Consider the following 72089-nt stretch of genomic DNA (forward strand, 5'->3'; position numbering starts at 1 on the left):
CAACAGACTTCCTTTGTGTCACACAGGAATAAATAGACATGATGCTGCCTTATATGGCATAAGCATCACCTTGTGAGGGAGATGTGATGACTGTGAAATGAAGCTGAAGTTGGCAACGATAATGCAAACAAGAGGATACCTTCAGCATGAGTGCTGACCCCATTGCATGAATAGCACGATTCTGCCTCGTAATAAAATCCTCTGCTATTGTTTGTGTGTGCATAAAACACCCTTGTAGTGAAATATATACTCGTGTTCTCCCCCAGAAAACTGAAAAAGATAAATTAGTCCCCTCTAATGCTTTAAGGCCAGAAAGCTGCAGACAGAAACTGAGAACTGGAGGTCAGTTCAGTCTGTTTCCCAAAGTTATACAGCACAGCTTCAGCTGCTGCTTCTTAATGCTGAAGTCTTGAATACGCACTGTGCATGGCCAAAGTCCTCTGTTCAGAAATTTTCAAAATTAATAAATAATTTATTCCTTCAGACAACTACTGCTTACCCTCCCCAGCATGACTGACCCCTGCTTCCATTTTCACCTTTCACATCCCTGAAGACTCCTGCACCTGAGTTAGTTTTAACTTCCAGTGACCTCATGTAGTCCCTCACATTTGCTGTTCGCCTTCGGGTGCTTTTCTGGTATTTCACATTCGGACTCGACATCACATCCTTGCTCTTCTTCTCACCGACTGTAGCTTTCCATGTAAGTTCCATACCGAAAAGGCCCCAGGCCCGATTTCAGTCCCCTTAGCCAAAGAGGCGAGGAGTGAGTTTCTTTAGAGGTAGCTCAGCACCCTCTGCTGTATCCTCAGCAAACTGCAAATTTCCTGGCGCACGACGGACCAATCCTCGCAAAAGCAAGAAAAATGCTGCGAAGACCGATGTGTAAGACAGTGATATAGGAACTTCTGTGCCTATTGGAAGATAGAAAAAACCTTGCTTTTTTCCCCTTCTCCTCTTCTTAAATAGTGAAATACCGAATATAGTATTTTCAACTTTTTTGAATAAATGATAGATGCATTGAACTTGGCAAATGACATTCCTCAAACTGTTTTTACCTTTTTATTTTTTCCTATTACTTTATTTATATAAGAGTCACTTAGATGTAAGTTTTGAAAAAAATCACATTATATCCAGTTTATTTTTTTTTCATTTTTTTCTGAAATGGGAAGCAAGAGGATATAATTCAAAAATGTTTCTCCTCAGCATGGATAGCTCCAGTGCCTTTGCTTTCTTTCTCAAATTACATTGCTTCTCTTCAAAGTGCATTTCAAAGCTGTAATATTTCTGAAGATGAGGTTGCTGGATTTTTTCTTCTTCAGGATTAGACTGTGGGCTCAAATAGATTAGGTAATACATGTTAAGTAGAAGATACTACCACACAAGTTCAAAGCAGCAATAAAATAATAAAAATATTCATTTCCGTACTACATTTCTTTTCTTTATTGATGTGATGTTCCAAGTTCTCTTCTCAACCTACAGCTACAAAACACAGTCTGCCTGTGTCCAGCTTTCACCACAGAAAAGGTAAACTGATGATTACCTGAACCATGAAAATTGTTACTGAATTTGAGTGGAAACAACTGTGGTGAGCAGGAAACAGGAATCATTCTGCTCTCTGTGAATAATTATTCACATCTCTGAATGACAGGGTGATTGTTACTGTGACTGTTGTAGATCTAGCATATATGACTCTTTCCTACACAAATTCTTTCAGACAGGGCCCATTTATATAAACAAATTTTCAGCTTCATGAAGCTCAATTCAGAAACTGATGAGGGTCTGTGGAGTGGGATGGAAGAGAAACAAAACCATTAAAAGCAAAAAAAAAAAAAAAAATTCTGCACCTGACTGCAGAATGCAACTCCCAGCAAGTATAAAAGCTACAGTACAATTTCAGAGATTTGGATGACAATGCTGCAGTGTGATGAAACAGAGATTAGAGAGAATCCCTTCTTGAGATGCAAACCAACAGAAAACCACTGGGGCACAAATAATGTAGAAGCTGGCAATCATGTTTTACCAGCTTCACTTTCCAAGCTATTGAAGCTCATCTGGAACTAAAGGAGAGTTGAATTTTTTAAGAGTTTCACTACACACCTTTATTTGAACATGTCTGTGGCACTGTAAAATTGAATCTTTTGACTGGAAGTTTGCTTGGAAGGAAGTTGACTTTGAGATCCCAGCTAAACTCTGAAGTATAAAAATACTGAGGAGAAGAAAATCTACCAACTTTCCCATGGTAAAAAAAAAGTAAAGGCACCTATACATTGAAATAAGGCAAATATGAAAGTGAAAATTCCCATGCTGGAGCAGGGCAAGGACTCTTCTCCCTGAGCAGTGGAAGGAACCTGTGATGAACTGATTGTAACTCCCTTCTTCTGACTCCATGCACTTCTCGGGGTGGAGGTAGAGTTGGGAAGGAGGGAGGGCTGGGGGGGGGAAGTTTTCTTAAGATTTATTTTACTTCTCATTATCCTGCTGTGACTTTCTTAATAATAAATTCAGTTAATATCCTCAAGTTGAGTCTGGTTTGCCCATGATGATATTTGGTGAACGACCTCTTCCAGTTCTCATCTCAACTTCTGAACCTTTCATTAAGTTTTCTCTCTCCCATTCACTTGTGATATGAAAAGTAAAACATTTCAACTCAAAAGAAATTTTTCATATATTCAGGAAACTTTATCTCAAAAAAACATACCAGCTTTTAGTTTTATTATACTTAAAATAATCCAGGTAACGTTAGAATCAAAACAAAACAAAGGCATTTGATGACTCAGTCATACCAAAATTTTGCCACATACACAGTGATGGAGGGCATATGAATTTCAGAGCTGTTCTCAGAAAAGAAAATTCTGGCACCCTTCATTCAGAGCCTCCAGTTGCTATTCCTGTGCAAAAGTAAAAGTAGTTTTCACTGTGTTTTGTTTCTTCATTCCAGTTCTCCCATTTAATTCCATTTTGGGAAGAAATTGTTGCTACCTAAATCAAATGATGAACTTTCACATGCATGAACACATACTGTGTTCTGTGCTCAGCAGAGCCTGCGAGAATGTAATACCCCTCAAAACTTACCTCATTTCAAGAGTGAAAACAAAAGGAGATTCATTGAGTAAGAACCAAATTTTGGAATTCTGTAATCAGAAATCCACAAAGAAATTTCTTTTTTTTAGGATTGAAGTCTATCTATAATACTGTACAGGCACTATTATTTATCCTGCAGCTCAATGCACTCACAGCAAAAAATGCTCATTCAACATATAATCATGTTTTGCCTTAACACTTAGGTAATAAAGGACTTTTATTTATGCAATATATTTGAAGCCAGAATTTTGAAAAACAAAAAAATTTTGTACTCCCATCTAAAACTTCAGTAGATGTTAATCAGAAAGATCAGTGATGTTTTAAATACAGTATTCATTCTGAACAATTTGCTGGTTTATGCCAATTTGACATTTTATGGAAGTTACAAATACTTTGATATCCAGAGACTATGCAGTGCTTCTCCAGATGCTTCTTAACCAAAACAATTCACAGATGTTTTGCTCATCTCTCTGCTGAATGTCCTCCTAAATTAGTTGATCCTAGAATAGAAATACAGGTACAAATAAAAAAAAAAAACTTGGTAAAACTAAAGTAAAGCTTTATTCTTGTACACTATTTGGGGAATTTATATAAGGAAAAGCAAAACTATCAAAAATTGAAAAAAACAACCTACGCAATTGATGAAAACTTTTCTATTGCCATTTTCATGAATGTAAATGTGCTCCTCTGTATTTCCATAAAAGCATTTTTGACTTATTCCAATTTTAGCTACATAAGTGAATCTCCAAAGCATTACTCTGCATATGAACTGAAGTTAATTGCAATCGTAAAGCCAAATGACATCTATTACTAAAGTTCAATACAGCTACTTTTTTTATAACATTAATTTGTCCTATTTAATTTAGAGATCCTATCAGGTTCATGCATTATTTCACATACTGTATCACTCTCCAGAAATCTCATAATTAAAACAATTATGATGTAAGCTTTTACAAGCTATAAGCCTTCATTTCTTAAAATATTTTTATTTTGGTTTCATGAACTCAAAACTACTTGGGATATGCAGGAAGGTCACATTTATTAGTATGGACTGCAAGTGCTTTAGAGATGAATTATCTTTTTAATATAAGTTTAAAAAAATTCAATTGTGATGCAAACTTGGCAATAAGGAGAATTAGGTTTGCAAGATGTGATTGATCTTATCTAGATTCTCTTTCCCAAAAAGGGCTGGACCACTCAAGGTGCCTTCTGACCAGGGAGGGCTGTTTTATGATTCTGTGACTCTGATTCTGTGATTTTATTAATTTATCTGCCCCAGTGCCTTTCCACATCCATCCCCTCCCCCCTTGGGCTGATGTTTATGCAGCTGCTTTTGCTAGTTTTATGTTGCACTCAACAAGTAACATCCTGGACTAGCTCCCTTTTTACTGAGATCTGTGGACATTTACATGGATGTCTTGATAAGCAGATCGTTAAGATATGCGCAGCTGAGAAAGAAAATTTGGACATTATCAGGTTTAAATCTGTTAAAATCTAATTCTGGAGTGAAGCAAGAACACATTTTCACAGCAGATACCGTCCCACACGTAAGACCAAGGCAAAATACAATCATAAACACCGACATCTTTCATATTTTGCTGAAAGCTTACTTCCAATTCTGAAATATCCTTTTTATTCTGGCTAATTTATTTAAGCAGCTACACTGAAAATTTTTCAGCATAGTGTTAAATACTAGTTTATAAATATACTTGCCTTGTCTTTGCAGAAGTCCAGAGATAGTGATTGGCTGCCTTGACAGAGGCAGCTGTGGGGCAGGTGATGTAAATGGGTACAGCTGAGGGGTTCTGAAATCAGAATTAGCCCATGATCCCCTTCGACTGCTTTGGGATCCCGATGATGATGGACAAGCACTATGTGGTAATCTCACCACAGGGGTGGATCTGTTAATGAAATTAATTAATTCATGTGATTTGAGACAACATCTATAACAAAAGATTTCAAAATTACTTCAATTTGTTGTCTGTGTATTTTTACATATTTCAAAAAGCAGACTGACAAAACGATTATCGAATCAGAGGTGGAAAAAAAGTACTTTGTTACACATATTTAAAATTTCTGCTAGGAAGATATATTTGGCTTAATGATTATAAAAAACAAGAGCTTAACTTTTTGGGAATGATTTAAAGTTATTTAATGATGTTAGTATTGATGTTAGTAATGATTTAAAGTAATTTATTGATGTTAGTAATTTTTCATTTAAACATTTTCAATGTTTAAATGAAAAAACAGAAACACCTGTTGCAGGCTGCATGAAAAGCTCGGGTTATTCAGAGAACAGCCCTTGTGCAGATATTGTGCTTTCATCTCTGACCTTTTTAAGAATGATACAGCACAGACATTGTTAAACTTCCTCATTATAAAATTATTACCCCTTTCCATAGGAGTACCATGACTGCAGATGTCAACAGCTACAGAAGCACACATTATAATTGCACATTTTTGGAAAATGTGATTTCAAAATAAAACTTTTCCCCCAAAACCATATATTCATCTAGATGATAGCCAGGCTGCACAGTAGCACTTCTTCAGATCAAGATTATAACCTTTGAACATACAGATTAATAAAGGCCAGAGGGGAAATTTCAGTCTCTCATAGGAGATGGTAACCTCTTGAAAAAGTATTGAATTACCTTGTAGATCCTGCTCCAGTACTCTGACTTGGCTTTATTAGAGCTATCTGAGAACTCCTGTAGGATACACTACCTGTTGGAATCAGATTTTTGAAAACAGGACCAATGTGAATTACCCATTTTACTTAAGAAAAAACTCTGGAAACAAAGATCGGTACTCTTTTTTTGCTTGATTTGGGATAAATTTATGATTGACTCATTTAAGAACTAAAAATGGTGCACAATTACAGTAGTCAATGAGAGAGCTCAGCTGTCACAAAAACATCATATTGCACCATCCCTGCAAATCTTGTTCCAGTTAAACACATGGTGGTTTCTTTCACCTTCTTTCATTTATTAGACTATTATTAGACTATCAAGACAGCTGTGCTGAAGTGCTCCAGTTCTTCAGCTGATCTTTTTTTGCCACATCCACCTCTGAGAAGGGAACTTTCCTTAGTGCACTATTAAATCATTGTTTCCACTTACCCTTACTTTTGCCCATAAACTTTGATTCCCTCAGCTCTGCCCACTGCTAAACTTTATTCGAAGGTTCTGAAATCTGCTGAACACATAACTGTCTTACGTAAAATTTTACTGTCTAATAAATATATATTTATATTTAGACACAATAAAAAAAAACAGTTAACCTCAGCTCTCTTTATCTTGTTATGCTTAAATTTATAGGCAACCATGTATTTAGGAAGGATGTGAGCATATAAATCAGACATAACACAGACAAAGCAATTTTTCCTCCTCCATTGAAATTGCATTTGTCTTTGTTTTGAGACACTTACACCGTGTAAAAAGACAAGAGTACTAAAAGTTCTTTATGTGCCTGCAGATGGATTCTCTGAACTGCTGAAGCCAGGTGAAAGCCTGCCCGAGCACAGACTGCTGCAGAAACATGCTGAATGTAAAACCAAGACTGGAGAGACACATAGATAGCAGGCCTGCAAAGCATTAGGAATTCTGGGAAAGTCCTCACAAATAAACAGTTCTCAAGAGACTGCACCAATTCCAGTAGGCTCTTACTCATGTCTTATTTACATCTGAGTGTTACCCAAGCTCAGGGTATGAAGGAATGAAAGAAAGTAGTGGCAGGTAAAAGGTCTTATACCCTATTACAGTGATAAGGTGAAAAAAAAATCACCTTTTTAAAGAAATTCTTGATCTCAACTACCTCACTCTTTTTATTAAATATTTTTTTTAACTTCCCTTTCCTTCATGTGATATTCAGTATGACATTGTGGACAATGTTACTCTCTGTTAACCACAAATAGACAAAATTATGAAGCTTAACAGAGGGTCAACAATGTATATTGCAAGTATTCCTGTTCTGTTCAATCACACATAGTTACAGTATTTTCTTTGCAACTGTTGGTTCAGCAAAAAATTGGTTTGGTTACAAGTAATCATTTTCTGAACAGAAGAGGTAAGTAATAGGAAAACATTTCATACTTCCTTTTAATCATTTCTCAGCTGCTGGATTGAAGTCCACGTGGTAAATTCCTCACACCTCAACACAATTCAAATTTTTTTAGCAAATTGCTAATATATGGATTTTAATTTATTCATCCTCCTAATATAACAGAAATGTTATTCAGTTATAAAGTTTACTTTTACTCACCCATACGTCCATCCTGTGGTGGAGTTATTACTGATAATCTTGTTGGGCCAGTTGGTGTCGCCAGCTAAATGAACAGCAAGTCATTAACCACAGTGGAATAAGCATATTAACTATTAAGACATTTTAAGCAATACTGTTATATTTTTGAGGTCTACAGAGCCTGCAGATTTCCAGAACTCTCTGCTGCCAGTTGTGTTGATAGCACTAAAATGCAAAACCTAAGAATTAAGTTACTATTTTTAAAGATCTATGGGCAGGTGGGAAATACATGTATTTTAGCTTTATTATATAACCTATCACATTCAGATAAGAAGTGTTATCAGATACTCTCACTGTTTTCTGTGCTGACATTCCATTTGCAAGCTAACAGCTGTTCCTGGATGTTACCTTTCCTAACCAGGATACCAACAGCATTAAAAGCTCCTGCCTTCATTCTCATGTTAGCAGTATCACTCAAAACCTGCAATTCCCTACTCAAGTATCAGAGTCTAAATGGTGCTTTCAGACCACTGACATTTTTGTAATACTGGGATTTTAAGAATTTGCCATTTACTTTGGCATCACAAGTTTAAAAGGCTGTATATGGCACGTGGAAAATGTAATTCCCGAAATAATTGTTGTGATTTATTTGCTTTTGGTTTCTTTTGGGGAGCATCTGACTTGTATCCTGCATCAGGCATATCTGAAATCATCATGCACATCAGAATGGTTTTGAACGGGATGGGGGGAGAATCCTATTTTTTGCAACATTAACAGAGTAAGAGAAATCAAAAGGATATATGTGTGTAACTATACATAAACAAGTATTAAAAAAAACACTTACTTTCCTCATTGGTGAAGGTACAGGATCAATCTCCATTGCCTCCATCCTTGCAAGAAAGGTCAAAGTATGACATTGTAATAAAAATAACATTTTCATTATAAAGACTAAAATTATGTTAGATTCTAATGTTAAATTTGATTAGTAATGGAAGAGCATAATACATAATGCATAAGACACATAAGTATTTAGGACTTATTCCAAAATTCACTAGCAGTAAGAAATAGCTATTCAGTGATTCTGAGCTTTGGTTAAGACATTTACAAAGTAAGTTATTTTATGATTAGCATTGTTATTCTTCTATTTGTCTGAATAAATATGCATATTTATGTATTTTTCATATGTATGGCGCTCTGAATCTGTAGTTTTTTTGTAGAAAAGAAAGTCACAATCAAAGGTATAGAAATATTTTAGCTTGAGCAAGCTGTATATTTATTTTATTTAAAATTAAATGAGCCTTATAGGAGTGGCTCATCCCATGTATCCTGAGACAACTACAGTGTACATACAGGTGTCTGTACAATAAATTTAGTTTTTCTCTATGGTAAATGGAGAGTGTCTCCACTAATCTATCTATCTATCCATTAATCCAAAAGTTCTTTGGAATAAGGTGCATCATGCCTTAGATTTCTTTCCAGTAACCACCATCCATACAACTGTAATGTACACTTGAATAGGTAAGACTTTCCTCAGTTATTTCATATTTAAACAGTTTGCAAAAACAAAACACAAAATCAGAAAATATTTTAAACTCTCTACAAAAGATTACTTTCTGTATAAAATTTTAGTTAAGATTTTCATTGAAAATTAACAGATTTGTACCCACGTTTCAGAAGTGGAAGGACGACTCGAATGAAGAGAATATGAAGAATAAACATTCTGTTTTCTTGAAGCAACTGAAGTCATTAAGAAATTTAATATTAGAATACAGCTATGTCCAGTGAAAGGTATTCCATACTTAATATTTTAAACCAACACTTCTTACTGGATGGATTTCTGCTCGAATTGGAAAATGGCGTGGTTTTTTCAGGAGGTTTCATACTACTGGGGAAAGAAGAAACAACAGCTATAAATTGAAAGCTGGTTTGATTAGTTAACATGCCTAATTGGTCAATAAAGTATAAAATCAAAGCATTTATCCATCAGTAGCAGGTTTTAAAATGACACTGCCATACTAACATGACATACTTTGCCATGAAGCAAAATAAGAATTTATTTGGTAAAGTTATGAACTTGCTTTTTACATCATAATATTTGCAGTGCTCATTATATACCCAACAATATCAAATTTAGCACAACATTATGGGAAAGTACTTTAGAGAACAACAGATGTTAAATACAATTATTAACTATAGCTAAGCACAAAATTAATTTCATTTCATGAAATTATACATTTGCCAAACTTTATGAAATCTTGTTATCAAATGAAATGTTGGCATTTTTATGCTATTCAACAATAACTTTGCAAAATCGGTATCTTGGACAAGAATAATTAATAGGAGGAATATGTTTATTAGGCAAGCAAGAAGAGGCCCTAGGACACTTCTCTCTAGGTAGAACTAAAAAAAAAAATCTAAAATTCAGTAGGAACTCTGTAATTGATATAACCAGGATGCTATTTATTTGAGATGCAGACAAGAAAATGGAGGCATAAAATGGATAAAAATATATAAACTGCAATAATCTACCACATACAGAGTTTCCTTTATACTGGCTTTTACTTTCCGTTACAATACACCAAGCAGCCTGACAGAGCAAAATACAGTATTATGTGCATTTAAGAGTCAAGGGAAAGTCTGTATTAAAAAAAACTACAGAAAATGAATAAACATCAATTAAAGATCAAATCTGTGCAATTAAAATGCTGGTTTCATGAACTGGCTTATTAAGGAGATTTAAAAACCAGTTTTGGCTTTGGAAATAAGTAAGATGAAAAGATGAAGGTGTATCAGTCATTGAGCAGAGGGATAAGGATGAGTGACCTCTTGACTACCACTTTGAAACATTTGAGAAAAGAGAGTAATTCAAGAAGAGACAAGAATTTAATTTTTACTAGAAATAGAAACAATGAGAACCATGTCACAAAACTCTGATAACTTTTTAAATGGGCTAAGATACTAGAAAAGACATCAAAGTATTTTCCAGGCTGATGCTATAAAGTCCATTGCAAAATACACAAATAAGGTAATGTAACTGCAAATAAAAAATTAAAACTGAGTATCTATGTGATAGACTTTATTAAAAGCTCATTTTTAGAGTTAACTAAGTTAAAGTTAACTGAGTTGTATATTAAAATAAAAGTATTTCTTCCTGACAAGATTGATTATTGCGAATAAAATGGATCTGATGCCAGAAATCTCTATACATTTATTTCTGCAAAAACATATGAGGAAGGCAAACAAAACATGAAAATTTTCTTGTTTTATCAATTAAGCTTACTGTTGTCTGATTACATTTACTTTTGCTGCATTAAACCTCTTACCATTGTAACTGCTGAATTTGTTGTGTTACTTTCTTGAGAGACTCCTCCAGCTTTGCTATCTGTGAAATAATCATAGATTTAAACAAAGTCTATTTGTGTGATATACAGCTTCATTTTCATCCAGCTAGTATTCTAAAGCGTTGAAAGGCTGCTTTCTATTGGTTTTAATCTTAAGACATCATTGCAATTCCAGATTTATTGGAGCTGTTATGGCTGTGTTATGGACCCATTAAACAGTCAGTCTGGAAGAGATATGCTTCTTTTTGGCAGTTAAGGACTTAGTTTGATTACCTTTTCTTAAGTATGCTGGTAATACTGGATAAATGAATATTAGGAAAAGTGCTTAAAATAGTTTTCTTTTTTTTTTGCTTCCTATTTTTCATATCTGATATAAAAGCTTTGCTATGATTAATAAAGAGTTATCTGAAAAAGCTACAATATACAAAATACATTGTTCCCATATTTGTCATTTCAGATTGAAAATGTACTCAGCTCACTTCAGTATCTATTTGTAGTAAGCCTAAGTGAAAAGTTTTTTCTACTCTGTTAAGAGACACAACCAAAAATATCTCCATTAAAAAATGCTATGAGCTGGCAAAATTGAAGAATATTAAGGTCATGAACACAAGGTCAGCTCCCTAGTAGGTGTATTTTTTACAGTCTTTCATTATGTGAACATATACTATATTTTATGTAGGATGTAAAAATTTACTCAATAGCCTCAATACTACATCTATGTTTTATACTTAATTTCCATTATGTGACCTTAATCCTTCACACTGTTCATATTCTGATTTGAAGGCAAATTATGAATTTGCTTAACTTTTCATGCTTCTCAAACTACTATTTGAGTCCTTTAATAAAATTACCTGATTTATAAAATCATATTGTTTGTGGGAGATACTATGCTCTTTTTGCAGGTGCAAAACTCTGCAAAACAGATTAAAGAAAAAATGTAATTTATGTAAGATCTGGTTTTTGGTATTCTGGTTTTTTCTTCCTAATGAGAGCTAGGTTTGAGTAAGAAAGGAACCAGTCAGGAAGAATGTACTTTATTTACCCTGTCGCTCTGTAGGACTGGGTAATTTTAAGACCAAAGTACCTTGAAGAAGGTGAGTAACTATTTGGTTTTCAGTATTTTGGGATCCTAGCATAACAGGACATCTAGACCTGCCAGGAACATGGACAGCAAGTGGCCACCATCACCTGCATCCTAATACCTGCACAACTCACAGAAACGGCAAGAAAGCAGCTTAATGAAGACCATGAGACCTTGTTGGTTGACAGTGACAAGGACGACAAACTAGAAATAAGGAAGGGGACCTGAAACAAGACACCCAAGCATGAGAAACTGGAATGGTTAATACAACCAGCCTCTCCTGTCCCTGATCCAATGCAATCAGTTTTAACATACTCACAATATAGAGAATGGGCAAAACAACAACAAACCCACTCAAAACAGTGTGCCATTGAAGCAGCAACCAAATACATTTTCAACTCTTTTGGTACTGTCACCTGGACACCTTCCTTAGGTCAAGCACCGCATCGTCCCGAATACTTCACAAACACTGCTGAGTGAATGTCTCAACAGTAAACAGCTTTAAACAATTACCACTACAAAGTGTCAAAACTCCCCACAGATTCTTTGGAGATAACATCTCTATTTATACTGAATTCTATACATATTTGTTTTACTTTGTCTACAGGTTTCAGTTTTACCATCTGGAGTTGGTACAATAGATTAGAAGGGGGATGAAATCAGGATTCCTCCCTGGTCTGGCTTTGAAAGCAGGACAGGACCCTAAAAGACCTACCCACAACACAGTACACTATGATTGATCCCAAAATGCATTCATGGAGAAGCAGGAAGAATGGGTCACAGAGCACCTAATTTTCCAAGCTTTCTATCCACAACAATCATACCAGAAACTCTTCGCACACATGAAATGGCCAGCTGGGCAGCTATATGAGCTTTTTCTCAGTCATTTCATACATGGGGCACCCACTCATGGGTCAAGTCACCAATACTGCCAAGTAGCTTAAAGCAACATCCCATGTCCTTAGAAATAAAAGAAACATCCAACAGTTTAATCAAATATTTAGAAGGAGCTGAAAAATGAAAAACAATCTGCCTTCCAACATACAAAGGAAGAAGCATAGACACAAATGCAGTACCCATTCTCCACAGAATAATTAATTCTGTCCTTCACACTGAGCTATCCCAAATTCAGGGCACTAGCCCTTAGTCTTGTTCCCCATTGCTCAAGCTTCTCATTTATTTTGTCAGCCCTAGTCTTCTTTTCCTCTGGGCTTATCTTCTAGCACCCCTCTTTCCCCACCTCGTCCACTTTTCACTCCACACAATGAACTAGTTTCTCCCCTCCCTGTCATTTGAGTCTCCATTTAATCTTAACCACCTCACAACTAGAATATTTTATTAGCAACAGTAACCAGAATTAATAGAGTCCTCACAGACTTTAAACAATTAAAAACTGGTATTTATAATGACAGTAATGAGTCAATCCTGATAAATTATTTTAAGCAGTCCCATAAAAGATTAATACAGTTTCTAAAAATAAACCAAAGTAACAAGACAAAGATAAACAAAACCCTAGAAAATCACAATTAGTTACCTTTTGTTTGAGGTATTTTAATAAACGCTTACGATATTTTTCTTGAAATTCTGAAACCTAAAAATAAATACAGTAATATCAAGCTTCACATAATTACATTTATGCACCTCAGCAAAGAAGTGATGGAAAAGAACTACTTCACAGTATGCAAAGTTTTCAGTCTTTTATAGGCAGTTAACATATCTTCTTAAAATCCTCTTTAAAAAAATCCCTAACTATTTTAAGTTATTATCACTGATAGACAAAGCCTTATAAAGTTAATTTAATCCCATATGACCTACAGTAGAGCTGGTAGATTTATTTCACTGAAGTTATATTTTAACACTTTGTTCAATAAAAAGGTAAAGACATTAGAAAGCCAGTTTAGCTGCAGTGTTTCTTATTCATCAGTGCTAAGCAAACACATAAAATTAATGGCAACATAAAAAGTAATCTGTCTTACTGGCAATTATAATATACCTTGTAAAAATACCCTGTTAATTAAAAAATAATTGTTAGACACACTGTCTGGTGATGTGTAAGCACTTCTTGTGTCCAAATGAGGATCATAAACCATGACAAGTTAAAAGTAAAAATGACAAGGTAGGCAAGACAAGAGCTTGAGGAACAAATTACCATAGGCAGTAACTTCTAATACATCTTTCTTCTCACATGTAAAAAAACTGCCAGAAAATTTGCAGGAATTTAGACAACCAAGAAGAAACACTCTGAGAATATAAAGCTATAGAGGAGTATCCAATTTAAATGGTTATTTTATTTCATGTGGAAGAACTTGGGAGGCTCCCACTGAATACTCATCAAAGGATCAGGTGTGTCTTTGGAAGAACTGATGGAAGAAATATCCATTTTAGAAAACAACGGCTCTGAGCTGTTTCCACTCACTCACAAATGAGTTCTTGGGTCTAGGAGAAACCTGAATTTGTCAGTTTAGTGCTCAGTACCAGTCAAAAAGTAAATCAGATCTTACCAGTGGTTTAAAATGGAATAGGGGACATCATCATTCCCTTTAAAAAAAATGTATGTTCCTATATCCTGAGTCTGCTTAACATCTCAGAAAGGATAGAGTAGGTCTGAAAACAGTTCAGACTACTCAGAGGTATGCAAGAACTTCAGTAAAAGAATGACCACACAGAATATGAATCTTCATGGCTGAAAAATAGACAGTTGAAGAAGGGATGCATCAGCAGTCTAAAACTAATGATTAGCACAGAGGCAGTGTGCAAGATTGGATACTTTTTCCTCCAGAATCAAATTCAAGAGTAAGAAATTAAGCCAACAGGTAAAAACGTGAAAAATGAAATAATCATCATGCAGTGAACAGCCTGTGGACCTCCCTTCCACAGTATGAGACAGATGCTAAAATTCAGGAAACAACCTGACTATTATGTGGGGAAAAATATCCACCAAAGCTTCTGAATGCAGACCAATCCCACTTTGAGAAATCCCTGTGCCAAGAGTTGCTGAAAGCTGGGAGGCTCTTCTGAAGATGTATCACTACATCCAGCTCTGCTCTCAGGCTTTCCTAAGCACCCACCAAAGTGACAAGATTTTAGATTAGATAAGAGATTAGATAAATTGCTCTTACATCTTTTGATGCTGGGACAAGTTCTGAATATACCTCAATGCCTTCACTACACTTCAATATGTTCCCAACAGTTAACTCACACTACAGAAAACCCACCTCAGCCTTGAGAGACTGAGCCCTCTTTTTTCCTTCCTTTGGCACACTATGGAAGTTTGTATTCCCATGTGATTGGAGGTGTGCAGGTTCCCTGCATTTGTTCAGTTTACAGAGTAACTGCTGATCCTGCTGTTAAAAAGTGGGTATGGAAGGACAGAGGAAGGGTTCGTTTTTACCTGGTGTCCCTTCTGCATCTGAGGAGCAGCACTTCTCAGGAAAGGGGCCAAGCTCAGCTTTGGAAAAGTCTGTGAAGCCTGGGGTAGAGCAAATGGGAATCCATGACCATTGCTGGAGAAAATAGGTTATTGTTCTGCTGGATCAGGAAGCTCACCCAAAGTTCAGCAGGTCCCAGCCCAAGGAGATGAGAACAGCCAACAAAGGCTGCAGCTGGGCCCAGGGACAATGTACTGCTGGAGTGGTTGAAACTGCTGCCGAAATATACAGGAAGAGGGATGAGGACACACAGTCCCAAAGCCAAGCTGAAGAGATGCAGATAATGAGAAGAAAATGGGAGTTTGTATGCACTCATTTAACCCAGACAGCTACTGAAGTTCTTGACTGGAAACTAAGCCTGATGAAAGCATCTATCTGGAATTCACAGAAAGCAGGAGGAAAATGACCTTGGAATAATTTACTGCATCTATCTGAAAAAAAAGAGGTGTGTTTTGATTAAAAAAAAAGAAAAAATAAATTAGAAGGGAGAGAGAGCACAGTCAGCTCAGGACTGTATGCAGCTCAGGTTTTCACTGTGTAACTTTTTATAGCTATAATTAAGGCACACTATCTGGGCACGTTTAAGCTTCTGGAAGATCTAATTTTTCACTGCATGGCATTGAAAGTGATTTTACACCATTAGAATAACCAGACTAGTGGTCCTTAGAGAGAGTTTGAAAACATAAGCAGTGGCCATAATGAATAATTTATGTCTCCTTAAGAACTCAGAAACTGTGGAATTAAGGAAGATGGTAATGGCATACATTAATTTTCAAGCATTCAGTCATACACTTTCCCCATTCACACAAAAATCAGTTGGAGCTGCTGATTATTTTATAGAGTTAAAAAGTTTTAAGGCAGATTCACCTGTGATATTTCTTTTGAGTATTTCTTGCATAACACATCTATTGGCATGAACAGTGATTGAATATCAGGACTTGTCTATGAAGAAATGAAAATACACCAAGGTTAGCATTTTTATTAGCAAGCCATATTAAATAAAGTCTTTTGTAAAGTGTTTCTTAAATGGACTGATGTATATAAATTTTAAAAAATTTTGACAGATTAGAGAAGGATAATGCAGAAATTGAAAATAAACCTAGTTTTCTTTAATGGCCTTATCAACCATCTGAAATCATTGGGCATTTGTTTAAATATATTACCCACATATATACTTATTGTGATTAAGACATAACCAGTGTCCAGAGGACATTCAAGGAGGATGCTGTGACCCCTGGAAGAGGCACTGCATTCACACCAAAAGCCACGTTTCTGGCAGCCCCTTTCCAGGCTTTATGGTTCTCACCATTCCCAGCTACATGGGATGCATCCTACAATCAGTTTTGTTTCAAAGTCCTTTTTCAGAATAGTTCCAATGCTGACTGGGATCCCTTTGTCTTTCCCTGCCCACTGAGCAGCAGAATATTATCCTAGAACAAGGAAAGAGCCCTAAAGTCATTGTTGAATTTTTAAAATATCTTATGACTTGTCTCTTTTAATCAGAGCTGTGCATGCTTTAGGAAAACTGCTTTTCCTTGCTTTCCCCAGCTACTAATTTTTACAGAACTTACAGAAGGTAATTAATTGTATTTGAGACTCCCTCTGCAATTTTGAATTTGGTTGACATCAGCCAAAGATTCAAAAATTTCGAGCTGACAGATGGAGAAACGCAGACAGACAGCACTGGTAACCTACCTATGGTATTTCAATAAAGAAAATAAAAACACGACAATAATATTCCATCTTGAAAACTTAAGATATTCATAAAAATAGATTTAGCTTCTTTAAATGAAATGCATTCATAGGAACCAAGCTCTTGCAATCTACTTAGGGTTCTATCAAAGCAATGATCTTGGCTTAAGTACCTATCAGGTTTGGAAAAAAAATAAAACCCAACCAGCTTCATGCTGATATAAAAACTCTTTCAAATAAAGATATGTGTAACACTGTTTATATCTTATCTGCTGCATGGAGGAGTAGCAGATGTTCCTATGATATTCTGAAATACTGAACAGCCAGATTCTGATTTATCATAACACTTAACCATCCTCTGAGGAAAAGCAAATGGGGATCGTGGGACGCAGAAGGAAGACATAAAGGTGACAAGAATGCATTACTGTGAAGATGAGAATATTTAATGTGTACATGTTGATTACCCCAACATACAATATAATTAGGAGTTCTAACGCATTTATAGGACCTCCTCTCATTGGGAATTCCTCCATAGCATCAAGCTTATAAAGCTTATCAGGTGTATTTCCACTCAGGTTCCTGAATTATAGAGCCATGACTTTTTTATATGCACCTTTAATTATCATTCCAATCATTTTATCTGTTCTTAATCAAGGATAAGCAATCATCATTAATGTCTTTTTAAAATAATATGGTAATTTGCTTTCTTCCAGCCCTCCAGAGCAGTGGCAGGTTCTAACGAAACATCTAATATTTTTGTTAGTATCCCAGTCATTGCATTTGTAAATTCCTTCTGTGCTTTTGAAGTAAATTATGAAGTTCTGCTGAAATGGTGCAATTTAAGACTGATGTAACTTAAAAATTAACATTGTTTTGAGTAAGGTGTTGAACAAGATGACCTCCAGAGGTCCTCGACAACTTAAATTATTCTTTGACTGAAATTAATAACAACCTTTCCAGCAACAATACATTGATATTGAAAGCATATTAAAATATGCCCTTTAGAATTTTTATGAAGGGCTTTTTGATTTTTTTCATATTTGATTACTGTGTGCATTTTTCCTTTGTATTATAATTGCATTTTGTTGTTTTGTTCCAATTTTTTAAGTGACATTGTCTTCTTCAATGTGCAAGATTCCTAGGAGGCCTTCATGTTTAGCTGTATTGAATGTTCTAAAATGTTTTTAGTTTTTCTCTTTTACCCTTATAAGGCATTGTCTCTTAGGTAGGCAACAATCTACAAAAATATTAATGTTTTCACAACCTATTTATGGAATCAGCTAAAGAGAAGATTGCTTCTGGGAGAAATGCAAAATTAAAGATTCCTAATGATTAAGAAGGGAATTAAAAGCTCTTAATTCTCCAGTGAATAACAAAAATTCCCAACAATATTTCAAAACCTTTCTTAATCACACAGCCACAAGGAAAATAGTTAAGCTTAAGAGAAAACAGGGAAAAAAATACCTAATGCACTTGAAAACACTGCTGAGCTATCATGCGGGTTTTCAATTCAGTCCATTACATGAAATAACTCATTAGTGTTCATTTTCTGTGATGAACAAACGCCAAAATCAATAAACATTTTTCCCCATTTTGAAAGTAGCCACTGATGTTACACAGTAACCAGCCATATTTCCTGAAAAGTTTGGAATGATTGACAGTCTAGCAGTACCTCAAAACCTAGAGTTTCCATAGGCTTTAATTTAAAGGAATATTTACAACAAAAAGCAGAACTGTCTAGTGCTTAAGTATCTTAGTTTAGTAACCTATTATCAGTAAGTATTCATGTCACAGTTGGCAAAAACAAAAAAGGAAGCATTTTTTAATGCAAATAGTTTAGCTGTTAAGCAAACCACAGATCAATGTAATGCAACAAAACTAAAGCTTGATTTACCTCTTTTGAAAGGACTAAGGTACGACAAGCCCTCCTACAGACCAAACATTCATCTTTTTTGCCTGTAAGGTAAAGACACATTTAAAATATAGATCAAACTGAATATGTATTGAATACATTGCAAATGGAGTGTGACGCCTAAACATCTGGAGCTTGTGGAAGAAATCTGCAGGTTACACAAGAAGTATGAATAAACACGGATAAAGAATTTGATTCTGTAACCATTGCACAGAGTTGTGCAGCAAAAATGCGTGTGAGGTGTCATCAGGTCTTGCTCCTGTTAATAAGCATTCATGTAAATGATTTAATGAATATCATTAGTGTCACAGAATGCAGGTGACTTTTAGTACCCTTGATTTAAATAGGACTACTTGCCTGGTTTAATTAAATGTATGTTTAAGTGCACTAATGACTTAGAGTCAATCTGATATATGGCTTTTTAGACTGGGGCACAATTGGGTTGTCCCAACAAAATATATGAAAACCAAATGTCAAGAAATTAGTAATTTTGCCTTTTGAATTCCTCTAGTGAGAAAACAATAAAATCACTTTTAAAACATTATAACTTTTAAACTCTTTATCTGTAAACATATTAGAAAATATCTATAGCAAATGCACATTATTTCAATATTTAGAATTGATAATTGTACCAGCTACTACCTTTCTGAAGATTCTAAAGATCAATGTTTATAAATACCTTTAAATACATTTTAAGCCTTGGATTGCCATTACTTCTGAATTCACAGCAAAAAGATACACAATCTCTCATATGTTTTTCTGCCAAACAATATTAAAAGCAGAGAGGAAAGATGTTGTTCATGTTCTAGGAGCCTGCAAATTGCAGAGTCTGCATTTTATGATCCTCTATAGCAACCCTGTGAAAACGTCTAGTCAAAAGTTTTTAGAACTGAAATACAGACTGATAATTTCTTCTGTGTGCCCTTACAAAAACCAGGGCATTTAGCATGATGTGAAAGGGAAATAATTGATATCTGTCTGCTGCATTTTTTTTTTTCTTTTGAAAAGCAACTTCATTATTCCTCTGTCTCCCCCACATATCTTTGTCCAAGAACATCACTGGAGTCCCAGAATACGACTCTGGAGTTGTACCTAACACAAGAGCTTCAAAATATCACCTCCAATCTTCTCTCATGCTGCTGAAAATCTTCAGGAACAATACTGAGCCTCAAAACTTACTAAAACTACTTCCAAAACGTATCCTAAACAAATCCTACGATTTTTCAATTGCCCTTTCACTAAGGAAAAAACATTATTTTCCCAAATTTGCCAGAAGAGAAGGCCATCTATTTTTTTTTTAACAAAATTATGGATCATAAGCATCCAAAATGCAGTTTTATTGAAGCCTCCACTGCGTGCGCCCAAGGCTTGCTCTCCAAGCCACATCCACCTGGAGGTGGACACAGGCGAGTTTTACTGTTCAAAGCGAATCGACAGCAAGGACTGGAAAGGCTTATCAGTAATATCCCAAGAAGTGCTCAGGGCTTTCTTTTTCCTCCACAGCGGGTGAGAAACACCAATGTTTGATGCGGATGTGTGGACGCCAGCACAGCCCGCCCCGCCGGGCGCGCCCCAGCAGCCATTACCTTTCTGCAGGCAAACCTCACAGAAAACGTGGCCGCAGCTGGTGAGGCAGAACCGCGGCGTGGGGGTGCGGGGCTCGCACAGGCAGGAGTTGCAGAACACAAACACGGCCATGGGGCAGCAGGCAGGGCGGCTCGGGGCTGGGGCAGAGCCGCTCGTCCTCAGGCCGAGCCCCGCGGGTGCGTCCCCGCCGTGTCCCGCCCGCTGAGGCGGCCCTGAGGGCAGCGCGGCCCGCGGCCCTCCCGCCGTGGGGCCTCGGGGCGGCAGAGCTTGGTCCTCACACACACCCCAATAAAATTTGTTTTTTCTGGGTTCTCACTACCAAACTGGAGCGGTGCCGACACAGACGGTGCTCTGAGAGATTGCCTCTCCCGTCCCCAAACGTGGGAAGTAGAACTGCACCCACAGGGGCTCCGGGTAGGAGCTGCAGTAGGGACCCAGCCCTCCTCACTCCTCCCGGTCAGCGTTTGGGGGGAATTAAAAACAAAACAAAACAAAACAAAACAAAACAAAACAAAACAAAACAAAACACACAGAGAAAATAGTTGTGGATTTCACTATTTTAAATGCAAAAATCCAGGAAGTTTGTTAATTCACTATCTCGGGTTTGCTGTGGCATCTTCTGTTGTGGGAAAAGAGCAAAACAAGGAGATTTGATGTTCATTTCTTAGACAAAAATAAAAAAGACCCCATTGCTTGCTAGTGTCCTGTGATGGAAATTTTAGGCAGAAAGTCCCCTACAGACTTATTTGCAGTGCCGGCTGTAGCTTTGGGTATGACAGAGTCACAAACTACAGAGGAAGCTTTTAACTTCACAAAGGCTTCTGTCCCCAAAGTGCTTCCCAAAAAAGCTGTGAGTCAGCTTCTGCTTTATGGAGTTAATTAAAAATCTTGAGGAAGACTGAAAACATTTCCTAAAAGCTAAGATGATGATGATTATTATTATTAATAATAGTGGTACCAGTAGGAGTAGTAAAGAATTAAGCAATCACAAGTTACATTCAAGATGCCCAAGTCTCAGTGCTGAGTCTATACTCTTTGAGTATAGACCTAATTAATATGGTGAAACATGATCAGCTCTTTTATGAATTCTGAAATGTTGCTTCTCCTGGATTACCAGCTGGAGTGTATTGTAAGTGAAATGAGTTATGTTTGTCACTGGGATGTGGTTAGAAGCCTTACACTAAATATCAGCTAAAGTCTGAACCCCAACCTTGTCACAACACTTTATTACTTTCTTCTTGCACTTCATATACCATATGGTTTTAACACATATTTTCTTCTTACCCACCACCAAAGATGTTATTACAAGACATGTTGTGAGTGAGTGCTCTATAGGAGTTAATTTAATAACACTTACTTACTGGTCATTCCAAGTGGCACCTCTGAAGTATCCAAATTTTTAAATATAGGACACAATGCAGTGAGTAGCTTTATGAGATTTTATTTGGATTGATTTGGTCTCTGGAATTTTGCTTTTTGTCTCTGCTTTGTATCAATTTTATTGATTCTCACATACTGCTAGCTGTATTTTAATTCCCATGCTGGAAATATAAGTAGACTTTTAAAGGAAAATGTCACTTCCTTGCTAAAGAAAACAACAGGTGGGAAGATAGAAAAAAGAAAGACAGCAGTGCCTTTCGAACAATAATTGGTCTACAGATACTTCACCTTTGACTACCTTTTAAACTAGCAAAGGGTCTAAAAAGATGGGTGGGAAAACAAAAAACAATATTCTGCTATCACAGTGCTCTAGAAGCTTCTACTTCCATGTTTTTGTATGTCATCACCTCCAACTCCTTCCTACTACTACTACTACTTTGTCAAGCTAATGATCTGGATTTTTAACCACAGCCTTTGACTTGTCGTTGTATGATACTGTAGCTACACTGCTATTTGTACATAAACTAGCTATATTAGGGCATAAAGATATATGCAACCAAACTGCAATTAGTAAAATGGAAAATTAAGTCTAAAACTGCTAAGTTCTGTAGGAAGTCATAATAAAGTTGCTAAATAATTAAAATTTAAAAAATTCTCAACACAGAAACATTTCATGCACAAATGAATTAAAATAAAATTGGCATTTTTTACCAAGAAACCTATAATTTGGGTTATTTTGGCATACTTCATAAAGACTATAATTTACATAAACAACTGTGGGAGGCATGTGATCATCATCAATTTTGTAGCCTAATGTTGAGGGCTTTTCAGGAAAAAAAAAGTAAGTATAATTCCTAGTTGTCTGTCTAGGTCTCTCTTCCATGATAATTGCTGCCACCACTGATCAGTTCAAACTCTGAATATTTTACAAGAAAGCATTCACAATTATATTTAGGTGTTACACATATATAGATTGAGTTGAAGACACTCTCACCCAATTAAACACTGCAGGGGATGTAATTATTTCTCTGTTTACTATCTGAATCCTAGTCAGTCTGAAGTGCTGAACTGTTCATGGTAGTGCCAAATAAGATTACTTAGTAAGCAGAGTAATGTAAAATCTTAGGAAACTTTATTTTAGATTTGTATTTTAGATTTAGCCTGAATTAAACATTCTTCATTAAGTTCTGAACTTAAATTCTGCCTTAGTCACTGACTCTTCTATATTTAGCTTTACATCCTTAGATGGGGGAAAAAATAGTAAAATATAGGATTCAAGGAGCAAAATGTGAGAGGATGCCTGAGGCTGTGACCTAGCTGGAGAAACCAGAGTTAGAACAGAAGATGAGAGAAGGTTGAGAGTTCTGTCCAAGCAATTTTCTCATAGGTGCAGGGTTTTTTTGGATGTTCATTGTTACCTGGTGTGCAATTTTTGGATCTGTGCATTGACTTTATAGAATTTAAACGAGCTTCTTAGATATAAAGAAATCTCTGAGAGATTTGATTTGCCAGATTCCAACAGAGATGAGGATTAGTGTTTGTACTATAGCCCACCACAAAATATTGCTGTTGGTTTCTTCGCTTGTTTTCCGAAATTTTTCTTCACGCTCCTAGAGAATAAAGGAAAAGCATAATTATTACTTTTTGGCATCTGTATGTTTCATGGTAACTAGAAAGGCATCCCTGTTCTGCGTAGTGGTGAACAAAAACATTTTTCCATGTGGATAAGAATGAAGGTTTGTACTTATCTTTGTGGTGGGTATCTTCACTAATCAAAACTGAGAAGCAGGCACACTGCATCCTGAAGCAAGAAGGTAAACAGAGCTTCCCTTGTTCACAGATGTATTGTGCCAATCATGTTCCATCAGTACAGATTTTAACCTGTTTAGGTTTACAGTCACTTCCATGTTGCTGTCCAGAGCCCTTTCACAGCCAAATTTCTGGTTTTGGGTCAAACACAGTCTATCCGTGTGCATATAGAAAGGTGACTGGCTGTACACATGTTTGAAGAAGGGATATATAAATATAAACTTCATGGGGATACATAAATATACACTCAGTCATTTCCTTCCCCACTCAATAGTTTGTGCAGCCAGGGCAGTGTGGAAACAGCAGAATCACCCACAATGGTACCTGCCACCTGCTGGGCTGCTGACCAAGAAAACTCTGCAAAGTTGGAAAATCTTGCTTTAAAATAACAGCTATTGGTACAAGCATGAGTCCACAGTGATTAATTAGTTTTATGTAACCACTTTAAAATATTTTGCAAGGTAATGGAGACTATTTTGGGTAAATATCTATAGATTTTTTTATGAGTTAGTTAAAAACACCACTGCAGTTGGATAACAAACCTCATAATATTTTATAAATCAATAAGCCTATGTACAATATTTTAACATTTACATTATGGGACATACATACTCTTTCATAGTCTTGTTCTCTGGTTACATGATGAATTTGCTCAATTAGATGCTCTAGTCTGATATTAACTTCATTCACTTTGTCTTTGGCTTGAATAGCAGATTCATCCAAAAAGTGTTCTCCAACTCTGATGTCCAAGTGGATACGCTGCAAAAGGAAAAAAATGTTCTCATTACTGTATCTTCTGCTTTTTCAAAGTTCCTTAGAATAAAAATGAAACAATGGATAATTTCCCTTTAAGATCAATTGCTTATAAAAATTTCTCCTAAATTTGGAATCAGGTGGAGAATTTGAAGGGTTTCTTAATTTTATTTTTAGATTAGTTATACAGATTTACAATCTGCACTAATGTTAGTGGATTATTTTATGGTAGTATTGATTCAATCACCTTTAAAATGTTGCCTTTGTCCAAAATAGTAAAAAAAAAAAAAAAAAAAAAGGACTGCTCATTATAATTTACATTTTATCCTGATATTGCAGAAATTACTATCTTGAATAGTACTGTTGGAGGCTTTTTACAAATATACTTCTAGGTTCCCTCACATAACTGTTTTCTTCACATTACTTATCCAGGTTGGAAAACCTCCCAGTATCCTCCAGACTGTTGTATGATCTATAGCAAAAATGCCTCAAGCCAGCCAAGCAACAGAACCACAGAAAGAAGAGAGAAGTATGGAACTTGCAATGTTATTTAACTTATTTTGGCATGCATGAAAAAGTAAAACTAGCAGGAGAAACTGCTCCTAGAAGCCAGTTAGTACCTAAGAGAAAATAAAAAAGTTTTAGCCAAACAAGTCATCTTCAAAACCCTAGAAATTGATATTACCATAGTAGAAGTTAGGTCTGCTCAGAGATCAGCCACAAATGAAGAATATATTTTCTTTCACTTGTCTTGAAGTTACCTAACTGTGTAGGTAGAAATCCATTTCACAACCTTGTGGTCCATTAATTTATTTTTGTTTGAAAGAGTTCGGATAACTATATGGTTCTTATAAAGAACAGTTAAAGATTTATCTTCACTAAAGAATGTTTTTCCTTTTGTGATCTTTATTCCTCCAGATATAGTTAAAAAGGACAATATTTTCCTTTTTTATTTCTGTGTTCTCAAACAAACAGCATTATATAATATTTGTGATATGAATGTTCTCCTTCCCTGCATCTCTTGACTTCTTTTCTATAGGATGGTCAGAACTCTACATGGTGCCTGTATCATGTAAAATAATGTCAATACACCCCCATCTATACCAGATAAAAATCACCTGCACATCCTCAGAATCACGTTCATGGTGCATCGTTAACTGTGACCAACCAAAGCTTTTCCCCCTTACTCTCTCTAGCTGATAAGCTTCACATTTTTTTTATGATTAGACCTAATTGCTTTTGCAATGTATATGATTAAATTTCCATTAATTTCTGTCAATCAGCCTGTAAGAACACCTTGTTATTCCAGTGTAATAATCCTGCTCCAGTATTGTTATTTCTGTGTTATCTACATGTTTCCAAAGTGCACAGCTAGAATGAGATTTAGCTTACCTTAACTCATTTAAAAGATGTATATATTTAGCTGGTTATTTTACTCTTTTGTTGTCAGCTGAAGAGAAAAAGCCCCAAACCACTCTAGAGCATAATTCTCTCCTGATTTTGGGAAGCAGCAAATAGATAAAATTTCAAACAGTAATTATAAAATTTTTGCTGCAATCATTAGAGCCATGCTATCCACTTCTGATGGCTTTTTTTCCACCGAAATCTGCATTAACACCAACTTTGCTGGGAGTAGACAATAACAAGTATGCTGACATATTCTTCATTTGAATGTCTTTCAAAAACTAAAATGTTACATTTTTGCCAGCAAAATGTTGGCAATCCAATCTAAGTTAGTGAATACATGGAATATCTTTGTGTCAAGTGCTTGTGTTAGACAATCTTACATATTTGTCTTTTTGATCCAAATTAGCTGTTCTTATTGACAGAGTCTTTCACATTCAAAGAACAAATATTAAATCTCTCTATCCTTAGTCCTGCCTCTTGAATACTGACTTTTTAAATATGAGAACAGTATTTTTGTATTTTTATCTGCATAATTCTATGTTTGCTTTCTTTAATCGCTAAAAGGTGTTGAATTATCTGCTAGAAGTCAGACCAACTTCTAATCCATTTTCAAATCACTGCTATTGGTAATGATTACAAAAAAAGACTATTTAGGAAATACACCTACCAGTTTACTTCCTGCAATCACTGCAAATCTTGTGGAGTTAGACTGGAAACAGATTATATGCTCCCCAGAGATGTAGGATGTAAAAGTAAAGGTCCCTTGTGGCCCATACAGTTTTGACAACAGTACCTGCAATTTAGATATATGCATTAGGTTTGTAATTTATAACTACCAATAAAAAATCAAAACACAGTACTGTGCATTGGATGCAAAAAATAATCAGTTAAGCTGCTGACATCATTAAATTTATCCAAATTCCAGAACACATTTAGAGAAAATTAAACCATTTTAGCTTACAGTGAACATGAAAACATTACAGAATTTTGCAATGTACAAAAGCCAATGCTCTCTAAAGCATTCAAAGTCTGAAAACTGAGCTATTGCCTAGGCAGGGAAATAAGTTGTCCATTGCTGGAAAAGCTCAGACCTCATGGCAGCTCAGGCAGCTACTCTGCATGAGGGCTACGGGCAGCCTTGGTGACCTTGACTTTGGGTTTTGTTTATCATCAGCACTCCTTTCTGCTGCTCAAGTAGATTCTGTACCATTTTACTTCATTAGTGACTTTTGGGGGGTTATTTTTCATTTCGCTTGTTTTCTCAGTTGCCACTAATTCTTCTTATTGATATTGTTTCCCAAATCTGGTAGTAATGCAAAAATTGTCCATACACATAATTATCAAATATCATCATTTTGTTTACTTTTATCTTTCAGCATCAAAATGCTGAACTAGCTGGTAAACTGTAGATTTACTTCTTCCTCAGAAGTGTCTTTTATTTTTAGATAGTGCTGCCTGCCAGTGCCAGAAGTCAAGTCATAAATCATAGAGAAACATTCATAAAGCATTTTTACCTCACCAGTAGGGCTTGTGACAGTCACAAACATTCCCAAGCCAGGAGCAGATTCAAGAAAGTCATGCGTATGTATATCCCAGCGTTGTACTTTGTAATTCCCTGAATAAAAACATAGATAAATCTGTTAAATCAAACACAGCTTAATGTTAAACATCTTCAACGCCTTTTCAGGAAAAATAGAAATATCTATGTATTTAATGTGTTTATGATTAATGTTGTTCAGGGGTACTTCATAACAGAGTGAAATGCAATAAATTTTTACCACACTAGAAAATATTCTAAAGTACTACAAAAAAGGGTTAATTAACAAGAAAAACTTTCTAATAACTCCTTATGCTCTGGGAAGATTAGGCTCTAGAAGGCACACTGAGACCTCTAAAAGCATAATGTGCTGTACTCAAATTACATTTTATGGATTGTCTTTCACACTTATCATATTATTACAAAAAAAAAAGATTAATTTGTATTATTTTTTACTATCTCCTTGAAATCTTACATTTACTGTCTTGTAGATTAATTTAATGTGCTTTTCATATCAGAGGTGAAATTAAACTTTAGTACATCATGAATTGTCTCTTTTCAGACCAGCACTTATCAAAAAAGTAACTTGCCCGTTCATATGGGGAAAACCGTGTTACAGAAATTCTGATATGAATGAGTACATCAGTCAGAATGTGCAGAAGCACACATGGAAGCAGCAGTTCCACAGCTGTGGAATTAATAAACATTCTTTTTCTCTGTTTAGTCAGTAAAGCACTCTGAAAACCTGCATTTCTTTGTGTGATGGATACACACAATGTTTGAGGACTTTAAACTGAAGCCCTGCGGCAGGGAGTTATTTTCAGAATGCCCTTTTCTGTTTTTTTACCATATTCATCAATCACAGAAATTGCTGTTACATTTCCAGTTATCTTTGTTACTGCATGGGTTAGATCATCATAAAGCATTGACAGGTACCTACCAACTAGCAAGGTGTCACTGGGAATATCTTCAATTATGCATTTCTCTTCTCTTTCTCCAATGTGAAAATACAAAGCGAGTGAAAAAGAAATCCAAAAGTTCATAAGAAATCCTATTAATTTGCCTTTCATGTTTTTTATATATCCCTGCTGTACTGCTTTTGAAGATAGTTACATACAAATGCCTGTAGTCCTGTGGTTGTTCCTTGTTTGCTGCTTATCAGAGTGTTTTTGAGAGAGGAAAAAAACTGTGAGAAAAGGCAGCTGGTGGTTACACATTTATAAATAACTACAGCATGTTCTAGAGAATGAGATAACATGGAAAAGACACCCTTTAAATTCTTTGTTCTTTCCCAGCATCTAGATTAAAATTTATTTTATACACTTAGAAGAGCATGAAACTGAAAGGGCCTCTCAGGTGCTTGAGATCAGTTCCCTAGATTACTATAGGCAACTACACTGGCTACCTCTTTCCATAAACTGCTCAATTTTCAACTTAAATGAATTTATTATTTCCCATTAATTCTGGGTGATTATTCCAGAGCTTCACCTCTCTTTTATTAAGCAAACTTTTAATTTGCATCCTAAATCATTGTATAAATGTGGGCACCTGATTAAAACCCACAGGCACTACGTAGAAGAACTATAAAGAAGTCAAAAGAACTTGAATAATCAAATAATCCTTTAAATAATCAAATAACATTAGTGAATATGGTATTGCAGGGAAAAATAACAACATTAACACTTTCAGAATAAGATTTTTTATATAGGAATGACTATTTCTTAGATACTTCCTAATGCATTCTCTGAAGAAAGTTGTAGTGTAAATCAAACAGTGATTGAGGTTCTTATTTTTATTCTTTGTACGAATATACACCAATGTGTATGTCTGATGACAAACTCATTTATCACTCAAATGCTCCTTGTCCTATAAATGGACATTAGTCTGTCTGAAAGGTGGGCCTGAATGGTCATTTTCCAGCTGGGAGAACCCATCTTTCCTCATAAAATTTATGTTATCCCAGTTACACAAGAGCACATATTTTTCTTGTATCAAGGAAGAAGGGTGAATAGCCCTTCATCTTCAATATCTGTAACCTAAATAAAAATTTTGAGATGATAAATCCTACTGGATTATTTCACATCTGCAGAAGGAGGACTGATTTATGTTTATTGCCCTTCACTGCACCTGCCATCTATGAAGTTGTCTCAATAAAGGAATGTCTGTGTTACACTGGCACAGGCTTGGGACCATCCTGGGTTCACTCCATTTCACGGCATGAAGTATCTTCATGGAAGTTGTAGCACAAGTATTAGTTCACCTCCAAAAATCACCCATCAGCATCTCCATATTGAAAGGTTGTCAGAAAAAGAGAACAGATTCCTTACACATTGCTTCTTTGACTCCATATGGTTAAGGATAGAGGGATAAAATTGTATCTCATGGCTGTTGTATCTTTAGGAACGTCAAGGGGGATGTTAGGACTCCTTTACTACTTCAGCACTTATCTATCAGAAATAATTTTAGATTATACAGGATCTCGTCATAACATTGGACTTTTGCCCCTCTACCACAGGAGATGTTGATTACCATGCACCTGCATAAATTCTCATGCCATACTCATACCTGCAGGAAATGTAGGTTTGTCTGCAGGTTGTGAGCTACTTGATTTATCATCTTTTTTAGCTTTTTGTTGAGTACTTGTGGCTTCCAAAGTTCTGAGTCCTAGTGGTAGAACACAAGATATACAAGGTGACACCACTTAATCCTTCACTCTGCCCAGACCCATTGGAACAGACACATTTCTTCTGTACTTTTGGCTTGCAAATACTGGCATAGTAGGGCTGCTGGACTTTAAGCAAACAAAAATAATTCAGTCTCCAAGTAATCAGGTCACTGTGCAGCATACTGAGAGCTTTTGGCTCAGGCATTCAGAGTTCCGTAAATTGTCATGGACACAACTTCTGCATACTGCAAAAATCCCATTGAACAACATCTGGCTAATATCAGAATTGCTGTATCAGACTTTAGATTTATTTCTTGAGAATGTTGTCATGGAATAGTCTGAGATACTTTATTATGTTGGATCATTCATGACAGATCAGTTATTCCCAATGTACTTCAATTACCTGGGACTGGGAATATAATGAAATGAAGCTTTTTGCCTTGAATAGCATCAGATACTCTCAGATCTTTTGTTTTCACACTTATTCAATTATAGGAACTTAATTTCGTGTGGATTTTTGTAGGACCACAGTTTAATTCTGTGGTGACTTTTTTGTTGCTACACTTTACCATTAACCGCATCTTTCATTCTGCGGGAACATCTGCCAAGGCATCCAAACTGATTCTTTCCATAAGATATTCTTGAAAAGAATTGTCTTTACAAATCCATTTCAAGCTTCTTTCCAAAATGCTTTCTGAGATTAGCTTAAGCCAGGAATTAATTTGCCTATTTCCTTCCCTAAATGTCATGTATATAGGACCTCAGCATCTTGGCTGCCAACCGTCTGTAACATGAGATACAAGGGAAAAGGAAGGAAGAGCTTCTCTGTGTTTCTTCCTGGTCCCAGAATTTTTAAGAGAATTCCAAGGCTGCTGAAGCTACAAAGTCCTAGCAGTATCTGTGCAGGGATAATGCACATCACTAATCAGCTTAATAGATAAATACGATGAGAAATGTGCTCCATCACTAGAATGCATTTCATTCACTGTATCCACAGTCTTGCCAGGTAATGGCTCCATCCCTGTGGTTTCAAAGGGAATACCTGGAATTATATTTATGGCCAAGCAATACACAGGCACAGGGGCATCCTCAAAGAATATATTTACCAAGGTCTGCTGAATTTACATCTTACAAAAAACCCCATATCCAGGTAACTGGCTGCATAGGAAACTTCTGGTTTGTAAGGAAGATGCAGTGAATATTCATGTATGTAAACACCCTAAGACAGTAAAGTTACGTATCACTGACTGGAGTTTTCTGAGGTGTGTTGGTTTCTACTCTTTCTACTCCATGTCCTTATCTCATCCTTTCTCCTTCAGTATCCTTTGGAAAACTTTTGTCTCCAGGAGTTTGAGCAAACACTGGGACTCCTCCACTCAAATTAAATCTTGTAGGACTGAAATCCCAGTTTCAGGTCATGTTAATGCAAATGCAGGTATTCTTTTACTGGGCCTGGGCCTTTATTTATTGTGGGCATGTGAAGAAGAAAAACTATAGTGTTTAGAGAACTTCCAGGAAAGTACCTCAAAGGATACCTTGCAGGTTTTGATTTTTTCCCCTAAGGCATAATTTAGAATTGCATCTGATATCTGCCCAAAATCTTGATTGAGCTTAATTTGTCTCTTGACAATCAATTTGAAATTAGCTCCTACCCTCTGAGAATACTTAAATATATACTACAATATATGCTTATGCTTTCTGATATAATGGTAAATATGTAAACAGGTAGTAAGTAAGTGTAACAGAAAACACAGAATTATTAAAACTAATATAAAAAGAAAGAAAAATACTGACAATGAACTAAACACAGAATAGTGTAGTAACACTATTCCCATTGTAGAGTGGAAATAGGGGGAACTTAAAAAAAATAGGTATGATAACAGGAGTAAGTGGGACAATTTTGAACAACAGACAACAGTGGGAATCTGGAGAATGAGAGAAGAGCAGAAATTCCTACACTTAGTTCCAACAACTGTGTGTTTATCAGCATTTGCAGGACCATGAAGTCTAGTCTAATAAAGTTTCAAATTTATTTGTGTCTTTGCAAGATATCTCTCCTGGAAAAAAAAATACAGAGAAATGTTTAAATGTTTCGGACCTATGGAGAATACAGTGTGCTCCTTTAAGGACAAGAGAAATTATCTTGTATTTGGCATATTCCGGAAAGAACCTACTCAAATCAACTCTCCTGTTCAATACCTGTGCTGTATATTTGTAAAATTGCAGTGTGCTGTAAAAGTTTTGTGTGCTGACTTTAAACTTTTTCTATTGAATAAGTATTAGTCCAAAATTCTTTTCCTAGTTGGTAGCCACAGCTCTTCATAAGCCATATGTTACGTCCATTTTATAAGTTATTTGAGCATTAAAACTTGCAGTCAGGAACAGGTTCTGATATGTGTTTTGTTAGAGTCGTGCATGCCTTAATTCTAGGTAATATATACACAAATAGCAGCAAACACATATAAAGAAACATGGAAACATTTTCTGCATATATAAGGTTAATGATATAATTTATGTTATAGTCAACAGTTTTAACTTTGAGATTAAAGGTGTCTCATGAACGACACACACCAAAAAGCCGGTTTTGAATCTCAGCTAACACTTTTAATCCAGCTCAGATGTTTTCTACATCACTTCAGATTTTTTTTTCTAGTAATTTTGTTGGCTAAGTGTCCTCACGGCAGTTACTCTTCTCACTTTTGAGGAAGAAAAAGACTTTTTCATATATTCAAAAGTCTCAAGACAAGTTTACTCAGTTCCATTATTGTCTTAACCAGACTGCAAACATCTGGTCACTCTGACTTTTTTAAGTAGTTTCTGAAGAAGTGCACATTAAGCAAGGTTAGAAAGAAAACAAAAATGCCAATAAATTATAAAAACATAATTTAGAGGAAAAAACTATTTTCTAGGTATAAATAGCTACAGATAAACAAATTACAATATTTAAGGAGGTTATTAGTTTAGATTTTGTGATTGAAAGATTTTTACTGTGAAGTAAAAATGTGAAGTACAATCTTTCTAAATGTCTTCTTTTCTGCCACTAGAGGGTACTCCAAGAACTTACAGTGTATTTGGAGGAAGGCTCTATTTGGGGGTTTTTGGTCTGTAAATTATCCAGTACTGTTGTCCTACTACATCTTAGAAATTTAACCCCCCCAAATCTTGATATTAACTAAAAACTTTCCAAACCACTCTAATGCAGCTTTTCAGCAAAATCGTGCAGCGTATCCAAATTATAAAGAACATTGATCAATGTGTAGTTTAGATTTAAACTTATCCTGCTTTTAAATTATCTTAATTATTATCTTTCCTTTATTTCAGACACAATTTTCTGGTTCACATCCTGTTTCTTCATCCAGGTTTGGACAAGGCATTCCATTATTGGCAGGCTGAAGAAGTACAAAACGAGTTCTGATCTTGGTCCCTGTTTCTCTGCAAACCCCTCTGCAGAGCCCCCAGGAAGACCATTGTGAAACCTCACAGTCCAGGGGTGTTTCTGCAATACACACAGCAAAGAGGTAACTTTACATCAAGTTGTACTTAAGTCAAATACTCAGCTGGAAAAGCATCAAGGAATGATCATCAAACAGCATCCTTTCTTACACAAAATACATGTGATATCAATCAAATCGATATGTTGTCTCATTAATTAAAGAAAAAGTCTGGTTTCAGCTCCTAAACTCATCGGTATTATTGTTAGAGCAGTCTAGAGCCTGTCTGAGGTATTGTATCAGTACTGAAGTATATTATGTCTTGAATGAAAATACACAATTCCTTAAATGAAAACTAAGCTTAAAATGATTGTACTCGAAAGATTGAATTAAAAAATGTTTACTGTCAGTTTTTATAATTTCATTTTCCTTTGCATGGCTAACTAAACCACTGAGATTAAAGCTTTTCCCTGGTTTATTTAGGTATATTTATATTTATTTGCAGGCACCAATTGTTCCTAGATTTGTTCATATCAAATTCCATTTTTCTTTTACTCCAATTTGCTTCAGAAATAAAGTCCCATTTTTTATCATTAAATCATCTTGCTATTTTTTGGTGTGTACCCTACTCTTCCCTTGCCAATAAGGATATTCTGTCACTAGAAGCTTTCTAATGCTAGAAGGATTTTCAATGTAGTTTTCATTTGATGCAAGAAAAGAAGTTAGAAACTCTGAAGTACTATCCATAATGTATGCTTCTATCTAAAACAAAAATCATAAAAAGTAGGTGAATATTCCTTAGCAGGTTAAATTAAAATACTGTTTGTCACAGGAAGTGGCATCAAAACTGCCTGTTAAAGCATTTGTGGGTAAAAGAGGTGTGCACAAGCCCATCTTTAAAAGCCACACTAAACGTGTGACACCTGGTATAAATTTTTGGTATTACAGTGAGCTCACCACTTCTGCTGTCATCACTCATTCCTATGTTTCTAGAGGGAATGAGGGACACTGCTTGACCTCTGGTAATTAAATCTGCCCTTTTGATTCTGGAATAAGTTTTTAAACAGAGTAATTTACTGGTTCATATACAAGACAGTGGGGATTTGTGATTAAAAATTATTTTTGAAATGCCATACTTTAAATGCAGTTTTAAATTTATATCATGAACAGTGCCAAATGTTCCTTTCAAATCTTAAGGGAAGGACATATAACTGTAAATGAGATGTGTAACTCTCACTTTGGATATGTCTTGTTTACTAACAGAAATACATTAAACCACTATAAATTGATAAGTACATTTATTAAATTATAAATAACACATTAACTGAGCAGAGAATGAGCTGTATTTTAGTGGTTGTAAGGTGACCAGCACAGTGCTAGAAACATGCCATCTCCAGACATTCTGGAGAAGCTCCCGGAACGTGGCAATTCTTTTGGGAATGCATTACTCCCTTGGAGCAAATATTGTGTCAATAATCTAAGTATATTCATTCAGAGATTTGAAAATCACCCTTATGATTGACTTGAGTCAGTAGTTTGTATGTCTTCCTACCTATTCAAGATTATTAGCTAATATTTTTGAGAAAATTAAAATGAGAGACAACTTTATTTTTGTTATCAGGATTTTTGTTTCTATTGAAAATATGTCCAAATCAATCAAATTATTTGAATTTAATTGCACATAACTGCCAAGCTCTGACCCAGAAAGAGACAACAATAATGGTTCTTGGCTTCATTGTCATGTAAAACCTTAAGGATAAATATTTACTTCAAAGTTGCAAAAAGTTTGGGAATGCTGATTCTGATTGAGTGTCATTTGTTTCTTATAAAATTCACTGAGCTGCACTGATACAAAGGCTTGGGTAGCTCTTACTCTGGATATAGCCCAGTCCTTTGAACCACAGCTGAAATATGCAATCCCTTATTTATTCTTTCAGGAATTCTTTTATGTTGACTGGCTTGTTTTGTTTCCCATTTGTGAGTCTGAAACGATTCCTATGCAGATAGGAGAATATTCTGCCTGATCACCTGTCTCATCCACATCACCTGCCAGATTTCCACATACTTCTGAGTGAATTGAAATAACAGAATTGAGAACATCTACTAATCACTTACCTGAGACAGTGTCTATTATTTCATTGCTTTTAGCTGGAAGATTAATAAAAGGTGCAGAAAGACCTAGCTGGCTTTTCTTTAATTTCACCATTGTTACTTGAGCTATTGGTGGCAAAATTTTGAGTTTGGGATAATAAAATGAGTTTGCTGGGTGACTTGGAGAGGAACATGTGATCTGTGGAATAAAAAGGGAAATATTAAAAAAACCTAAGAAGGTAACTTTAAAATCATGTTTGTAAATCATGCTAATACTTTTTGGCAAATAATTTGCATACAACCAGTTTCTATGAACCTCGGTTCACATAACAATGCTGATCAGCCCAGAATTTTTAGTGCAGGATACTTGACTGGTTACAGGACTCTGGTAGGAGGTCCTGCAAACACAGCAATATATGAAAAGATTTGAGAGAAGGGACTGGATGTTATTACAAGAAGAATATATGAGTATTAAACAATACTGTTAGGTATGCTATAGGAGCTGTCATATGGATATTAGAGGCCAAATGCTTCTCTCTTCCTTTCCTCATTACTCTTTAGCACAGCATTTGTTGCTAGAAAAACTCACCTTTAAGAAAAGATTAAGTGAATACTTATAATATTCATACTATTTGAATCAAAATCCTTCATTTGCCACCACTTAAATGGCAAAAGCGAAGTATGGGGCATAGAGGGGATGAAATGAGCAAAAGGGGTTGAAAGCAGTGTCACCACAGTGAAGTTCTCTGCTTTCCTTTAGGTCCTTTCCCTCAAATGTAGCAGTTTCAGGTTTCAGCAGTGCTTTCAACTGAAAACTCATCCTCGCAGTAGTATTCACTACTAAGAATTTTCCCGGTTAGATTCACATTTGGTGATGTCAGGACTTTTGTATTTTCGTTTTCCTGGCACGTTTAAGGATTGTTAAATATCATCTGCAAAAATTGTCAGCTTTTCCAGAAAATGTAGAGACAAATTCTCATGAACCATTTACATTTGCCTAAATAAATTTCAAAGATACAGAAAATAAACAAAAGCAGTATGTTTATCAGTTGTACAATAAATCCATATATAGAGAGCATCAGCCCTCTCAAATACTTGAATCAGTTTCACAGTTTTAGACTAGTTATCTTTTAAAGGGAAGACTCAAAACATATCAGTATGAAGTGCTAAACTCTGTCCATGCACCTACCTCTGTAACTGTGTCCTGTGGAATAGTGGCAAAGTTTGGGGAGGAAAATGTGAATCCACTGTCAGTTCCAGCATCATATGGGAATAGATCTACTGATACTTCATCCATCCAGTGGTCTCCTTCACAGAGATTTAGGCTGTCAATACCCACAAACCAGTCGGGGCTTGGAACAATTCGTACAACAAATGAAACCTAATGAAACAAAATGATCCATCAGGATTGCATCACTTGCTTTGGAAAGCTTCAGTCCTGCTTATAGTAATTTTCACTTAAAGTTCTTGAAATAATGTCATTTTGCTCTTCTACTTTATAGAAGCTGTACAGTGCTCCCTGCATTGTGACATGCTTTTTAGTAATTTTCATTATGTTGTTTCTACAAGTGAGAACTCAAATATTTAATTTTGGTTGCTGGTAACATAAAATAAACTTTTGAAATGAGTATGTACATTTACTTACTAAGGGATGTCTTAGATGCACTTCTAATTCAGTTGAAGTTTGTCCTGTGCCACTGGAAATTGCGGGAGCAGAGAAGATTCCATGTACACTCTGAATTTTTTCTCCAGCTTCTTCTATTTCTTTCATTAGTGCCCATGCTTCACCCTTTTCAGCAAAATCACGTACACCATTGCTGGCATATTCATTTTTTTTCCACATGCTGTAGTCAGAGCTATGAGTAACACCTATTTGAGTGAATACATGGCATGACATAAAAGTCTGATTTAGAATGTCCCTATTTCTTCATTTGCTCTTTTTTATTTCTGAGGTTAAAAAAAATGTGTATAAAATTGAGTGAACACTAAAACATTTGGCTTATCGCTGCTTCTTTCAGCTGCAGCCAATTGAAAACAGAAGTCAATTGAAAACAGTTGGAGATGTTTGAGAACATTGTGGATACTTCAATATCTGCATTTCATTCTTAATAACTTTGGCTTTTTTTTTTCCTTTTTCATTACTTATCTTACATAACTATTAAGGAAAAAAAGACCACAGAGGTCAAGAGGCTTATCTGCTCTTAGTACTGTGCATACTTCACTTACCTAGCAAGGATGACCACTGTGCTGGGGGCCTGTAGAGTGGATACTGCTTAGGGAAAGCAGTTTGACTCCATTTCCCTGTGAAGATTATCCTGTACTTAGCAAGTTCCTCTGCTGTGCAAAGAGCATCCTCCCCCACAGGCAGGCTGCTGGCATAACCCAGTATTGTTACAAGAACTGTCCAGATAACTTTACAGGACCAGTAGACAAACATCAGGTTTTCCATTCCCTTCCACACGAAAAGAAAGAAAAAAAGTGTTAGCCATATTAGTCATTCTAAACTCAAAAATTAATAACAGTTACCTAATAAAATGTAATGTGGCATAAGTTATAACCAAAGAGAAAGCAGATATCTGAAACACTAAAAATTGCCGTGCTTCTGAAAACATTACTATAATGCTTTCAGATTTGTTATTTCCATGGTATATACTACAAACCTGTAACTTTACCTGGGACAAGTGTTTCTAATAAAAATGAAAATTAAAATATCGTATCCTTGTCCATAGTACTACCTCAGAGAAAAATCTGTTTCTGATTTTCTTTTGAAATCTGATTAGAGTCACATCTTGTTTTAATTAGAGTAGCAACTGTTTCTATGGAAAACATTAGTGGTATATTTATTCTTCTAAAGATTAAATTGCAGGTTACTTTGCCAAAAGAAATGATTTATTTTAAATTTGTGTTCTACAGAGGCTGTTTTATAGCATAACATTTAAAGTCAAATAGATTTCATATTTATATAAATTACTTTGCTGTCATAATGTGAATTCAAAACATTGTAATTCCTTTAGATTGTTTAAATGACACAGTTTTAAAAAATCAGTACTTTTTTACAGTTACTGTCATAGGTTGTGCAAATTTTGTTTTTAAATTAACATGGTAATTGCATCAGACTGTTGAACTCCACCAATTGTTTAAAATAACAGCCTTAAACTGATTTTTAAATGTCTTTGTCCTTTGAGAAAACTATACAATCTTAAGTAAATCACTAATAATATATTAGTTTGTAAAAATAGCTATGAATACTCACTAAATATTCCTCTGGAGCACTGGTAGGGGGAGAGCACCTGCTTTTGCTGGCAGCTGAGTTGGTCTGCAAGAGAAGACAGTAGGAGTCTTGCTATTTATGCCTGAAGAGGGTCCCTTTGGTCCAACAATTATTGCAATCTTTAGACTTTCCAGGTTTGCAAAAATCGTGCCATCTTCTTGTTTGCAATCCCTCTGGAGGGACTAGCAGAAGTTTCCTGTCTGTCAGCTGGTTCAGATTCCTTATCAGAAGACTGAGATGCCGAAAAGACAAAATGCTTTTTAAAAATACCTTGGATTCTTAGTAACAGTTTGAGTTTTCTGGTGCCTTTGCAGTTCTTTGCTCTTATTAATGCCTCCAAGCTATACAAATGAACTGATTCCAACACTGAAATAGTTCTAGTGAATACTCTTTAAATGAGAAACATGTTTTCTTGTAAGTTTTATTGTCTGACAGATGCTCCTTCCAAACATTTACAGAGAGCTTGCTCACTCTCACACACCATATGTATGTGTTCAAATAAAAGGGGTGAGGCAGCTAAAAATGTCAAGAGGAAAAAAAAGTTACATTTCATAATTGCACATAGTCACACAGACTGTGTCTTCTGCAAATATGAATTAATTTAAAGTAGTACAGTGTATATTTTTGTGTGTACAGTACTGTATGCTGGATGATGAAAGGGCTCTGTAACATTGTGGTTTCTTTGGAAAGAGTGGTTTTGGGAAGCTCAGAGATTTTTCTTAGCTGTCTTCAGAGTAAAAAACCCCAAATAAAAAGCTCATTATTACAGTCAAGTCATACATCCTCTAGAGCACAGTACATATACCTACACCACCAAAAATTTTTAAATTGTTTATGAAAAAATAAGAATTATAGAACGACCCAATTAAAAATTATGTTTAATCTTTATTTTATTTTCCCAACCACCTTTCAAATAAAGGAAAACAAAGGGCTTTGTGCCAAACCTGTAAGGTTAACAAATGCTATTGTGACTAATCAGCATTTGAAAATTTTACAGTGAACCATGAAAATAATATTTCATAGAGTTTTCTTTAGAAATTGTGAGGAATGTCACTTAAGTACTTCCCCAGATCTCTAACATGATGGTGCAGCATATGGGAAAAGACCCAAACAAACCCAGTTATTTTCCAGATGCAGCTTCCAGGGCATCACAGGTTAAGCACACACCACACAGCTCTAGTGACACACTGTTGTCCACCAAACAACATGTCTGGGCTTTGTGGCACTTTAACTGGAAACTTCCCTCCCACCCCGTGGTAAATCCAAGCCAGGAGGTGAATAAACTGGGATGTCTGGATGGAATTTCTATCAATTATTCTGCTGACAACATGGAATCTATTGCAAGTTTCAACATAGATGGCTACAGCACCTATAGCCACAATTCTTCTCTATCTGGGTAGATGTGGGAATCCTGTGGCAGGTTAAGGCATCTAGCCATGCACATGCCCTTTATTTCCAAGGTCTCTTCCTCCATGCTATGTTAATGGTACGTTTTCCATAGTTGATTTCTCTTCCAGGAGCTAGATTCCACTAAGAAAAAGAGCAAAGAGCCTTCATGGATACTTTTATACAAGTTCTTTGAGTATTTGTTAAAGAATGGTACTTGAATTACATCCAGCTCACTCCCTCCTACGCACAGAATTGCAGATCCACAGGTTTCTTAGAGATTTTCATTTAATGACATCCAGCCCATGCAGCCTGCTAAAACTACACAAAGGTCCCACAAATTTAAAAGTATATTGCTAAATGTGTTGTTAAAACTACTTAAGGCTTGCATATTTCTTATTAAATAGCCTTAAACTTCAGTAGGTTTTGTCTGTCATCACAATTACCGAGCCTGTGAACTTCACAGACTGAAACCTACTGTGGCACTGCCAGGACAACACAAAATGAGAACAAAGCAACTAGCTCTGGTCTGGCACAGAAATATTTAATTTATCAGAATAGCCTCTTCCTTCCAAAGACAAATTGCTGGCAAAAAGCACACCACCAGACTAGATTATTCTGGTTCCATGACTCCGTGTTGTGAATGTACCCAGGAACAGGACAATACTTGCAGGCTGCAGAACTTGGCACTGGACCTTTCCCTGTTTCCATTGAGGGTTTTACTATGACAGATTTCTCGTGATTAAGTTCTTCAGGACCTAGAGCCTCATTCATATCCTTGTTGAATTCATAATGAAATCATTGGGCAATATACTGTTATTTATTTAACTGTCTTGTGTATCTACCCCCCACCCCCTAAGGCTGAGTGAAGAGAGAAAAAAAAAAAAGAAAAAAATATGCAGAGTAATGTTGTCAGAAAATAAATCCTAACTTGAAGACTCACTGTCTTATTTCTTTAAATAGAAACTGTGCTAAGCATAATCAGTCTCTGACATTGTGAAGGACATCACAACACCAAATGTGTCGTGTAGATGGGAAGGAAAACAAAGAACAGAGAAAAATCAAATTTCCACTCAATGGATTACTTTCATGGCTGGGAACCACAGATGCCAAATTTCTGTGGGCCAGCAGCAGGAGAAAAAAATGCTGTGGGATCAGAACCTATGTTTGCATTCCCTCTTCAGTTTTATGTCCCATTAGGAATATGCTGAGAACTCATGAAAAACTGGAAGAAGAGTTTCCCTTTAGAAAAAAATTCGCCTGTATTATAAATGTATTTTTTCTTTTTCAACAAAATAGCTTTTATTCTTCAAGTTTGTGTCTCTTCTGGTACCCCTATTTTCTATCCACATATGTAGCTTTACAGACTCTGAATGCTGGAGGGATTAGTCATACAAAGCTTGCTTTATTTAAGCATCAGTACCAAAGTGTGCCTTGGGTTAAATTTTGCTTGCAGAAGTGTGCAACTTCTGCTGTTTCATGTCAATATGACAACAGTTTTACAGTTCTGCAGTCTTTACCAAGATTCAGAGGATGAAAGCTGGTGTCCAAACAAAAATGATGTCCAGATACTTTTGGTTTTTAAATGTCAGTCATAACGTTGTCTAAAATAATCTGTATTTTTTCAAACCAAAAATAATTAATGAGAAAACAAGAAAAACCTACTTAAAAATACAGCAGTATCATCCATGTCATTTTGGCTCTGGAATCATTTACACTGTACTAAAACATTTAAATGAGCAAGTTCAGGCTATCACACATGAATATAGCACATTAAAATAATGTAAATTCCAATTTGATGAGTCAGGGAATAATTTAGTCCTTTTTCTGGCAAGCAACCAGATTGCCGTGATTAGTTACGACTTTTCTATTAAACTGTAAGATTAAGAGAAAGAAAAATTTACCTAAATGATTAATCTGAAGTCAGTTTGCCCAGATTTACTCAAAACAGAAGCTCCAAAAGTTTTGTATTTATATTCCTGAGGTATCAACACACATTTCAATTTTGCTAAAATAATTTCCATTCTGCTGTCAAGGAGTATATGTGCAACTCTGGTATTCACAGGCTGCTTAACATGCTTATGACTAGCTAGAATCTCTTTGTCTACCAAGAAAAACATAACATTGTATTACTTAAGAAGGATTATACAGCTATACTTTCTCTCCTGTTGTTACCATGGAGACACATATAATTATGGACACTCAGCAATGCCAAAGGTTTCAGTCAAAACCTCTGAGCTCTAAATTGTAAAATCTCAGGACCAGAGCGGCAAGCAGCAGAATGTTTTATGATGGAGAAATTGTGGTGTTGTTTTGGGAGCTTTTACAGAAGAAAGCATTTACTTAGGAGAGTAAAGTATTCTTGATATTGGATGGTACAACAGTAGTGAAGGCAGCTTTAATATTTATTAATCTTTTGGGAGAAAAATATACTTTGCAGATTAAAGTACCTAAAGTAAGTGCAAACAGACAAACTAAATATGTATACTGCCACTATATATAATGGAGGTCTTGTTATTTCAGCTGATAGAATCTACAGAACTGTTCAGCTCACCCTTTAATCCATACCAATATTTGACCAAATTAATAACTGAGGAGCAGTTCTCTGGTCTCCACTAACTTTATTGATAAGCTCTCCATTGATCCTACCTCCCATGGAACCATCCAAGTAACAGATCCAAGCATCTGTATTCAAGGATCGCTGAGAATTCAAGCCAAGATAAGGAAAAGATAATGAAAAATACCAGTCTTCTTGACAACAATGACACTCATGAGCATCAAAAACCTTTTCTGTCGTCTTCTATCATTTGTCATCTTCTGCATTCTTTTATCATTTGTATTAAAATACTTCCTTAGTATTTAAACACCTAATATGTGGCCCAGCCCAAGCTAACCAAATCACAGTCCTCCGCGACAATGACCAGAGGTTATCTTTCTCTTTTGTACTCTCTAGTACCCAATGTTATGACTTTTCTCAATAGTCACTTTCACCAGCAGTTTTGATGTCCTAATCTATCATTTATCATATGAACTCAGAAATTGTCTTCCACTGTAAGGTCAGAGCTATATTCTTCTGTTTCACCACTGTCCTTCAGCATTATATGAAAAGTTGGTCACACAAATGCTTGGCTCTCACAAATACTTCCTGATGCCCTAACCACCAAAGTTCTCTATCCACTTCATCTGTAGCACATACCATGAAATCTTGTCATCTCCTTTATGGGTAAAGAGGAGTTACCTTGGCAGCAATGAACTCAGCTTGAAACAAATAATTTAAATCCTCTATGCCATCTCAGCAGCTAAATCACAAATTGGGAGCCTCTTTCCTATGCTGTGGCTGATGATAGGAATGAAGCAGACTCACAGGGATTACACACCCAGGAGCTCCTTTATCCTGGACTTCATCATCATTCAGCCCACTGCACACCTGCCAGCTGGTCGTGCCACAGCCTCTTTGTGTTTCCGGAGGCCTTTGCAGCAGTATACAGGAGAAGAAATTCATGCTACCTTTTTATCCACTAAAACTCCACAGATCTGAGGAAAAAAAACAGCTTGTTTGACTTGTTCATCAGATATTCAGAGCTGTGCATGGGGGTCAGCTTTCAGAGGACAGTGCTAACCTGTGGCATGCCTACACCAGCAGCTTTAGCTCCCTGGACTGTATAGCCTGCATGACTCAACAGAGCTCTGGAACAAGCAAAATGTTTAGGAAATGCTAAAGGCAAATCTTGCAGACCTGAGTGTTCAATCTTGCAGTGATCCCTGCTTTTACATTTCCTTCAGATATCTGCAGGAAAACCTATAACTGAAATAAAAATTCCAATGTGTATTGCACTACAGTTTCATTAGAGAGGAAGACAGGGTATTTTTGTGGAATTGCACACACACACACAGTGTAAACAAAAAAGAGAAGCTTTTTTATTACCATATTAATTCATTCTGTCATTCTTCAGTAAGACTGAATAGACAGTCTGTGTAGAAATCCCTGTGGTCATTTCAGTGTGGTATATTGCCAGTTTTAGATTCTTGTTCCACTGTTTCCAATGTTAAGAAGTTTAGGATTTTTTTGTTGGGCTTTGTTCTTTGCACATGCTTTTGTTGCTAGTGAAATTGCCATTATGTCTATGCTTGTTAGTAAAATCAATGGTTTTCTCTTATAGGGAATGTTTAATACAGCTGTCTATGCAAAGGTTTAAGAGAACTGAAAACTGGCTATGGAGAACAGGGCAAAACTACAGCAGCATAATTAAAAGAATAAAAATTAATTCTCATTTAGGAAAAATATGGATTGCATCCTCTGGCAAGTCCAATGCTATTATAGCTTTCAATTAATTTCTGAAGTGAAATGAGTTTGTGCCATTAACATTTGTATATCTTGTTTGCCATTGAATTTCCACTGGAAAAAGATTTAAACCCTACAAAGCTACTTTTTAAGGTGTTGAATTTCTAAGACCAATTTGATGCTTTTTTTGCCTTGTAGAAATATCAGTCCTTTATCTCTGTGGCAATACTTTAGAAGGCCACTACATTTTATTTCTAAAGTAGCCACCATCAACGCCACTCTTTGCTTAGATTATGTCCTGCTTCACAGTCAGTTTTGTTAATTTATCTTGTATTTTTTTCAAAGATCTTAAATCTACTGAATGATAGCTGTGGGGTTATTAGAGTTACATCTTTAGTTCATATGAAGAATGGGGTACTAAAAAATTGAATTGGTATTTTCTGGGAACTCATCCATACATCACAGTTTGCACATAGCTGTAGTTCAGTAGAAGATCCATTAATTGCCACCACAGCACAGTACCTTTTTCCCACCCAAGACTTGTGAGGAGTCAGTGCAGAATAAGGGTTGCACTGGAATGAGCAGTTGTTACCATTGTCAGAGTGGCACCACATTTTTGGGACCAAGGTGAAGTTATTTACCTTCTGCCACGGAAATTGTATAGGAAAATCAGTAAAACCTTCTGCTTACCTGTATAATTCTGTCATCATTCCTTAGCTTGGTTATGAATAGGATCTAATCACACTAAGAAAAACTAGGAATTTCCAGTTGAGTGACAGCTGATATATAATAGGCTATGTCATTCAAGAGCATTAGAATATCTTATAGTAGAGACTGCAAGCACTTGCAGTGTTGCATTCAGCATTCATTAGACCTCATCTAGAATGTTTTATCCAGCTTTCTGACCTCACCTACCTCCAAACAAGACAGATATTGATAAACTCGGGTCAACTCATGGGAAGTTTTGTTCGGCCTGGAGAAGAGAAGGTTATCAAGGCAGCCTGATAGTAGCCTCCCAGTGCCTCTAATGAGGTCATCAAGATTGCAGAATCACTGGGTTGGAAGAGACCTTTAAGATCATTAAGTCTAACCCATGCCCTAACACCTCAATTAAACCATTTAGTGAGTGCCACATCCAATCTTTTTTTAAACACATTCAGGGATGGTGACTCCACCACCTCCTCATGTAGACAATTCCAGTACTTCATGACTCTTTCAGAAAAAACTTTTTCCTAACATTCAGCCTAAATTTCCCCTGGCACAGCCTAAGACTGTGTTCTCTTGTCCTGTCTGTTGCTGCCTGGATGCTTCACCGTGGTGGACTTTGGGAGGCTAAGGGACAATGGGCATATACTGAGGCAAGAGGGGTTCAAACTGCATATAAGGAAAAATGTTTTCACCATTGTAACATCAAGCAGTCAAGTAGTGGAGCAGTTAGTCCAAGGATGCAGGTCAGTCTCCCTCCTTGGGGGCTTTAAGGTGAGAGAGGACAAATCCATGACCAGCCTGATGAAATCTCAAAGCTGACCCTGGTTTGAGTGGGAGATTGGATGAGACACCTTCTGAAGTCCCTTTTAGAACCTGAACTATCCTCTAATCTTATATTATGAAGAAATTTTTTTTCTGATATTACTTCAATGCTTCAGGTAATGGCAAGAAATTCTCACCTGTCTAATAATTTCAAAGGTTCTCTCCACACATGGGATTTATCTTTCCTAATAAAGGGAATGTAATTGTAAAACAAAGGTTTGCAAACGAGGAGGATGTAGGGCTGATGATAGGAATTCTCTACACCATACAATGGAATTCAGTGCAGAATTCCCTGAGTTAGAACAAACCAATACTCAATATACTGAAGTTAAATGAGCATGGAGAATATGGAATGAATTCATTGACTGAGAGGTGGCATCTTTGCATTCAGAAACAGGGTGATAAAACACAGCTGTGTTTCTTTGGGTTCTGGGGAAAACCCCTTTATATGCACATTGTTCTATGACAGCAGCTTCCACAGAGGTGATGATGATGTGCTTGTGGAGGGCCTCTGGCTGAAACATAAATATGACTGTAGAGAGCTAAATGCATGCCAAAGCACAATTTATTATGGGAAACTTCATGTCTTTTGTGACCTCCTCACAAAAAGTAACCAGGCTGGTTTTTTCAATCTTTTGTAAATGGTGTGAAACCAATTCATATCAAACGGATGTTCTTAATTAATACTCCTATCATTATGCTGCCAGCCATCCTCATTAAAACCCTTAGAGCTGGGAGGTTATCATAGATACATTGTGTTGCATATAGAAATACTTGGGATTTTTCCTCATCTATACATATGCCCCAATGCAGAGAAATAAACTTTCAAAAGAATTACCAACCCTGACAGCAGAAAAGAAGTAGCTTTCAGGGCATACATACCCAAGAGCACAAAAAGTATTAAAAGTATTATAGAGCAGAAGAACCAAGAATATTAAATATAAGACATTATTGTTTCTGACCACAGGCCAGCCAATATCACTTGTCTACAACCAAAAACTTGCTCTTCCCCAGAAACATTGAACAAAATAAAATGTTCTATTTGCCCTTCGGTTCTCAACAAAACTCAGGGGAATGCAAACTGTAAGAACAAATATTTTCTAAATCAGTATTTTTGCCAGCATTGAAGAAAGTGAAATTATATTTAAAAAAAAAAAGAAAAAAAAAAGAGTTTGCTGTTTTGAAATGGAAGAAAGCATCTGGTTAAATGACCGGTTATATGATTTCTTGCAATTTTTACTGCTGTTTCAAATCTCTGCATTATTAATAATTATAAGTGCCTGAGTGTGAATTTTATTTATCAGTTATTACAGTGAAAAAGTGAACTCTACAACAAGATGACAAGTTTAAGTCTTTTCCATTGTGTTCTGCCTTAACTACAAATTAGGGATAAATTGATAGCAATTTATATCTCAGGAAGCTTTGCTGTTCATTTACTTCTTTTGGTTCTAAAACTAAATCAGTATCAAGCATCATTCTAGGGCACACTGTATTGCTAGAAATGCTTGAATGGATTTTTAATTCTGAAACACTGGTATAAATATGAATTAGCATCAGTAGAAACACTCTACAATTATGTCAGTGTGAACATAATCCGAATCTGACCTATTCTTTTAAAAGATGTAAAGCTCATATTGCAATTCCTTTTGTCAACAGAAAAGTCATTGCCCAGATCACATTTTAATTAACCACCCTGAATTCCCTTTACAGATACAATTAAGGAAAGATATTATTCTTCACTTCTTGTCCTAACCTGTCCTTCAAAGTGACAGTGCAGTTTGCTGATATACTATCAGTTATGGATTCCGAGGAACCGTTGTAGGAGTTGTTTGGACAACATTTTATAACTATGACTAAAACGCGTTATTAGAAAAAAGGGAAAAAATACATTAAAATGTTACAGTTACCCTTAAAACTGAAGGTAAATAAGCACAAAACTGGGGGAGGACTTCCGTAATCATCTTCATGCTTTTCTTTCCTAGTCCCCACATTTAGTTTTCTATATGTGCAGTAATAGCCCTATACAACATTTTTGACTTCCTAACTATCTCTAGAATTGCTGAAATAGAAAAATCCAGAGGAATTAAAACCAATCAAAATCTAAAAGCATTGATTTACTCCTCTCAATATCAGGCCCAATACTCTGTAATGAGTGAATTGATTCCTAAATATTTTGTGAATATTTTATATTATTGAATATGTGTTGAATTCCATTCAACACATATTCAGTAATACAGATCAATTTATTTTCTAGAATTATAGAAACACCTGTTGGTAGGGACCTCTGGAGATCTCTTGTCCAGCCTCTTATTCAAAGCAGGGCTGTCACCTAGGCAGGGCAGGCCAGCTGTGCCTTTGTCTGGCTGGGTCAGGGTTTTGCAGCTCATGGAGAGCACCAAGAGTGGAGATTTCCAGCAGCTCCCTGGGTAACCAGCTCCAGTGCCACACCACATTCCATGTGGGAGCGTTCCTCCTCGGCAGACCGAACCTCCCAAGGTGCATCTATGGCTGTTGCACCCCCTGCATCATCTGCCAGTACTGAAGGAGAGCAGATTCCTTGTTTGCCTTGTTGGCCACTCCACTGAGTAAATATTGTCAGAAATTCGCCAACACCCTGTTTCACCGAGTGCGATGTGTTTATGCACGCTGTAGTTATGATATAAAGAAAAGGCTTTTGCCTCTTTTCAAGTGTGGATCCTCTGCCTTTCCCCAAAGTCCTGAATTCTTTCTCTTGATTTCTTTCAACCAGACTTTGATTGTTACCAATACTCTGTTTAACATATTTCTTTTCTGTCACATCTCCTCATTTTCATGTTCACTATTTTGAAGACTTTGATCATTCCCAGAAAAAATACAGATATTTTTCCTTTAATAATTATCCCAGTGTTATAAGAACTGATATGAATACAAGCAGTCATTTCATTGCATCTGCAGGCAAGTAGATATTTCCCGATTCTTAGCATGAGGTGCTACTTTTACGAATACTAACAATGGTAAAAGCAGTGCCTGGTTTTTCCTCCACAATTATAAAATAGAATAAAATAATATTATTCTCATAACAATAGTTTGTAAAATCTACTCCAAAATTCATAGTGATTTCTGAAGGTAGTGTTATGTTATGTGCACACTACATCACAAATCTCCAACTATTATCACAGGAATCCCATCATTTCACAGGATCAAATTCTTTGCACACTTTCTTTGTTGAATATATCAAGAAAGTCCCATCACATACAGCAAATCAGGCACTTGGAACTATACTTATTGCCAACCATTAATCTCTTACTCCAATCCATTAGCACCTCAGCTGGAGAGTGTAATTCAACAGATATAAACAAAGCAAAGTATGGTTAAGATTTGCTCTATAAAGGTGATGCCAACAGGATTTAGGTTTGCTTGTACAAAGTATGTGATATTTGGATTTAAAGTCCTGTTCAGTGACACTAGCAATTATACCAAAACAGGAAATCAAGAGGGTTAAAAAAAACATAATTCTTTATGCTCAGTTTACAGGGGGATCAATATTTTTTGTTGATGGTTTGGTCCTATAGTTTATTCCATTCATCTTGGGTTTTTTTCCATTTATCTTCCTGGATTGCACTAGGATACCTTGAGGATATATAGGACAGCAGAGAACTTGGTTAACTGTATGGGAGCCCACACATCCTTGAGTTTGGAATTTTGAGCCACATATTTTATAGATAAATTACATTTTAAACATAATAGAAAATATACGCTGTTTATAGTGTGTATTATATGATAAATGCTTTCTTGGAAAACTGAAATGTTTGAATTCAGCATCTAGAGATAGAAAAGCAGTCAGAAATTGAGGGAAACAAAACCAGCATTACACACAGCTCTTAAATCTCTTGTGCTAGCTAAGACAAATTGTCATCACTAATTAGATCAGCTTCAAGAGATTAAAAACCAAGCTTATTTTTCCATGGTGTCTAGTCCATTATAATAGCTATTTGTCTCCTTCTACCAGCAGGACTGGCCAAATAAATTACAACAGCCATAATTTACTAATGTTTCTTTAGTCTTTTCTGAATTAGGAAGAGAGGCCCTCAGTCCCAGAAAGCTTATATAAAAACTTCTGCCTTTATGGGGTTTTGATGGGTCTCTGAGGAGGTCTGAACCTTGAGGTAGGACCAATTTTATCTGCAGAATGAATGTCCCTACAAACCACAAAAGTAATTCTAACGTCAATTTTTTTTTACAGCACAGACATCCCATTATAATACACCAAATGCAGGTCTTACAGATGATGCAGATAAACAAAAGTTTGGAAAACAAATCTTCCCTCTGTATTCTATTTCCTTTCAGAATGAGCTCTCCTTCCAGATGCTCTGGAGCCCAGCAGCTTGCACTGCTTCCTGGTTCAGAGTCTCCCTCTGGGTCTCTAGGAATGTATCCTCTCCTTGACCTCCGAGGCTTGGCCCTGGGTCTGCTCCTTTGCAACAAGCAAGACATGTGCTTTGTCAGGAGTCTTTCCATGTGCATGCAGACATTGTAATCTCCTCCTTTTCCTCCCCACAGTCCACCTGACCCAAACTGCCACAGCCAGGGAAAGCAGAAGCAGCCCTTCTGCTGTTCTGCCACACCCTTTCAAACAAAGCAAGAAGAATAAAACTCCAACAACTACAAAATAGAGACAAAGACAAGAAAAAACTCGGTTTTGTCATCTGTCAGGCACAAAGCAGTCAAAATTGGAGGCAGTCTGTAGTGCTTCCATCCAAATTACAAAGTCTTTCCTGGTTTTCTGGCTCAGATGTGCATCCTTTTCATTTTCCTACCTTGATTAAGACCTGAAGTGAGACCTCAAGTCATCAACTCTCCCTAAGCCCAGGTTTCTGGGAGACAGGATGCAAACACATGAGCCAGAGTGGTTCAGGCTTCTGCTCATCCTCATCTTTCTGAGTGTGTATTGCACTATCATAGTCCAGAATAAGGATGATGTGACAATTTGTATTGGGCAGTACAGAAAAGAGCAGATGGATAGATCTTACAAAATAATGAAAATATGCCTACCTCTTGTCTGATCTTTTAGTCACCTCTCGCAGCTATTGATTAATTGTCTGTCCAGCTCAAGGCACTGCTACCTGTAGTCATGGCATCTGACTGCCTCCTAAAATAATGAAATACAAGATTGATTCTAATCTGTGCACATGGAAAACAAAGCATAACTTCAGAAGGTTTCTACTTCAGAAAAACTCAGTGAAAGAGGTGGCTATTACCAAATGTAGCATTTTGTAAGAATGTGTATGGGTTAAAATTCTCGGCTGAAACAGTAACAAACTATGGGATGTGCCAAAGCAGTCTGTTGGATGTTGGGAGAGAAAATAAACAAGAACAAGTGTTGAACCCTTTTGGTAATAAGAATGGCTCCCATAACCATCCCTTATCGTTTTTGTAAGCTCAGAAGCCTCCACGGTCTCTGTAAGATTTCCAGAGCTGTATCAGTTACAATAAACTGCACAAAACTGAGGAATATCAAATCCCATTTTCTGTAGTTTCTCAACTTCAACTTTGATTAACATGAGAGACATTACCTCTGCTGGAATTCACTGTGGCCTGTGGGATCCTGCTCCGTACCCTATTCCTCACTGCTTCAGGTTTCTGTCTGTTCCTTGTTATGTTATTCACTCCATACACAAAGTAGGCACATCATGTCCACATCCACCATCATGTCTTTGCAGCCTTTCTGGCGGAAAGGATTCTTCCTTGCTCATGTTTCCTTCAGGTACATTCTAAATTCTTTCTGAAGTGACCTTTAAAGTCCTTTCAGACCTAGCATTTTAATCCATTGTAGCAAATATCTTGGCAGACACCAAGTCATTCATGCCCAAAATGTCAAAGATCAATGTATTTTTCTACAGAGAATTTCCATATGCCACATGTGTGATTTTTCACTAAAACCCACTGTGGTACTGCCCTTATGAAGCCACTGAGAGTATTTAGGACATTTATCAGCTTCTATCAGCCTTCAATGAAACAGATTTCCAACTCCAACCTTTGCTTTTTAACAGCTGTTCATATATTTCTAAGGGGATAAGGATCTTTTATCAAAAAATAAAATTAAATCCCCATAGGTAGATGTCTCCAGGATCTATAGACATGCTCATTTCACTTCCCAGTCCTCCCATTTCTCAAGGGAAATCCAAGACAGAGGCTTCAGAGATCAAACTGGAGAACATCGAATATGTCCCACCTGTTAGCATTCAATAAGGGGAAACAGGATTTCTCTAGAGAAATTACAATAAAAGCCTGTGGTAAAAGAACAAAAAAATTATATTTTCTCTTTTAAAATTTTAAGTAGCTTCCAAGATAACAAGTATATAGATCAGCAAATTAGGAAGCTCTTTTTCTTTTTTAGTAGCCTTCTATTTCCAAGATGTCTAGAGATCCTCTTTTCTGCATAGCAGCAGAGGCAATATGGCTAAGAAATCAAACAACTGTAATTAAAAATATATTATTCTTGCTCCCAAGTCTGAAAGCCCTCACAGATTTAAAACTGGAGGGAAAGAGACACCATGAGAAAAATTTCTAGGAAATCTTATAAAATTTGCTAATTAAACTGCGAGTGTTCTCACTAGTTATAAATCAAAACTACAGATATATTTTTTCTAAGTGTTTTTTTAAGACATGATAATGTGGAATTTTAGGTTTGGACCTTGTAAATTACCTAGCAAGCTATACTAACAATGTAACTGAAAAAACATTATAAGCACAGACATACTAAAAAGACAGCCAAGGTATCTGAATACAAGATACTGAAAGAAAAGGAGAAGAGTATACTTCTATAAACCTACCTCCTTGAATTTATCCATCAGACTAGAAAAGTGTGATGGGACATATTAGGATCTCACAAATTCTTTTGGCAGTAATATAAGGAAAATCTCTAGAAGGAGCTTCATTTTCTAGAGTGAAAAAATACTCTCTTGAGCCATCCACAGTGTTTGGTACAAGTCCTGAAGGCTCTAGTTTTCACTCAAACATAAAGGTAGGGAAAGGATGTGGATTAAGACATCTTTTCACTTGGGAACAGGCCAAGAAAAGACTGGAAACATATTGTAGTTACCTCATAACTACTAGAAGAAGCCCTAGAAAATAAAAAAAAGAACATACATAAAACATAAAATTCAGATAAAAAGAAGTATTTTTTATTGTGCTATAGATTTTTATATTGAGTTATTAACATCTGACCCAATTCAGTTCATTTGGGTGTTTTCAATAGCTGTTGTTTACATCCTGCATTTTTAACTCTGATGTAATATTTCAGAGCATGAAAAGGTTATTGTGGTAGCAATGAACCTTCCTTCTTTTCCAGCATCCTTTTGCTGACCTCTCTTGAGTAATGCTCATGTGTGTTTATTATTTAAGTATGTCAGCATTACCAAAGCACAAGAAGGGAGGAGGAGATCTGTATAGCTTAGGAAATGCTGCTCATATGCAGTTGTCAAAAGAACTGTTTGCTGTTTTTTTTGGGTTTTTTTTTTTTTTTTCATATACAGGTATAGCATCTCATATTTTGGAAAAATTAGCATCTATAAGTTAGAAATACCAGGTTACAGAGCACCTCTCATATGTCCATGATATTCCTCTAGAAAGTGTAATAGTGATAGAATTAATTTATTAAAAGGAATTACTGAAATTCTCAATCATATTTGTTCTTTGAAATTTTAATCTCCTTTCACCTTATTGCATGAAAGTTTATTTAATTTTGCTTTACTGATATTAACACTGAAATGATGCATTTCTTCTTCCATTTTCTCATAATATGGAAAATTCATTAAAGTGTGAGAGCAGTGCAGTGGATGGAAAATTATTTCTTTCTCTCATAAACTTGGCCAAGAAATGGAGAATGCTTACTCAAATAATCCCAGAATACAGCAATATTTTCAGCCTGGACAGGTGCTAAGTATTTTGTTTTGTTAAGCTGGCTAACCTTCCATAAATCAAATATATCTCTTCCAAGGTTAGTTTTAACAGTTTCTGTCCAGGTTTTCAGTGAGCTACTCCAAAACAATCCTACCATACCTTTCAGATGACCAAATCTGCTTACTAATACTAAATTTTCAAGTAAGGACATCAATATTCTCTACTTTTTCAGAGTGAAATTCCATTATTTTTACACTTAGATTGTTTTGTTTCTAAGAATCACAGGGCAAGCCTACATCAACATTTTAGCTCAGTGGTCATCTTTTGAAGAAAATTCCCTGATTATTCCCATTTAATAGTGCTTTTTTGATGTATTTACTGACTGGTCTTGGATCCCCACACAAACTAGATTTTGGAATGAAAATTAGTAGGAGATGATCTTTGGCAAGCATGAGTAGAACTGGGCCAGCAATAATGCCTCCTGATACATGTGACAGCCAGAACCTTCTTACAAACTGTTTCATTTTGATAATTTGCTTATATTGGTCTGTGCTACTTGCACATGTGGACACTGTTTTTAATTGGACTTTGATTTCATAGACCCTCACAAAATGTAGACTCAAATTCCAATATGATTTAGGCACTTAAAATGTCATTAAAATGTATATAGGACTTAGAGATATGATCATGTTTGGGACTTATGAAAATTTCATTAATTGGTTATCTGCATCTTTAAATGCCTAAGTATCTTCAAAATTCAGAACCTTCTATTTCTGTGATGCACTTCCACTTTCTAAAAATAAGGACAAATAATAATATCCAGTTTGACAGGATCTGATGAGGATAAATACATCAAAAAATTGTGAGCTGCTCAAATTATGGAATGAGAGGGTTGAATCATAGATTGCTTTCATACCAGAGATCAAGGTTAAACAAAGGCTAAAGCTCTGCATACATGATTTGCAAATGCAGTTATGCTAATAGCATGATGATCTTAATTAGATGATCAGCTGCATATCTGACTTTTGATAATAACTCCTAATGTGACTTGCTAATCAATGTCAGGTATGGGAATAGAATGTAAAATTTCTGACTTGTGAATCCGTGCACTAATTGCTAAACCAGACTGCCTCCCCAGTGTCATCCTTCATTGCAAAATGTTCTATCTCCTCCTTGTACTCATATCATGTGTTATTTCAACAGCATTTTGTAGATCCTCAGGCTGTTAGGACCAGAAGAATCCACTATAATCATATTTTCTAGCTTCTAAATAATAAGGACCTAAACTTGCTATTTCTTAGTGGGGAAATTATTATTTTTTCTTACCATAAAGTAACGTTATCATTCTTAATTTTTTTTACTGGGCTGTGGAACATTCTTTTCAAATACACATAATTTTTGACTTCAAGATTCCAAATGGTTATGAGCTTGTCACTTCCCATGAGAAGAAATGTCAGTCATTAACTGCCCTCCATCTAGCAAGATGCTCAAAAATAAGGTCAGATTCATTATGTTTTCCAAAGTTGCATTTAATTGGCAGTTTATATGTTTCTGACTTCTGCTTTCAGCCTCAGTAATATCTTGTTATGCCTTTAACTGCTAGATTAAACATTCCTACATCTCAGATCATAGATTGCTGTGTAAAGCAGATTATGAAAGAAAAGCAGTCACTTTAATCACATTGCTTAAGTCACTGTGGGAAGTAGTTCCAATAGCTAAGAAAATAATAGAATTATTTTCACTTCAATTGTTTTGTTTTTTCTTTTTAATTTAGCAATATTACAGACAAATCCTAAAAAGCAACTATTACAAAAATGCATTTTAAAGTGAAAGTGAAAGATTTGCCTGGATTAATTTTCCTTTCCGATGAACAATCCTTGTATTCTATACCTGAAGAATAGGCAAGGAAAGGAAAGAAGCCATTTTTCCTTCTTGAAACTAAAGTGTGTAATTTTCAGCTGTTTATTTGGGTTTTATCAACACATCAGAAAACCATCTTAACAACTGTGATTCCCATTAATTAGCTCACTGGAATAAATACAGCTGTCAAAGCAAAATAGGGTATTGTGGAATTTCCACACACAATAAATCATTACCCCTTCAGAGGACAAATGTTAGAATTAATAAAATTTTTAAAGTACACGAAGCTGACAGCACACACTGAAAAATGCTTAGACTTTGCACACTGAATCTAATTTTTGTTTACAGAAAGTATTGCATGAAATGGAACCAAAATTTCATATCAGGATGGTGTTTGTATATAAAATTGCTCTCAATTGAGAATATTCATCTAAAACTGAACAATAAGAAGTTAAATTACTGGAAACACAAAAGATTATTTTTTTCTTCTGAATGCATAGTACTACATACAATGTGTGATAGTATGTGCAAAAGCTGAAATCTATTAAAATATCTGCTGTTCCTGTGTTTAATTTTATCTCTACCAAATTAAGTGTTAATAGATTGTGGCCTAATTTTAACATGATGCTTAATTTTTCTTCTTATGCAAAATTTTACTGTGGGGAAGGGGAAAAGAGCAAGATGTTTCTCATTTAAAAACTGCATGTTTGCTGCTGCAGCTGCAGTTTTGGCTTCATTTCATAGCTAGAACTCTCAAAGGGCATAGAAAGAACAGTAATAGCCACTATGGCCCCAAACTTATCACCTCCTAAATACAAGTGGAAAATTTAGACAGGAGAAAAATTAAAATTTGTTTCTCTTCTAATAAAAGATTTTCACTAAAAAAATAACCAAGAAACCCCAAAACAACACCAAAAAAACCCCTAACACATTAACTTATATAAGTTAGACCAATGTCAGTGAATCAAATTCCAGAAAAGAAAATAACTACTTTTTTAGTAATTTTGAGAATGTTGAATTTTCCCTTTTTCCCCTTGTGACACACTTTTCTCCTTTTCATCAGAAAAAATCTTCTGATAAAGAGCTGCGTGAGCAGAAAAAAATAATTCTTTTGAACACGTACACACGTATACCAAAAAGGTCCCATCTAGATAGCAGGAAAATCCACACTACGAATTCTGAAATAATATAATAGTGTTCATTTATTGTGAACTCTCAACTCCTCACCTTTGCCCTGCGGATGAATCCATCCCTCTTGGGATGAGTGGAACAGTACCAGACTCTCAGAAATCTGCCAAAAGCAGGAGTTCTGTGAGACGGAAAAAAAGACGATTTCCAAAGTGAAAGTAACTGGCCAAAAAAAAAATCAATAGGGTAGTTTTTAAAACTTAAGGAAGGGAAGACTCCTGCCTTTCTTTTTCCAAATGCAAGATTCATTTCTTAACATTTTTGCCTAATTAGAGCACATGTAGTAAAATAAATTTTAAAATCCTGCCAAAACAAAATACTACAAACAATAGGGTGGAGAATGGAAAAGTATGAACAGAGATAAACAGCCTTAATCACAGCTCTTAGCTGTGCATTGGAAAGTGCTCAGTGTTACAAGTTTAGTTTATAAATTTGAATGGAATAGAATGAAATCATATGTTAAATAATAAATGAACCACTGAAAAATAATAAATTCTGAAGACTCCGGAAACAAAAATTTTATTAGCTTAAATAATGAAAGTTCAATAAGTTTTATTTAGATAGAGTAAAATCATATTTTATCCTGTATTAATACATCTTGTAATTCCAGTGATTAATATTCTAGAGAAGATACTTTTTTGTTAGTTTTATTATGTTACAGTGTGAAGAAAAGTCCCATGTCTTTCCAGTACGCCCTCAAATCAAACAGAGATCTGAATTATGTTCCTAATATTTACAAGGCTAAGAAAAGAAAGCATACACTAAAATTTATATTTTCTGAAGGATCAAAAAAGATGGCTAATTTTAAAATCCTCCCTTCCAGAACATCTCCCAAAGGCAGACACATTTCTGCAGGAATTAAACAGAATTATTTTGTATATAATTAAAACTCTGAAATCATTGCTTACTTACCAAATTTGACCTTGGTGCTTAGTGATAACAAAAGATATAATACCTCCTTTGTTCATCCATTATAAACACATATCAAATATTGCAGGGGGAGCATCTGGTTTTAAGAGGCACTTGCTTTGGAATGACAGACTCAGAGATGTAATGTCCTAAAGTGATACATTTTGATTTCTATTACTGGCCCTCACAATTATCATCAGTATCTCTATAGCGTGTTTTTCCTATTCTGCCAAACAAACCGTATTTCTGTTAATTATATGACTAAATTAGTCATTCCAAACTTAATACCTCCTAAAGCCATCAGCAGATGTTCCTTTATAATCATTGGTGTCATTCCCTAAATGATTGAAAAGGAGACATTGCTGGAGTGCTATGAGCGAATGGTAACTTTGGTGTTCTTGTCTAACTTCAGCTGTGGAACAGGGAAGCATCTGGACTGCCTGGCTCAAACAGGCTCTCTCCACAGACAGTAACACTTCCAAAAGGAAATTCACCCTCGTTAGAAACACATGGGAGAAACAGCCCTGTGACACTTCTCTCTCTGTCTCTGCAGGCAGCCCAATTATTTAGCCCAGTCAAAATTGCTACTTTTGAAACTGCAAACTGGTAAAACTGATGCCATCTTTTAGCTGAATATGGTTCCCATCTGCAGGTCAGATTCTCTTCTTCATTTCAGCTGATCTTGCTTTGTGTTATGAGGAGAAGCCTGCCCAGTCTGGCAGGAGAAAAGGTGTTTCTGCATGGTGAGTAATAATTAGCACCTTCTGCAAATGGTCTCCCAGGCAAGTGCTGCAGTCACATGAAGCCAGAGATAAATGTTCTTAGACTGCTGATGCTTATTTTAAAGTAAAAAATATTAGTAAAGTTATCTCACTTGTGAGATCAACAACGTAAGCATTTAATGCAATATTTTTAAAATATGGAAGACGCAAACAAAGCAGAGAGGCAATGAAAGGAAATGGGATTTACTTGGACTTCCAGCTCCATCCTTTGAGAATATCATGTCTTTTCTCCTCCTTACTGCTCTATCAGTCTGTATCACAATTTACTACAGGAGAAAAAAAATTACTGTTTTCCCTCTAAATAGCTATCAGCATGTTCTTTCTCTATAAATCCTACTGAGATCCCTGGTGGTGGCATAACACTTAACAAATACAGAAAGTGATATAGAACAGCTTCATTTCCCCAGCATATTAAAACTACAGTTGTCAGCATTTAATGTCTCTGATATCCTTAACCCCCTACAAGTTGTAGAATTAGCTAAAGCTTTGCCTCCAGGTATCCCATCAGGATGCTCCAATACAGAGATTTACATTCAGTGTAACTCTCTAGGAGTAAAATATCTTTTTTGACATACTTAATGCATCATAATAACTGCAAATTTATTGTATCAAGCATTAACCACTTTCTCCTTCATACATGCCTGGAGCAAGGAAGAAACATCACTATTACCATAACTATGCTACACTGAATGAACAAATATGCAGAAGCCTTACTGCAGACTTCAATCATTTGCATTATTTTTAAATGATATAATTTTAAAATACGTTCATTTTAGAGCCATAAATGAGAATGAAGCAGATGGTTAGAGCTTAATTTAGAGTAATTTGTCTATTAAAATACACTGCATTGCCAGTGAGTCTTTGTTATAACACTAACTCATTACAATGGAGTTGTAATTTATGGGGTAGAGGGAAAGGTATTGGACCTTTAGGAAAAGTTTACAATCTTAGAGTATTCACAGGGAGAAGTGAACACAGATAAGCATTTCAATACAAAATTATTAAGAAAAAAATGGGAAAAGCAAAAATAATAGAATTAAAATTTGCAGTCCTTTCAGAACTCCCAGTGTTCTTACACAGAAAGTATATTCACATGCACAAATAAAAGGACTTTCTTTGTATAATGTTAATCATTCATTTCTTCATTTGCACTGAATTTTTAGTGTTGAAAAATGTAGAAGCTTACGGCTTCACATTACAGCAGTAAAGACTTTTATAATAATTTTTTAGAAATATTTTGAATAAGCAAGTTATGCATATTGAAATTCATTACTGTATTGTTCTCTGCATTAAAAACATATTTTAAAGCTTTTTCATCTTAATACAAAAGCCCAATAAGGCTGTTAATGTGTTCAGTCTGTATTAGAATTAATTTTATGTTCATTATCTATCTGTAGGGAAAATGAATGAGCAACAGGGAGGCAAAAAGCACACATGGGATATAACAATTTAGGTTAATCAAAGCTAAAGGTAATGTGAAGAACTTTAAAGAGACATAAAATATAAAATGCATACGTTTCTTTCAGAGAAAATTCACTGCTGTTATAGTCAAACTGGTATTAAGTGAAATAAATCTTGTGGGTTTTCATATACCTTCCCCATATCTATATTATTTTTTTATTTCAGAAAGGAAATATTTCTGTAATTTTGATCAAAGTACCAAAATTTTTTCCATCATGGTTAGAGGTTGCTCAAAAGATGGTGATTAAACACACAAGTGAAATTATGTAGAAAACAATAATAAATCTATTATGAAGTTTGTGTTGCATACACACATTCATATAAAGAGATATGTGTGTGTATTTACATATTTTATAACCTCTTATATGGATATGTAGTGCTCATATCTGGTTGCAATGAGAGAACACTGACAATTATTAAATATATTAAAAACTGCAGTAGTTTGGAACTTGTACAATTATTTAATTGTGACAAAATGTTAGAATAATTTATTAGGGGTGGTGTTAGGTTGAAAAGTTCACATCGTGGAATCGCAGAATGGTTTGGGTTGGAAGGAACCTTAAAGATCAGCTGGTTCCAACCCTCTGCCACAGGCAGGGACACCTTCCACTAGACCAGGTTGCTCCGAGCAAATTTATTGTATCAAGAATTGTCTGCCATATATGACTGTGGCAAGGAGGAAACAGAATTTTAGGACAGAAGAATTTACTTAAGTGTTTTTTCCACAACCCAATAATACCTGAGAAATTCCCACATATCCAAAGGCAATTTCTGATTGAGATATTTTAGAACAAGGCTATTAAAAAAGAGCTGCTGTGCAATATCTAATTTTCTAGCTTAATATGAATGTGTTCTATTTGATATAAAAGTATTCTGCTCTCCAAGGTGACTGTATAATAAATTAAAGCTTTGCTCAATTTAGAAGATCACACATAAATATTATTAGCCTAAAATGGAAAAAAGTGAAAGGCAAATCCATGCTACAAGGTTGCAAGTTTATTTTAAAACAAAACACTAACTAAATTTCATATAATGGGAGTTTCAGTTGGTGACAAGAGCCTTGTCTCCTGGATTGTATGAAACTAGACAAGGGAAGGAACAAGATGACATTGTGAGATTTCGTCTTTTCAAATTACTCCGATGCTTGCCAAATCTGTATCTTCTCAAGCCTGCTCCAAAAACATTGATAAAGTGTCTAATATCCCCCATAGCTTCTGTCTTAATTATACAGTACATTTTATAAATTAGTGGATATGTTTTTATCTTTTTGTCAAATATCCAAGCAATTACTGAAGTGCAAGACATGGGTAAAGACATTTGGTACTACAGTAAGAGAAACCATTTGCAAAATTTTATATGTAGTATGATAACTTTAATTTTTTAAGTAGGAATGAGCAAAGAAAAACAAACAAACCCCAAACAGCAGAACTTGATGAACTAAGAAAACAATCTCTTTGTGGCATGCATAAACTATTTTAATAAGATAGTTATATGTACTAATTTTTGAAAGTGTATAAAAATCAAGAAAGTCAGAAAACTAGTCATATATCCTAGAGTCATAATTTTAGAGTTAGGATCAAATATTTCAGTTAATCACCAAAAGCATCCCTTCCACTTTGATTTTCTAGTAAAGCAAACTTTGTTCAATTTATTTTAAATTGGATATATAAAACCAAGTCTCTCACAGCTCAGTTCTGATTCTACCTACTGACTACAAAGGGAATTAAGGGGTAACCAGCTGAGAATTAGATATCTGACTTCTGGGTTTCTGAAGTTCTCCAAAAACAATTCTACCCTGACAGTTTTAAAACTGTGATTATGTTAACATGTCTCCCTTGCATCGTAAATAAATACAAGCTTTCAATGTCCCATTTTATAATGGCATGAGCTCCAATGCAAACTGTTCTGCTCTACCAGAACTGTGGTACTCATCTGGTCCTGCAGCTGGCACACACGGGGCTTGGAGTTTCTGCATGGCGATGTTTTTAGGTGTTCCATGCTTACCTGGAAAACAGTAACTTCCACTATCAATTCAAAGATTCACTGTTCTTGCCTACAAGCTATTGTGTATTTTATGTAGACCTTTTTATATTATATATGTATGTGTAGAATAACACATAAGTAACATTTTCAAGCAGTGATCATGCAATAAACTGAAGATTTCCAGATGCATTAAATCCCTCTGTATCAAAGAACATGTTGCGGTTTTGTCAAATATCACTTACTCCATTTCAACAAAGCATATTCAACTATATTTTTGGAGCCTATGCTCTTCCAAATTTGAGATAATTTCCTAGAAGGTGGTTCTGTATAAACAACATGAAGTGTATATACAGTTCTGTATAAGCAACATGAAGTGTATTGGATTATTTCCAGAAAGACCAAAAATATTGTCAATTTCATGAAAGATACATTATGTGAAACAAGTCTGATATCATTCTATAACAGGACTAATTCAAGTAAAAAATTAACTGTGTTTGGTTCAAACTCATTATACACCTGTGTTCAATTAATTTCTTCAAGTCACACTGAGATCCGCTGATGAGAAATGCTGGATTCCGTAAGTGCAAAAATACTTTGATGGCATCTCAAAATTTGCAGAATTCCCAAAAGGAAACTATAATCCTCTGGCAGCTGGCAATATTCTGTTGATTTATTACATTGCCTGCAATGAAAGCCTTGGCTGTGTGGCTTCAGGGAGGGTTGAAAGGAGGGTCTTGGTTGTCCCATTACTGAATCCAACCCCTGAAAGTCTATGGGGCTGTATGGATACAGGCTGCATGCCAGGATCCCCACTTTTCCAGGGTTTGCTCTGGACATGGTGAACTTAAAATCGAACAGTACAGGATGAACAATGAAAGGATTAATACCAGTCCTTAATGCAAAAAAATAGTGATGCTGTGAATGGGCATAAAACCAAAGCTATTTGTTGACCTATTAAACATTCCTCTCCTAAACTCATAGCATCCTATGTATTCCTGCTTTCCAAAGGTATCTAGAAGCAAATCCAAATACAGACAGATTCTGGACAATGCAAATGGAAATTCCCTCCTCCCTGGAACATGCAGTGTTGCAGGACTATTAATTGTGGAGTGATCAGCACCCCTTCAACGGGCATTAAAAAAAGTCAGGGCTTCATTTAATTCTAGGCTTGAAAGAAACCATAAATAAATGTTCTGTTCTTTTCTCTAAAGAGTAACAACACTCTAAGCAGTGACAGCAATATGGAATTGCACCACAGATTGTCTCTGAAAACAATAACATTTTTTTAAAAGTTTAATAGAAATTCATTTTCCTCTATCTTACTAGTAAAAATGATGGCTCCAGATGATTAAATGAAGCCTGTGTAAATATGCAGAAAGGTTTTATAAAATGAAACCTTTTCAGCTAGCCAAAGCAGAGTCATTTTTGCTTATTGGTTTGAAGAGCAACTATAGAGTAAGATTTATTTCAGAAATCTCTTAGAAAAATGATCAGAGTAATGTTTCATGGAAAAAATTTAAATATAAGACCAGTAAAGCATTTATTTGCTCAAATACTACTTTACAACTACCAAGATATTTCAAAGCTACATTTTTCTTATCAATCTACTCCACAGTTTGTATCTTAAAACATTCAGCTTTGAAATCTTTTACAGACATAAGTATTAAGATTCACAGCAGCCCAGAACTGTAATGAGTGGGTGAATATTTGTTTGGTCTACAGCCAAAATCAGCATCCCCTCCTCTGATTTTAGTTATGTGATGATGGGTGACAGGGTGCAGCAGGGCCAGTCACTCCTGTGGGCTGAGCACTGGGAGCAGGGAAAGCTCCCCAGGGGGAGAGGAGTCCTGAGCCCTTGGATGGGGCATGGGTGAGGTCCCAGGTCCCAAGTTCCAGGAGACTGCTGAGCACCATTAACTCCTGCTGGTGTCCTCAGGGTCCTGACAATGTGGAATAATTTTAAAAAATAATTAGGTAGTAGAAAAACTGAAAAAGCAAAATTCTTAGAAAAAGGAAGACTTAAAGCATTGGAAGTCACCTGAATAGAAAATTTTCTTTGTCCTTGAAAATATTTGCAATTCTTTTTCCTAACCAGGGTTCAAATCTGAAACACAAGACTGCAACTCAAAATTTTGAGCTGGGCACCAAAAGTAATTTTAGCTGCACAAATCTCTCCAAATAGAGCCTTTTGTTTTCTGTGTACTCAAAAATTGGTGTAGTCCATTAATTAACTTATTTAGATTGAATAGAATAAGATCTTATGCTCTGGGTTTTGTAAGTAATGTCTCAGTCACTTGAAATGAGACTCAGCACCATTGACTGCATCCAGTGACCTGAAAATACATTTTCCCCCCAGCTCTTGCTAGTCTTCAAATATCAACCCACAACATTTTTATGACAATTGATGTTTGTCCGTAAAGTGCAATCACTCTAAAACATTTTAAAATGCCTTGTATCAGCCCTGAAGAGCAAAGATAATTGAGAAAGCCAGCATGAAAAGTACACACACTCTCAAAATACTTAATATCTTCAATTGTCAGCACCTGGTGCACAACACATACAAATTACTATGAGAGGTTATATTAAAGCTTTCTGTTACAAGTAACAATAAACTTTGATTTTTATATTCAATACTGGACATATAATTTAAAAAAAATTAAATTTTTTAATTATATTTGGAGGAAATTCATGAGAATGACAACACAGTTTGAAAGTCTTAACCCATTCCCCTGGAGAAGTGCTGCAGTCACACTTGGCTCCCCTCAATAGAAAGTTTGTGGGCAGATAATTAACTCTTAAACACTCTTAGAGAAGAAAAGAAATTATGACGGTTCTTCCCCTTCTGCATAGACGATAAGAATATTGGTAAGGTCCTGGCATCTACAATACTATAAAATCTGGGGGTTGTTCAATTGTCATAAAATTAATTGAAACACTTCTTAGCAGCTTTTGAGCATGCAATTTGGTACTTTCAGGACTGTGCTGGCTGGCCAAGTTATAACTGGAAGGAAGAATTTAGTAAAGGGAATAATTTAAGTTAAGAAACTGGAAAATGCCATCACTGTAAAATTTAGGTACCTTTTTTTTGGTTGGTTGGTTGGTTGGTTGGATGGTTTGGTTTGGTTTGGTTTGGTTTTCTCTCTGGCATTCCCTAGATATCTCTGTTTTTTAATGGAATTCCAGCTGCCAGGTTTGTGCTGAAGTGCTCAGAATTTAAGAGAGCTGAGATGTCTCTGTACCTGCCTTATATCTGTGATGTGGTGGCATTGATGACCTAAACATTTTCTGAATTATTTTTGCTGTCAGGCAGCACTGACAACATACAAAACACAGATGAAATTTGGCAAGCCTCTGGAGGGTAGAGTATTATTTCTTTGAAGTGTTCTCCCTGACACCTGGAAGCACCAGTGCTCCAGATGCACCTCATGGAGCATCTGACACCTTGCTACCAGGGCTCTCTAAGACAAATTTATTGCTTGGATGAAAAATAACCCACCAGTTTCTGAGTCCCCAAATGCATTGTTGAAGACATGCACTTCATCAGGCTCTGAGTGACAAATGCTACTGATTGGTTTCTTTGACCACGGTTTCCTGTGTGTACAGTAAATATTACACAGTATTAGAGAGGATGTGGTGAGCAGGACCTGTAATGACCTGTTTGTCTTATCCCACCTAAACACACTGAATCTGAAAGAGGTCACAGAAAGGAGAAGCAGATTTCTAAATACTTGAAGAAAAATTATCACACTGAGCCTGAAGAATACTTTGGAATGAAGGTAGGAAGAGACACAGGAAACTGTGAGGTTGTATCCTGGAAGACTAGGAGGAACAGGAGGATCTTCCTGCAATTGTGAGCAGACCCCAGACTGCTCAGAAGTAGTGAAAGATTTTCTTGAAACATAACTAACTGACTGGAGCATATGGCATTTAACCCATTTTACTCACACTTTTGGGCACCCCGTGTTCCCTGAGGAGGCTGTGCAGGATAAATAATCGTCACTACTAGAAACCTCATGAATCATCGGGAACATAATTGAATGCATCGTAACCAAAGCAAAAAGAGTGAAAAATTTCATTTCTTGTTCTGCTTTAGATTCTTTTTCAGAAACATCAATACAAAAGAGAGAAAAATAGTACAGACTGTGTAAATTCATATCAAAAGAACAAAGTACCAAAAACCTCTAAATATTTTGAGCTGCAAGGTACGTTATTCTGCACATAAGCATTTAAGAGTGACTGAGTGCCCAACACTCCTGAAGGCACTGCTTTTCAGATGAGCCAAAAATTGTTTCAATACATAGACAGAGTTGGAAGAGAGAAATGTTGGCAGTAGAAATAGAGGAAACCTCTGTTTGCAAAAAGTAGTAAGGATATGAGCAAAATATTCCATAGAAGAAAATGTCATCAGTGAAAATGCAAGAGGAAGAAGAACTGGTTAGGTAGCAGCTCCTCCGAAATAAAGCTGAGTTATTGCAAACCACAAAGCATACTGGAATCAATGATATACAATCACAAAATAATAGCAATTATTATGTTAGAACATTATCGAGTCATAAAATATTATCTCCTATGCCTCACCACTCTGGGAAGTCCTCAGTTGGTGTACTGCATCCCATCCCAGATTTACTTAGTTCAAGACAGATAAAGATTGTCAAGACTGCATATCTTGATGCCACATTACTTCTGATTCCTGACAGAGCTGTCTGGCCTTTGTTTGACTGGACACAGAGCTACTCTGACATGTTTTTAGCAACTCAGTCCCCGACACCAAAGAAAGCACAGCTAATATACTACATGTGTGAATTGTCTTCTAACCACAATTATCTCTAATTGATTACACAGAACAGAAATTTTACATAATGTTTTCCTTAATATCCTCCTGCAGTTCTTGACTTGCAAGATATCTGATGTGCAGCCCATTAAAATCTTCGTCCTGCAGAGGAGAACTGCTCATTGCCATTTGCTCCTCTCACAGAATCAGTGATTTTTCCTCTGTACCTTGCAATACTAACAGCTCATGAATAGCATCCAAATTTACACTAACCTTGCCAAAAAATTATTCATGAAAAGATCATCATGACAACTGATCCAATTCAAGTATTTCTAAACATCTTTGCTTTGCTAGGGCTGAAGGTCAAGAAACAAACATTCAAGTACACTAGAAGTCTGGGCAGAAGAACATTGAGGAACTGAAGGTCAGCAAGTGCTTATCTCCTGTGAGACTTAATCCAAAGAGCCACAAGTCTCTATTCAGATTCAATTCCATCTTTCTTGAATTCTTATAATCAAGCTCAAGCCTATCTTTTTTTACATCCCCAGATACACTATTCTTGCCCATTGGCAAATTTCAGACATTATCTCAGCTTTTCAGATGACATTTCCATGGATTATTATGCTGCAAAGCTGTCAACTTCTAGTGTTCATGGTCTCTCACGTGGACATTGTCCAACAGTTATTCTCTTCTTACAACCTCTGAGGAATTGGAAATATCAATAGAATATCCTGGAGCAGGTTCTGGAAAATTTCTCAAGTCTTTGAAAATATGGCTTACAAAGAAAAACAAACCGAAAAACAAACAAATCTCCCTGGCTCCATCAGCTGTTTCTCCTGCTAGAATAAAGACGATAATTATTTCTACAAAAGGAGGTGGAAAAAAAATCTGACCTAATTTATGGGCCACGGGCTGATAAATATCACATAAATACTAATGATTGAAAACCTAAACAAAAATTTTTATTACAAAAGATTTACAACTCTAGCTATTAATCCAGTAAAATTAAGGTTGACTTCCAGCTGCCTCCTGCAGACTAAGACTTCTTGATGTGTATCCAGGCTTCTTATGGTTTCTTTTATTGCCTTTTAAATACTGCTTTTTGCGTTTCTTTTTTTTTTTCACATGTTTTTGATAAGCTGTTGGAACTACCAGCTACTGGAATGTGGATGGTGTGAACCACATTGACACTGCATGGACTTTGCCATCACAGTCCTTCCAACCTGATGATCCTCAAAGGGTTTTGTGTCAGTGGTGAAATTAGTGGGACTCACCCAATTATTCATGTCCTCAGTGTCTGGTGGGATCACAGTAGTTCTTAATAGACATTAACTTTCCCATTTCTCCTGTACACACCAAATGGTATCCAAGGTTTTTCTTGGTCCTTTTTTGAGGCCCTCTGGCTGGTTGCCACTACTCTGCTGTGGTTTTCAGCCTTGCAGAGGCATTACAGAGTATTGATAACATTATCTCAGGATCCATTGCTTTCCATGTCCTGGAAATTCTGCCATATGCTGTATTTCCACCAAAAGTAAATTTTTCTGAGTAACTTTCAATCTTACCTCACAGCACAGGAGTTTTAAAAGCATATCCTGTATCCATTCAGACACACTTTGGTAGTTCTTTTTCATAGCCATTTAGTAATGACTCCGAGATAGGACTGTAACTCAAATTATACAACAATTCCAGGTGCATTTTCTAAGCATATTAAGTATCTACTAGCAATAACTTTGGCCTCCTAGTTTTAGATGAGTATTTTTTTTCCAATTTGCTCTTGAAAGTCACACATTTGATCCAATAATTTTGCAGGATAGTAGCATTTTAGTAATTATACTGGTTTCTTTTTTTTTCTTAAAAAAATTTGGGGGTTGAACACTTGACTATTTTGTTGGAGGATTTCTCACCAGTTCTAGGCAGTTGTGCTGAAAATTTCAAGGGTTGAAATGATGCTTCTATTGTAGGCAGCTACATCCATCTCTCTTAGCTACAACACTGAAGACATTCTGTGTTCTTGTAGGTTTGCAGACTGTGAGGAAATATTTCCAGCTTCATCTTGCCTCTAAGTGTGCCATTTCCTTGGTTTCCTTCTCTGTTGGTTCATGGGCTTCTCACCAGGAGTCTGCATTTGTCCACTGGCTCCTGAGTTAATTGTAGATGAGCAACACTTGGCCTCACTTCTTCAGTCTAATGTTGCTGTTTACTTGATATTAAATTATGCCTGGGTTCCTAAGCCAATAGCAATTGAATTTACTTATTGGTCTAACAGCAGAGCTGCAATCATAGAAATTGAATCCTTGACATTCTTCTGCAAAACTTCATCCTCGGCTTCTCCTCGTCTTCTAAAGTTACACCGAAGTTCTCCTTCCATTTACCAGACATCTTTGCAGCCTTGTTGATTGCTACTTCTTCCCTCTTAAGATAGAATAACTTTAGAGGATAAAATTATTCTCTTTTCTACATATTGTGCTTTGTTTTCTAAAAACAGGCAGTTTTTCTTTCTGCATACTGTTTTCCACATAATATGCAAAATGCCTGTATTTCAGGTCACCTGATTCCCTCCTTGATTATCATGGTTTGAACCCATGTATTTTAAGTTTATTATCTATGTAATTATGTTGGTATTAATGTTCATTTGGTATTAATTCATTGTCTTGATCCTTTTATTTGGGCTTGTTTTTAATGTCACGTTGTCTGGAATGCCACCTCTTGTGTACAGTCCTATCCCTAGCTAAGTATTTTTAATGAATTTGAGGTTACATGTGTATTTTGGACTTCTCAGTGATGAGAAGTCCTTTTTTTTAGCTCCTCAGTTGTGGGTGTGAGGCCAGTATTCCTTTCTACTTTTATTAGATATGTACTGTTAAATGATACTGTCTTAGATCCACATCCAATAGAGATGAGGGACTTTTCAGCTAATTCCTGGCAGAGGAATGAATGATGAATTACCTGATTGTGTACCAACAGGGTATTAGATGAGTGGGCCTGCAGATTACCTGTGCTGCATCCACACTGGGGGGCAAATTTCAAAATTCACTGATGTGGATATGGAGCCTAGACTCAGAACAGCTTTGGAAAATCCCTTTAGTTGCAGTACAGATGTATACAGACATAGATAACTGAAATTAAAGTCCTATATGAATGCCTTTTCTGGACTTTTAGGTGTGTTTCCAATTTAGGTGTGTTTAGGTGTGTTTCCAATTAATGGCACAGTGCTGACTTACCCTCTTTGTATTTTCCATCATTTTCCTGTCTTTATCCCTCATTGACTTTGCACCAGACACTAGTCCTGCTTTCCTATTGCTTTCATGCGTGTAGAAATAGGATTTTAGCTAGAACTTAATGATTCCCTGGCATCTGAGACTTTCCATGATACCTTGTACCTTTGTTTCCAGTGCTGATTTTTTTTTTCCATTTACAACATTTTTCTGTTTGCTGATACTTTTGCTGGATTGGGCACTGTCACAGTGCTTCATTTGCTTACTAGCTAGTTACTTGCTAGTGAGTAGCATGAACATAGTAAAACCCTTGTAAAACTAAAAATTAGCCTGACATGTAGGTAGCTGAATATGAATGAGATTATTTGCATCCAAACTATCAACTCATCTGTAAGATACAACAAATGCAACCAGGACCACTTTTGCACAGGGTCTTGGATATTTCTCTTGTTCTTACAATATACAGGTCTTAGAGATTTGTTTTTCCTGTTCCTATTGTAAGTGGAAGCACTAAAATCTCACAGAATCTGTGTGTACCATCACCTTTTACATTAAAACTTTACATATCTAGGGCTGCACAAAAAAGAAGTGAGCCCAGCAGGTGATTCTCCTCTGTTCTGCTCTCATGAGACCCCACAGGAAATACTGCCTCCACTTCTGGAACCCCCAGTTTAGGAAATACAAGGATCTTTTAAAGGGGTTGAAGAGGAGGGCCATGAAAATGGTGAGAGGGCAGGAGCAGGTTTCCTGTGAAGACAGGCTGAGAGCTGGAGCTGTTCAGTCTGGAGAGGACTCCAGACTCACCTTTAAAAATAAAAAGTGGCTTATAAGAAAAAAAAAGAGAAAAACTTTTTACCAGAATCTGTAGTGACAGGACAAGGGTCAATGGTTTTATACTGACAGAGGGCAGATTTACACTGGATATAAGGCAGAAAGTGAGACTAGAAGGACCTTTGAGCAACCTGGTCTAGTCTTTAAGGTGTCCCTGCCCATGGCAGAGGGGTTGCACTGGATCTTTGAAGGTCCTTTCAAACCTTAACCATTCTATGATTCTGTGATCCTCTGTCACTCGCTGAAGAGGTTTACAGCTCACCAGATCTTCTGAACGCTTACTCAATTCTATTCCCACCTTCATTCAATCCGAACAGTTCATCAGGAATACTTTTGTCATTTCTTTGTGGTTTTCTGCAATGAATTGTAGATTTTTTGAAACTTGAACTTTGTTGGTAACGTATAAGTTTAATCAATTAACTTTTTATTGGAGTCCATCTCAGAGGTAGAGAGTGAGATTGGCAATGGAAGAGTTGTTGTCAAATGAGTCACTTCACCTGTGGTGCATCCAATCAAACCTTACATGATTTCAGTCACTATTTGAAGTGGACATTCTTCCACCAAGACCATGATTATGTAGAGTGGGATTCTTATTTCTCCTGACTGCAGCTCTTCGACATTACATAAATAAGTGTTTATTGGAGCAGAAAATTGGACAAGTGCCTGACATACTTAGTGCAAGGTTCTTAACCATAACTCTTTTAAGTAAAGCAAGAAGAATATATCCTTTTTGGACTTAGAGCTTTCTGAATTAAATTTCTGAATTTCCAAAACAACTTCAGCTTCCAATTTACCACTGCCCTTTTTTTTTTAGGGCATTGCAGTGTCATTTCAAATTCAAAATAAAAGAAAGCTGGAGACTGAAAAAGTCAGGAACAGTTGAGTCAACTGTAAAAGAAACAAGTTTTATACATAATAGAAGCACACTAAATCCCACTGATTTCTGCATCAAAATTATATCTGTCATAAATGTCTCATGCCACTTTGGTTCTTTATGGATACATCAGTAGTTTATTCCTCTGTACCCTAATCTTAAAGAAATAGAGTAATGCGCATTCTTTTCAGTTCTGGCTGCAACAGATCAAGGCTGAAGTTGAGCTAGAGATTATCCAGAGGATAGGAAAAATAATGAACAGAGATCTGGTGCAGTTTTTAGTCTTATTTCAAAGCGTCTAAATGTTAGTTGTAGACATTGCTAAAATTCATACACAAGTCTTGCATGGCACACTATATCATTATATCTTTTCTCATCTTCCCAACTGGAATAAAAATATGTGCCTTTTTTATATTTCAAAGAGGCAACAT

At 36.0% G+C, this 72089-nt stretch overlaps 3 protein-coding genes across 5 annotated transcripts; all 3 read right to left on the reverse strand.

Moving 5' to 3' along the window:
- Positions 1 to 4628: 4628 nt before the first annotated feature.
- On the reverse strand, positions 4629 to 20477 carry RNF212 (ring finger protein 212). Its single transcript, XM_068188437.1, has 11 exons — positions 20361 to 20477; positions 18757 to 18818; positions 16038 to 16112; positions 13277 to 13333; positions 10644 to 10702; positions 9147 to 9202; positions 8988 to 9057; positions 8165 to 8210; positions 7342 to 7405; positions 5733 to 5805; positions 4629 to 4982 (listed from the first exon to the last, which is right to left on the reverse strand). Exons 1-11 carry the CDS (start codon positions 20470 to 20472, stop codon positions 4688 to 4690), a joined length of 969 nt encoding a protein of 322 aa, XP_068044538.1. The 5' UTR covers positions 20473 to 20477; the 3' UTR covers positions 4629 to 4687.
- A 2235-nt stretch (positions 20478 to 22712) lies between these two features.
- Positions 22713 to 28935, reverse strand: LOC137472910 (transmembrane emp24 domain-containing protein 11-like). 3 transcript variants are annotated; one of them, XM_068188439.1, is made up of 5 exons: positions 28188 to 28935; positions 27225 to 27325; positions 26378 to 26503; positions 24232 to 24309; positions 22713 to 23351 (listed from the first exon to the last, which is right to left on the reverse strand). In XM_068188439.1, exons 1-5 carry the CDS (start codon positions 28315 to 28317, stop codon positions 23202 to 23204), a joined length of 585 nt encoding a protein of 194 aa, XP_068044540.1. In that variant the 5' UTR covers positions 28318 to 28935; the 3' UTR covers positions 22713 to 23201. The 3 variants fall into 3 exon arrangements, with proteins under 3 accessions (XP_068044540.1, XP_068044539.1, XP_068044541.1); XM_068188438.1 differs by having other exon boundaries at positions 24163 to 24309; positions 28188 to 28925; XM_068188440.1 differs by lacking the exon at positions 28188 to 28935 and adding an exon at positions 27555 to 27609 and having other exon boundaries at positions 24163 to 24309.
- A 4083-nt stretch (positions 28936 to 33018) lies between these two features.
- Positions 33019 to 38826, reverse strand: SPON2 (spondin 2). Its single transcript, XM_068188441.1, has 6 exons — positions 38688 to 38826; positions 37661 to 37886; positions 37080 to 37303; positions 36624 to 36815; positions 35459 to 35633; positions 33019 to 33408 (listed from the first exon to the last, which is right to left on the reverse strand). The coding sequence occupies exons 2-6, from the start codon at positions 37881 to 37883 to the stop codon at positions 33230 to 33232; spliced, it is 993 nt and encodes a 330-aa protein (XP_068044542.1). The 5' UTR covers positions 37884 to 37886; positions 38688 to 38826; the 3' UTR covers positions 33019 to 33229.
- Between the last annotated feature and the right edge of the window lie 33263 nt (positions 38827 to 72089).

Source organism: Anomalospiza imberbis, chromosome 4 (genome assembly GCF_031753505.1).
Source record: "Anomalospiza imberbis isolate Cuckoo-Finch-1a 21T00152 chromosome 4, ASM3175350v1, whole genome shotgun sequence".
NCBI classification, from domain to species: domain Eukaryota; kingdom Metazoa; phylum Chordata; class Aves; order Passeriformes; family Viduidae; genus Anomalospiza; species Anomalospiza imberbis.

Bases quoted from the DNA above. Each gene is read 5' to 3' on its own strand.
- RNF212 (XM_068188437.1), bottom strand. From the start codon at position 20,472: ATGGCCGTGTTTGTGTTCTGCAACTCCTGCCTGTGCGAGCCCCGCACC. The intron at 8,211-8,987 runs GTGGGTACAAAT...CTTTCTTGCAAG, and splicing joins CGTCCTTCCACTTCTGAAAC to GATGGAGGCAATGGAGATTG. The intron at 4,983-5,732 runs GTAATTCAATAC...TTTCATTAACAG, and splicing joins ACTGGAGCAGGATCTACAAG to ATCCACCCCTGTGGTGAGAT.
- LOC137472910 (XM_068188438.1), bottom strand. From the start codon at position 28,317: ATGAAAGGCAAATTAATAGGATTTCTTATGAACTTTTGGATTTCTTTT. The intron at 27,326-28,187 runs GTAGGTACCTGT...GTTTTTATTCAG, and splicing joins CAGTGACACCTTGCTAGTTG to GGAATTACAAAGTACAACGC. The intron at 23,352-24,162 runs GTATGTATGTCC...TTTATTCTCTAG, and splicing joins GAGAACAAGACTATGAAAGA to GAGCGTGAAGAAAAATTTCG.
- SPON2 (XM_068188441.1), bottom strand. From the start codon at position 37,883: ATGGAAAACCTGATGTTTGTCTACTGGTCCTGTAAAGTTATCTGGACA. The intron at 35,634-36,623 runs GTAGGTGCATGG...TTTATTCCACAG, and splicing joins CACAGGACACAGTTACAGAG to ATCACATGTTCCTCTCCAAG. The intron at 33,409-35,458 runs GTAAGTGATTAG...TGTGTATTGCAG, and splicing joins AATAATAGACACTGTCTCAG to AAACACCCCTGGACTGTGAG.